The following is a 72,089-nucleotide window of genomic DNA, read 5'->3' as shown; positions in this document are numbered from 1 at the left end:
TGGAGGGTGAGCCCCAGAATGGACGCCACCTCCGACAGCATTCGTCCGTGTAATTCCTCCTTAGCATAGCCCCTTAGCTGGTAAGGGGCGTTGAAGTCGCTCACAATCAGCAGGGGGTCGCGACCCGCTTTTTAAGTGCACGGATAAAGAGGTCCGCGAAGGGCACTCGCTACAGTTTCGGGGACCAGTATACATTAAGTACCTGCAGGGGAGGATCCGATCGAAGAAGGGGAAGGGTCCTTACCTTGGCGTACGAGCACGGTATATTGAGATCGAGGTAAATTTGAGTGGCTGTACACGTCTCGTGTACGAGGGGACACGACTAGGGGTCTGACTGGAACGTCGCATAGTTAGTCAACTGCGCCGCCGCTCCTGGCTCCTGCAAGGCGACCACGGCCGGCAAAGCCTCGAAAGTTTCTAGGTAGAGGCGCTGGTTCACGCGTTTCTGGCGAGCCTTAAATCCTCTACAATTCCGTTGCGTTACGGTTGCCAGTTTGTGTACTTTCGGATGAGGGGAACGCTTTTTAGGCCGTCCTGCCATCATGAGGATTGTAGGTGAGAGTTGGGGACTGATGGGACTCCGGCCTAGAGGCAGTACCGTGTGGGGGGTGGGGTTGGAGTCCCCCTATTCCGCGTCTCTGGGATTGCCGATAATTCTCTTGTGCATGTTGAAGGCTCGGATCCCCTCGAACATCGGTCTTTCTTCGGGTTGTTTTCTATAACTGCAGAGACCCGTGATGAGCATTTTGTCTCCATGCTGTTCATCACCCTTTCTAGCACTTTCTGTAGGTGAGAGGTTGAGACGCGCCTCCATCGTGGCCATTGCCGACGCGAATGCGGGTGGCAGTTCGGGCTCGCTCTTTATGGCGTCGGAACTCCAAATACCCGTCGCAGCAGCTAGCTTTTCTTTTAAATTTTGAATTTTGGTGAGCAACTTAGCGATCTGTGCTCTATGCTGCTTATTTTGTCTCCGGCTTTCGACGTCTACGACTTAAGCCGAGGAGGAGGCAGAGGGTGAGGAAGATGGAGAAGAGGAGGCGGCCCCTGCCCTTCTGCTCACCTAAGCGTGTTGTTGCTCCGGCGGGGCCCGGGCTCCGGCAGCGCCATTTGGTTTGAGGGCGGGGAAGTGCTTGGCGTCGTCTCCGCTAGGGGGCGTTGGCGGTGCCTGCTTATTCGTCTTGTTCTTCTTCTTTCGTTGATTCTCTCCCGCTGACTTCAGTCCGGGAGAGGAGGTCTCCGCGCTGACGTCTCTCTCGCGCGAGCCGGTGGCGTGATTGCCGCGTACCACGCCGACATTGGGCCCGTCGGCGGGAGGACCTTGCCTGTTTCCAGGCGTTGGCTTACCGAATACCCCATGTTGGGAGGGCTTGGCTCCAGCAAGATGAAGTCGGCGGAATTTTGCCGTGGAATCTTTCGAGCCTGTGGGGTGGGCTCGTCCACAGATTGCACCGCTTGGCTTACACTCGTGTGGAGCACGGCCGTCCAGCATCACAGGCACAGTTTGGCCGCAGAGGCTACACTTAAGCGAGTTCGGCGTGGGGCATAAGTGTCCGTGCGGTGTCCCAGAGTGCCACACTTCACACAGGACGGCACGGTTCGCTTGTATTTTCGGACGGGGGTGAGCTCCCCGTTGTAGTGGACGTACCGCGGGACCACATTTCCTACAAAGGTGATTACCACAATGGATCATTTTCAGAGGCGGCGAATGCTGGCAATCTCACCGCCTCGGCGGCGACCCTGGTCTTGATGATGACCACGTAGTCTTGAGGGTAAACGCTATGAGGCAGGCCCGTGTGCGAGGGCTTGCTGCTTGGCTTGGGAGGCCGCCGACGCTGCGCTGTCTGGCAGCGAAAATATTGTTAGATGAGGCTACACCGCTCAAGTTGTGCTTGTGGTTGTCATCGCTTTAATTAAGTCTAATGACGACAGTCGTCACATATAACTGGAAATTCAAACAATTTAGAATTACGTAAGTCACCGCATCGTTATTCATTTGCAAAGTATATTTAGCACATATATTGGCGAAATCAAACACGGTCATTGTAGTGTGTAGGGCCGCCGCTCTTTTCCACCTGCGTACCTTTGCAGGACACCGGCACACGCGAATGCGGCTCCCCAGTCCAAGCGAGAGCCCCCGAGTGTATACGGGGAACGAAAAGGGTCGCTTGACGCACCGACCCGCCCCCCCCCCCCCCCCCTAACGACATAGGCTATCATCGGAGAGGCACCCGCAGCGTCCCGCCGTGCCTCGTGAACAAAATCATATTTCCGGGAGGGCAGTGACGGACACCTGTCATGGCGAACATGCCGTACTCACCCAAACCGTGGGAAAAAAGGGCCGTTCCTTATCTGATTTCCCGGAGCGGCAGACAAACCCCTTCATGCTTATTAGCCGTGTCCCGCCGTCGGTAGCGCGGCGGCTTCGTGGCCCTTTCGCTCCCTCTTCTGCTGCTGACGTGCGACGCGGACTGATGATGGATTGTGGTGTGCCTGAGGACAGTCGGAATAGCACCGAAGGGAGAGCGTGTGGATACTCTTACTTAAGAGAGAGTGGTGGCGTGTTTGGTTTTGATTTGGTTTGGGTTGTTAACGAGACCCTGGGTTCGAGGCTAAGCCCAACTCAAAGGGTAGTCCCCATCTCGCATGTTATTTTTGATTGGAGAATGGATGCTTAGGGCGGGCCACTGAAAATTACCGCCCTTAGTCCTTTGTTAATTAAGTGCTTAAAAGCACATGTGAACGGATGCAGTCCAGTCCAGTCTGAGCTGGGGCTCAATGCTTCTCATGTAACGTGGTGCTACTTAGGCTCTAACCCGTCGGGTCGATGAGTAAAGTAGCGCAAAGTTTGTTCTTTTGTAAATTCATTTCTGCTTCTTCCTTTTGTTCTTCAAGCCTGTCCACAGCCCGTTCTCTTCCAACTTTGTAGCGAAAACACCTTTCATGAGGGAACAAAATAACATAAAGATGTCGCTAACAGGTGAAGCCATTAGTACTTCTTAAACTACTTCTTAAAACCCTTAGGCCGCTTTAAGTCTAACTGAGCTTAGCTGAGGTGTATAGAGCGACGTAATCGAACAATAAACAATATGTTCTCTCGTCACGCTCAAGGGTTCTCCAGGGGACCTCTAAAATGTCCTGCCGTTTGAATTTCAAAATTTTCTTTTTTCTTCCCCCCTACGACAAGGTCACTTTGGTCGTGTCTACCGCGGTTCCTTGAAGGTGGCAGGCCGAGGACAAGTCCAGTACGTCCCAGTGAAAAGTCTTCACAACAGTATGTCACCCTTCAATTCGGCCTGAACGTCCTCTGACATTTTGCGTTAGATATTGCACAAAATAAACTCGTGAATTAAGCTGAATTCTAGTGGAGTCTCATAGGATTCGTTTAAGAGGAAAGTAATTACTTCTCCGGATAAGATTTATAAAGTGCTGAAAACCGCTGCGGTGGCTGAGTGGTTATAGCGCTCGGCTGCTGACCCGAAAGCTGCGGGTTCGATCCCGCCCGTGGCGGTCGAATTTCGATGTGGCCGAAATTCTATAGGCCCGTGTACTGTGCTATGTCAGTGCACGTTGAAGAAACCCAGGTGGTCGAAATTTCCAGAATCCTTCACTACGGCATCCCTAATAGCCTGGGTCACTTTGAGACGTTAAACCCCCATAAACCATATAAAGTGCTGAAACTGTTTGAACTAGAATATGTGTACAGCAAAGAATATTTAGCAATTTGTGGATATGTGAATGTCAGGCAACATTATAGTATATCTAACTTGTTCAAAAATTATTCATGTTCCTGACTATAGTCTCCTTACCATACGCAAATTTAGGGCAAGTGTTTTCAACATTAGCAGAACATGCAGAACTTACGAGGTCCTCTAACTACGCCTATCTGTCATGCCTCAAATTATATTTAAGCTTTTCTTAACGTTCACATAGTCCACGATGAGCGAAAACGCTTTTCTTTTGAATATGCACTCATGAATGTCGTTGATGTAGTCGTGTTATCACCACGTTTAGCATCCACTAGAGAGAACTTGAATATTTCGACCTTTGAGTTGAATTATTCGTGGTTTTACAGATTTAATAATTGAAAGTTGTTGCACTGCAGTACCCTTTTAAAATATAGTGAAAGACGGCACCTGCGCATAGCTTTTACCAGCATTTACATCTCTTCATCAACTTGGCTTTTTTGTCTGATGAGCACATGGTTTTGGCAAGAGTACAAGTAAAAAAACTTTGTGCTAGTGTTGAACAGCATAACAGTGAGAATGCGCAATACTGGAGACAATGAAGCATGTGTAGAACCTCGACTAGAGCCAGCGCCTACAGTCTGGCATTAAATGTGAGCACAGTCTCAAAGCTCGGTTCCTCCAACTCATCCTACGGTGACGTTGCAGTGCCTTGAACACAACAAGCCCTAGCGGAGCAATTTAGGGCGACGTCAGTGTAGTTGTTAGTAGAGACCGCATCATCATCATCATCCCGAGCCTCACTACGCCCGCTGCAGGGCAAAGGCCTCTCCCATGTCTCTCCTACTAAACCATTGCTCCATCTCTGCCGGCTACCAGTGTCTTAAATCCCGCCATGAACTTCGTGTAAGTCGCGGGTTTCGATCCTATCAGCACACGCTGAACATCCGCAACCGCTGCCTCCCGACGTACATGACCGAATCCGGCAGCACGAGCTCCCACCTCGCATCCCTGGCCCTATCTGTTGTTTGCTCCGTAATGCTTCGCCACCGGGGCCCACCAGTCCTCTGCGGCAGCGACGATCAAGACGCTGAGGACGGAATTTCGTCCTATTATACACGTCATCACGGACAATAAATAGGAGCACGTCCTTAAGCTCAACATCGTTTTTTAACTAACGCATGTCGCCAAACTCTGGCATGCCAATCACGAGGCTGATGTCACGACTTTCCCTCAGCCCCCTCCCCAACGACCCGCAGTGTGGCCTTGCGGGTGTGTTCAAGACTTATGAATGGCTGCTACAGCGCTTCTACTGGCGCGGCATGTATACATTTAGCCGGTAAGTATATGCGCTTCTTTGCCGATTTCAGCGTCTCAAGCCTTCTCCCTCACAAGCACCTGGTCCAGTACAGTCTCTCCCTTGCCCAAAACGACCATTTCACCACGTCGGCATTGATCCATGTGGGACTCTGCCGTACTCACCAGCGGGAATCGTTGGATAATCTTTGATCATCTCATTCGCTACGCTGAAACCGCAGAACTCCCAGCCTCCACCTCAACCGATAACGCGTTCTTCCTTCTTCGCCATTTCATTTTGCGACACGGCGCCTCCCGTGAATTGCTCAGCGGCAAAAGCAAATCCTCCATATCTAAAGCTGCTGAAGCGCTCCTAAATTAGTGTCACAAAGTCCTCCGCACCACTAGCGCTTACCACCTTCTAACCAATGGGCTCACCGAGCGCTTCAATCGCACACTGGGTGATATGATGTCGAAGTACATCGCCTCCGATGACTCCAATTGGGAGCGGATTCTACGATTTATTGCATATTCCTAGCAACCACCGGATTCTCTTCATTCTTTCTCCTGTAACGCGATGTTTTAAAATGCATTGCTTCGAAATGACGCTCCATACTTTCAGAACCTTTTCTAGGCTCAGTTTGCTTGTTTATCACGAAGGGACGCAGCCATATGTGCGCTGTAAAAAGAGAAAGCCGCTTTGAAAAGTTTTGCTTCTATGTATTTCTATGGGCTCTCAGCCTACTTTTCACCCCTAAATTTTTCCCCAGTCGACCCAGCCGGCAAAAGTGGCACACTTCAGTTTGCTTACGTCTGAGAATGGTGTTGGTGGTATCAATCCAATAAAGCGAGAATGAGGAATACTGCAATGATTAGCATGACAGCGGATGGGTTTTGAATAAAAAAGTTTGAACGCCGGAATAAACAATATTATCATTGTACTCAAGTGAGGTGGAGCAAAATCTCAACAAGATGGGAGTGCATAAGCTAATGCAAATCTTCTGCAAGAACCCTTCCAACACGATCCTCAGTGAAGGAAAGCGGCGGCGGAACAGGTACAAATGATGGATTAATTCGCGTTCACTACAAAACATGCGCAGGGCAGAGAGAGTCAATCCAGACCTTTGTTGGTAAACATGTTAGCAGTGGAATACGGCAGCGGGCCCGTGAGAGAGACTTCCATCCGTCGTGTTCTGCAAAATTTACTGCTCCGTTAACTATGGGGGTGCTCACCGACTTGGGATGTTAAATGCGACTTGTTTTGCTCGGTTTTAAAAGTTGGTCTCCGACACCTAGCTAGCAGCGGTGGCACTCGGGTTTGCTGAGACAGACAGCACAAGGCTATTGCGGAAAGCCTTTGCCACTTCATTATATACTGCGCTTCAGTTGCTCACATCGCTGTGACCAGACACCCATGTGAAATGTACAGAACGCAGATGTGAAGGAAGCCGTGAATGGAATGTGCTTAACATGGGAGATAGAGCTATTAAAGGACGGAGAAGTACGCGGAAAATGGGAGAGAATCCGTAATGACGGCCACTGAGGAAGAAGAGCGCCCTAGCCTATGTATAGGAAGCACTACCCTCGAATGCTGTGCGATAAATGGGCAGAAGTCAGGCAGACGAACAGAAAGAGATAATTGAAGCGCCGGATAGAATATTACCCCACGTCCCTTTTCTTCACGCCGGGAGGCGTGCATTGCAATGATGATGTTAGCTCGAAGGTTCTGTAAATAATCCTCGAATAAATAACCCTTTCATAGTGCTGGGGAGAGGGTGAAAATTTAGCATTCTTCAAAAAGCAGTCATCAAAGATTATTTGTACAGAGGGGTCAGTGCTGAGTGCTGAAAATATTCTCTATAGTTGCACATTTGATAGATGAAATTGATTTTCCACAACAATAACATATGGGGCGAGAAAACGCGGCTAATGTACTCCTAAATAGGACGAAAGCTGGCTAGAAAAATGTACAGAGACTTGTTCAAGCGTGATTATTCGCTTTTGAGTTAGGTCTAGCCAGTAATATGTACAAAACTGTGTAAGAGGCGTAGTATTCGGGATTCAAGCTATTCAGCACATTAATTGATTGTCCCATATGTGGTGAGCCCAAAGCCCAAATGAAGTGATTGATTGCCACTCCAAAAGAACAAGGGGATGAATCATGTAGGCAGGAGAGTGAGAGAGCTGAACACATCTCAATATCGGTTGGACACACATTCTATAAATTGTTAGGAGCGCGCCTCTCCACATTCTTGACCGGATACCGTATAGTCTACACAACATATATACTCAATGCCGAACACCTTTTCGCTGCGATATGATCACTGTGTAGCAGTAAGGTTAGTTTTTCATGGTAAATCAAGGCCGGATATTTCAGCGATTTGAATTGATAGTGGGCGTAATGTGAAAAAGAGGTATTCGGTATCTTGTTTCGCGAAAAAGAGGACAGCCCACTTCTTTACATTTAGCGGAAGGTTTATGGTGCAAAGCTGTTCCGGGGAACTCCAGTATGATTGCAAACGAACATAAAGTGAATGGATGCCATTACCAGATGCCAGATACGCTATGTCTTCCGCGTAAACGAAAGTACGAACATTGCCAGAAATGGGAATGGAGCTGTTGAGAATGTTTAACTGCACAGCAAATGATAGCTTCCTGATACACCTCCTGATAGCTTATACCGCTCCGAGCCTATACAATGAGGACCTCAAAGAGCTCTCTGTCTTGTAGAATCCGTTGATATAGGCTACAAAATAATTTGGACACCTCAGGTAATGTAACCAGTGGATTAGCATCGAATGTTCATCACTATCGTAAGCTTCGGGTATGTTCAGTGTAACCAAAGCAGCGAACTTTCTCTGCGACGTGCAGCTTGTCGAAGTCGACTCTAGGTCAGCAAGTGCGTTCTATGTCGAGCATCATGGCGGAAAAACAGATACGGGCCCAGAATACCTTTCTCGTCCGTGAAGTTCCAGACGTGAGTGTGATGGAGCCTCTCAGTTTATATAACAACGTTAGACGCTATAAAAATAGAAACAAAATATTATTTAGGGCGTATTGCCGCTTTTATTTTCAAGTAATGGGATCACTATGGTGAGCTTCCACTCAAAAGCTCAAAAGCGACCCAGGTGTGTTTGATGAAATAGTTCTACTTGCAACAAGTTTTCCGGCGGCCCTTCGGACAGAATTTTCAGCATTTTTGATGTGACATTTTTGGGGTCTGGAGTGCTAGCAGGCAAACTTACAGGTACGAGCAAGAGTTCAGATAAGAAAATTTTTGAGTCGTAAATTGTCGGTGAGGTTAGTTCCGGACAGGAAGGAAGGAGAGACAAGTACCACTTCTCTAATCCTTTGGCAATTGATTCTACACTCTGCATCATTTCTTTTGGAAATGAGGCATTGAGTGGACATTTTGTAAAGTGGGAATCAGTTTCCTCGCGCTCTCATCGGGTGGCCGGTTTTGACAGGAAATCAAGACGCCAACGTATGTTTGCTTTTGTCGCTCGAAATATTGAACATTTGAGAGTTGCAGCTATGTACGTAAGTGGGGTTAAATTGGAGATGGTGTCGAAGAATTAGCTATGTGGTCACTAGGGCTCCCAAAATCAAGGGACGACCAATCAATTACATACAGCAATACCAGAAATAGAGCTAGTGATGTCTCACAATATTTTGTCTGTCCGTCAAGGAAAGTGCCAGAACTCGAATTTACACACAAAAGCTTATCTGCATCCGCATCCCGCAAGTAATTCCCGGGCAAATCTGTTCTGAAGATCCACGAAATATAGGGAGAAAAAAAATCTCCTACCAGAACAAATACTTTGTCACAAGTACGAAGGAGTAAATTCATAGGACCAAAATATCTTGCACACCACAGGGGAAAAACACATTCGCAATGAAACAGGGATCACACTCAGAGGTAACGACATCTAATGCCAGAACCACACATTCAGCGGTGAATAATTGAAAGGCACCTTTGTGATGTGCCAAAGTTTAGGTGAAACAAAGATAAGAAAGAATCTACACTACATAGAAGAAATGAAAGATAATTTTATACTCAAACGTTTTAGGGTCGTAAGCCGCGCTCCCTGTAAAACTGTGATGTATGGATTAAGCAGAGATGAAAGGTAATGTGAGTCTGCGGAAGCGTTAAGAATTACGAGATAGTTACAATGCTGAACTCTACAATACCCCACTGCTTAGAGAGGCAGATAGCAGCAACAGCTTGATCGAAAATTTTGTCCTTAAATTTTGTACTAATCTGTTGTTTCTTTGATTTTTCTTGGGTATGCAGAGAATAGGGATTACACATGGAGAACCATCTGCCTTTGGGAATCCGCGCATTAGGCTCCACGATCTTTGGATCATCAGAAAACCCACCGTCCTTGCAAGAACTTGAGCTAGGACTAGGGCAAGGGGCAATAAGTTCTTTTGGGGGCTGAAACGTTGGCGACTTGAAGGCTGGGCAAGTTCAGAGGGCATATAGATCTTTACGGGCGGCATACCAACCTGTATGGCACACGTAAGCTCGGAGGCAAACGCATTTGTTGGACCCTAAGGCACTTGCTACTATTCGTTGGACTATCTCAGCCACGGGTGGCTCCACGGCAGCCGCAATCACCTGGGACAGCATCAAATCTAACATGACCCCTTGATGAGCTGTCACATCTGCGTAGCCAGATGCACTCTATTTTACTTTTTCTGCTACCTCTAGTCGCGAGCAGCGCTTCCTGTCAACAATCTCAAGGATCTGGGATTCATGAGCCAAAGAAGGGTAATTTGAGTGCTTTGCAGCGTGGGCTACATAGCAAAGGCAACCAGCCCTCGTTCTGCTGTGTGCATGCAATCGCTGAGTACCCGTCCCTACAGTTACAGCATCGCACGCTGAAATTAATCACCTGCATAATGGCCTTAACGTAGCCTCTGTGTATTCATTGCCAGCGCAAAGCCTCAAAAGCCACATCATCTCAGTGCCCTTTCGGACCTTTATTTGTTAAAGGCACCATTCTTATAGGCATTTGTACTGACCTTTCGAAAAAATACTGCGCCGTCACGCTGTCACGTGGTTGGTCATGTGTTGCGGAGCAGCTGCCGGCGGCGCGGCGCAGTGGCTGTTCACGTGATTGGTCACGTGGTTGGTCAGCCACTAAACCACCTTAATCTAAACCATCGCCAATTGGCGCTGTGGCGACACCGAGCTGCCACAGCTGTGCACATGCGCCGTGTCAAGTGGGACGAAGATGAAGAAGGAACGCCCAGCGAAACGGAGTGGCGAAAGATCGACTTTGCAATTCTACTGAGCAAGTTCCACTCGGCCAGCTGTAGCTATCGCGTCACTCCAGGTTTAACCAGAGCTAAACCACTGCCATTTTTTTATTATGGCGCAGCATGCCGAACTCCCTTCGAAGACTGAGAATCATTCGCATCTGCTGAACTCTGGAAGGGTGAGCTCATTTAAACTTCATCGAGCTCGAGAAACCGGAAGACCAACTGAATCTTGCATCCGAATCAGGAACCACCTTTGCAGGCTGAGTGTTCGATACTGGTTTTGCCCTCGTAAGGTGCCGCGGGGTTTGCGGAGCCTTTTCCAAGCGCACACCCCTGAGGAAGCCGGGCGCCGAGACGGAGGATGCTTTCGCCTATTTTTACCGGTGTGTAGCCGGCGGGTGGTTTCGAACCAACCGCCTTCCGCAACCGAGGCGGACGCCCAAGCTCTTAGACCGTGGCCTGGTTATCGCATCAGTATCGCATCGGATGGTATATATGGGCACTAACCCATTACAGCTTTCGTGTTGTATACCCTTAACACGGAGCTGAAGTTTGATTCTGCCGATCATTGTCTGAAGCCTGCCTGACGTAGAAGACCAGTCATTTGACAAAAACTGAACTGGTAACCACAGAGCTATTGTGCCCCGAATTTGCGTTTGAGCTAGCTTCGCTAAAACGTCCGCCATTTAAAAAAAATAAAAATGCGCTGCTGAGAAAATAGAATTAACGCAAGGCACGGGATCAATACGCTCACGAAAAGACTTCTGGCGAACTTCTTCTGGCGAACAAAGGATCTATTGACTTCTTTGTCATGCATGTACGCTATGGAGCCTTTTGAAAGACTCTGGCGCAAAGGGTGCTCAGCGGCGCGTGGAAGAATGCGAAACTTAAATGCTCCTGTGAGGAACTTACAAGTATCTTTAGATGCGGCAGTGTAAAATCGCGAGCGGTTGGGCGGCACATGGAAAGCGTTGCTTCAAAGTACATAGATGTTGCCGCTGTCAAGGCGTGGATCGGAGTGCGGTATGTGTGCTCGGGATAAAATCTAGTAAAAGACCGGTGAATCAAATGCTAATAGAGCGGACTCAGCACACTTCCCACAAACGCGCGACGAAACAAAATATGCCAATCCGTGACCAGACATTTTTGAGACCACAGGATAAGTAATTGTAAACCCCGACAAGATCAATAAGGGGAATCTTCATGGCGTGTGCATGGCGTCATCGTCACGTTAACCATTTCACGAGCCAGTTTTCGCTGATAGCTTGCTGAATCCGTGGGATAAGCTTGTTAACACCTATAGATATCTAGCCGTTCTTCTCTGGACCACCTACAGAGCGTACTCATTCCTCAGCATAAATTTTTTTTATCATGTGATTTCAAGTACCACCATAGCTACGGCTATTGCCACCAACATTCTTAATGGCTAAGTTCCTAGATATAAGAAACTACAGCTGTTCAATAAGATGTGAGCCTTTGCTGAGCCAATGAGTCCTTCATTTTGGGTGAGCTTTATTTACAGGAGGTGCTACAAGTGGGAAAACTGCTTAGCATCTTTGCATTTGTTCAGCGAAGGCCTTGCCATACTTTCCCGCTTAATTTATCCGAAACACTACCGCTTTTTTATGCACATAATGCAAAGTCCCTGGACCTACAGTGTCTTTGCATAACGACTGCTTTCAGAAGTCACTGGTATAAGACTAAGCCTGCTCAGCATGGACTCAATAAGATATAGAATGCTCCGAAAGAGGATGCAGTTCGGGGGATGTCTCGGCACCATTGCTGGTGTCCAAAGGCGAGCAGTTGACGTAAGTGACGTTCAAGCTGACTCTCCTGTCTCTGGTTCTCTTCTCGATGATGGCGATTATGTTCGTGACATCTGTGACGAGTGTTTCGAACGAAGGTCGTTTCTTGGGGTCGTTTTGCCAGCACTGGAGCATGACGATGTACCTGGGTTTAAACAAGAATGTACGAAAAGAGGGTTATTCTTTAAAATGTGTCCCTTTGTTTGACCGCATTCTTTAAGAAAATAGTCAAGGAAACTAACAGTTCTTTGGGGCAGAAATCAGGTTGCTGCATTCGTCGCCCTTGCTTGAGGAAGTTAATAATGTCCCAGTTGTCCACGTCTGGATATGGCGTTACACCACGAGTTATAAGCTCCCAAAGCAGGACACCGTATGACCACTGAAAAACAAAAAAAAAACACTGCGTGTGTTTCTTTGAAACTGCTTAGCCGAACTAAAGCAGATATGTTTATTGAAACCCCTGGGAAACAGCATCGCGTGCGACACTCACAACGTCTGTCTTGTGGCTGTAGACGCCTTTCTCTAGGCTTTCTGGAGCCATCCATCTCACAGGGAGCTTGGTTTTGTTATCGCTGCTGTAGTAGTCCTTTTCGTAAACGTCACGTGAAAGACCAAAATCGGCGACACGTACCACCATGTCTCCACTCAGCCTGAAGTCAGAGCGTCAATTAAACTCATTGTGTATGGACCTCAGCAGTAGCATACATTTTGGCGAAATATAGTTCTACTCACATGCAGTTGCGAGCCGCGAGGTCTCTGTGTACGAACTTGGCATCCGACAAGTATTTCATACCTTCGGCCACGTGGATGCCAAATGTTATCAGTTGGTGTACTGTTGGGTTCTGGCGAATAAAAATTGGAAGTGTAAGAGTTTTAAGCAACAGCATGAAGAGGAAAAAGTAACTGAAAAAGGCAACAGCCTAATTTTAACAATCGGCGTGAGCTGGCAGCTGGGCAGCGGCGGCTCCTTCCCGCTAACGCTCCCTACACTCTCACTCCAGCGCGGTGCACCTAGCACGAACCTCGTCCGAGATGGCAGTTCTGAAAGCAGGTCTGCCCTCTACAAGTTGTCTGCGCCAACTGCCGCGGTGGCTCAGTGGTTATGGCGCTCGGCTGCTGACTCGAAAGACGCGGTTTCGATCCCGGCCGCGGCGGTCGAATTTCGATCGAGGCGAAATTCAAGAGGCCCGTGTAATGTGCGATGTCAGTGCACGTAAAGGAACCCCAGGCGGTCGAAATTTCCGGAGCCCTTCACTACGGCGTCTCTCATAGCCTGAGTCTTTTTGAGACGCTGAACCCCCATAAACCATAAACCATAGACCAAACGTTGTCGGCGGCGCCACCCTGGCTGCTACGAGGCCTTCGCCTCCAACGGTTCGGTGGTCTTGCTACGCCAGCGATTGTCTTCTCGTTTGGCTGCGAACACTTCTGGGTCTTGCTTGCGCCGATGTCTAGCTTCGCGATCTCGACGAGTGCGCTCAGCATCGCCCATACCATTGTGGAACGGGTAGAACTGCGCCATCGCAAGCCTGGTTTCTTGGTATCATTTTTGTTTCCCTCTAAGCCCACGCAACTTGCCTTTTCTGAGCTCCCTCTCACCAAGTACTTTTGCTTCCGAGCTGCAGCCACTTGGAGGACAGAAAAAACATAGGAGCGATTATGCCGGCTCGCTTGGTCGATGGTTTTATCGGGGCCGATTGCGAGCGGCACTCCGCTGCTGCGCGCCGCTCGCAATAGGTGCGCGACCATGGCTGTTTTGACAGCTAGTCCGGTAGCTTCAGATTCAGATTTCTTTCAATTGTCTCCTTTCTATTTCTCTCTCCACAACAACTTCCCTTCATTCTCCGCCCTTCTTGTCTTCTTTCTCTCTTGGCCAACCTTCTTGTTCAATTGTTTCGCTCTCCTTTATCGGTCCTTGGCAGCGTTTCTTTATCTTCCTTTTACCCTCTTGCCACTATAGCGTCCCCTCCATTTTTCTTCCCTTCTTCCTTTCTTCCTCCCATCGCCAGCCTCTCTTAGTTCTCTCATATTTGTCTCCTTGCGGCATTGATCGGCGGCTTTGGACGCGCCTCACGGTGGGCTCCGTAAAATGGCTCCCCCGTTAAAAAAATCTCTCTAGATCGTGAAAGGGGGAATACCTCTCATGCTACCACTTAGCTGATACATTAAAAACGTCTTTTTGTCATTGTTGTTCGAGAGCTCTGGTGCAGTGCATTAACATGAACACTGCTGTGGAAGTCGTAATTAGCGGCTATATTCGATCATACCAAGAACATATCCAAGGGGAAAATGGCGAGGGGAGGTGGTCGGAGGGGGCCCGAAATCCCCCCCCCCCCCCACCTTGAACTCTTTTTGAGCATCTGCTGCCTAGCACTTCTCCCAACCTCTCGATATAAGAAGTTAACTCTTGTTATTTCCGAAGAAGTTAAACAGGACAATAAGCTTCGCCTTAAGGGTATGACCCGATAGCGTAGTGAGTTAGGCCTTTCGTTCTGAACAGTTTGACACCTTTGAACGCATTTTTCATTTTTTTTTCATTATTAAAATTATTTAATTGATCAGTTATACACTTTAAGATTTCGCAATTAGCATCATCAAGCATTAGCTTTTCTTCTGAGCATTTTGACACCCTTCAACCAACCTGTTTCTAATTTTTTCATTTTTCATTTCTTGCATCAATCAATAATTTACAATGATTCGATGAACTCGTCATTGCTTATTACACACCAATCAATCATCAATCACTAGAACCCCAAATTACTTTGATACGATTTTTTTTACGCAACCCACGATTATTTCCGACACGCTGTGTTGACTTTCAGTCTGCCCTGTGTACCCTGCTAGCCTATGGACACATGAAATATGATCTCCCTTTCCTCTCTCCCATTTCTATCTCTCCCTCCGTTCCTCTTCCCACGTGTAGAGTAGCACACTGGGCGTCGCCTAGTTAACCTCCCTGCCATTTCCGTTCATCTTTCTCTCTCTCTCTCTCTCTCTCTCGCTGCGCCGACAACTGTACGCTGGCGGCTTTTCGACCGTACGAGCTGTATACGGTATCGCGTGAAAAGATCAATACTGAATGCATGGCTCACATTCACGACCAAAATTAGCTACGCAGACTCTTGGTGCCCCACAGTCTCTGTCTCGCTGGCTGTGGAAAACATCAGAGGGTGGTACTGCTCATACATGTTACCGAAGACCGTAGGGCAGAGCCCAAAGCTACTGGCACTCTTAGGAAGCTATGAGTCTGCTGAAGGACAAAAATACTATATTTCTATCCAGTTGTGAGCGCCGCGCTGGAGAGGGCAAACGACTGGGCACCGAATTACAATTGTTACAAGGACGACCTTACGTTATTTTCGTCTCGAATGTAGGACAGGACGTCTCCGTGCTTCATATACGGCGTGATCACCATGAGGCCGTCTATGTCGTCGATGGTCAATCCAATGAGCTGAAGAACGTTGACGTGGTGGAAGTCCTTCATGATGAGCGCCTCCTCGAGGAACGACCGGCTGTCGAGTTCACCACCGCGAGAGTCTGCAACATCACAGTAGGGAAGGCAGTAAAAACACATCAATTAGGCGTAATCGTCAAACACCGATTGAAAGTCTCATTTCTGTATCGTAGTAACTTTGAGGTTAAAGGCAGTGACCGCATCCTTTACATTCCTAAAATAACACCTATTGACACCACCATAGTGAGCATGGTGGTCGGGAGTTAACAGTTTTGCGTATTTTTTCCAACCGCGATTGCGGCACCCTATCCACAGCTGCGGACTATATACCGGCAATGAAGGTACCAGAATGTAGCGAGTCGGTGAATGTTCAAAATTTTATTTTAGTGCAATGGGACAAAAAGGACGAGCAAACGTTGGCCTTGAATCAAACTTATTAGGCGATGATCGGTGGAGCGTTTCAAAGTGTTGGCAATTTCCGTTGCTGCATATTCTGTGGTAGCTAATGCGCATATAGGTAAAATTGGGCATTCTATAATTTACATTCATAGATCACGGGGAGGTCTCATACGGCTCGGGGCGCAGTGATGGAGTAGAGCAGCGGTTAAGTTATCCTCCACTGTGCGGCAAGTGGCTGTTTCACATCCATAGCGATAGCCACCGGTGGGGCTTGTGAGATCCAGCTTGCTCTTCCCGAACAACCTCTCTCCACGAACCATTAACTGCTACCCGCCACGGTGGGCAGTTTTCACACATTCTGTGGGGCAGGCTGCCACCTGCCATAGTTGGCAGGCTTTGGTGACGTCACAGTCATGCGTGACAGCTTGCACAGACCCTTTTAACGCCAACGCATTAAAATCGACCTTTCCCAACTGGTACAATTTTCTGTGCTGGTGAACTTTATTGCTGGTTCGCTGGCCTGTTTTTTGTGTTTCACTTTCACCCTAAACATATATCGTGAAACTGTATGCACATTACTAAGACGGATCTTATGACACATCGTTCCGGAGTCGTGGAGAGCTAGGAAGGGTTCTTAGAATGGAGCTTCGTTTGACTACATGCACAACATTTCGCTACTGGAACCTTTGCCGGGAAACCTAGTGGTACACATGAAACAGTGCAGGTGTTTTAGGGACGTACGCCAAACTAACAGCGGTCGTTAATTTACAATAATTCAAAATGGTCTAAGAGGCAGAGCTTAAATTCAGAGCGCTTTAAGATTTCTCGAGTAATCGTTTAAGACTTCTTTAGCAAAAACAGCGCAATCGCGACCTTCTCTGGCTGCCTCAGAAGAGCAAATCAGTACCACTGCGTACTTTCTGCAGAATATACACGTTGTGATGACCCCCATAATGCGCAGGTCCACACGGGACGGAGAGGCAAAGAGACACCGTATGGCTCAGTTTAAACAAACAGGTATATTCAATAATTACACATGATTAAGGTTATACATCAGAGGCTGGGGCGTCCGAGCTTACGTGCCGATGACTTCATGGGGGCGATGGAGTGGCTCCGGAGTTGGGCTCGAGCGGTTGCTGGCAGAAGCTGCACGCCGTCGGGCTTCGGCGCTGAAGGCCCTCTTCGCTAACGATGTCGTCCTGGGCGTGTATGCAGTAGAATTTCAATAGTCGTCCGTTTCTTCGAGGATGGTTCCCAAACCCTTCCTCTAGTGTCGTTCGGCTTGGAAGATGAACAGGAGGCGAGCTTGTAGATGATGACAGCAGAGCATAATTTTACAACAGAACAAACTTTGCACTACTTTACTCATCGACCGGGCAGGTTAGTGCCTAAGTAGCATCACATTTCATACTAAGCATGGAGCCCCAGCTCAGACTGAACTGCATCCGTTTACATGCGCTTTTAAGCACTTGATTAACAAAGGACTAAGGGCGGTCATTTCCAGTGGCCCGCCCAAAGCATCAATTCTCCAATCCAAAATAACATGCGAGATGGGGACCACCCCTTGGGCTGGGCTTAGCCTCGACGCCAGAGTCTGTTAACAATACAGACTAAATAAACAACAAAAACGCCACCACTCTCTCTCAAGTGAGAGTATACACAGGCTCTCTCTTCGGAGCTAATTCACTAGCGCCTGTCTTTCCACATTCTTGGCGAGTACTGCCTGTCCGCCATGACAGGTGTCCGTCGCGGCCCTTCTGGGAAGCTGTGGGTGCCTTCCCGGCGATAGCCCACGACAAAGGGGGGGGGGGGGGGGGGAGGGAAAGAATGTGGTCTTCGCGGTTTCGCATAGCGTCGGCTGTGGTACGGCGCGCTCTGGCCCGCTGACAGCTCCCTTGTCCTGGAATGTAACCGGAAATTGGGGAGGATAAAGCCTGTTTCCCCGGGGCGGCGGCGGGACCGGTTTTTCTGGTCGTCACTCAAAGAGCATGGCTGGGTAATTGATGATGCCGCTGTCACGGGTCTCCGTCTACGCCGCGCCGTCGAACGTGGATCCTCGTAGCATACACGGAATGTCACACTCGCTCACCCTCCAGAAGAATGTTCTCCGAACATTTGAGTCCACGCAGCTCCCCTTGTCTTTCTGAATCGCCTCGCACAGTGCGTCCGACAAAACACTTTTCGCTGCACTCAACACCACTGCACAACACCATATGCCTCCGCTGTCATAACTGGCGTCTCCAGGGGCAGCACTGATCTTCTTTTACAGATAAACATGAAACTCAGCACCCAAGCCTCTCCTTTCTAGTCCAAACTGGACGAAATAAATTTACCACCGTTACAAAGGAGCTCCCACTTCTAGCACGATCACGGCACAGACAAAAATATAGATAACGAAAGGAAGTAGGGCAGGTTCCGCATGCGCTCCGCATGCTCTCCTGTGAAGGTGTTACTTAATGACAGAAAGGTTTAACTACCAACTCCGATAACTTAACACATAAGCACATAGCAATGTTATGAGCTGCGGCATTACACAATTCTAACCAGTTCACAGCTCCGCTCTGTTTACGCCATTAGTCCGACTTAGCTTTCCGATTTCGCAGCGGATATCGGTCTTCATGAGTCATACTAAGTAAGTCTGTGCCCCTTTGTCTGCTTTGGGACTCGCGAGGGCTCGTGGCAGGAGCCTCTCCTGGCGTTATCTGCGCGGCAACCTCGCGCGCTTCTTCTTCTAGCAATGCATGAAGTAAATCCGGTGGCATTCCGGCCGTCACCTCGGGCGCCTGCCGAACAAATGCAGGAGAGGGCGTTTCTTGCGAACTATCTGCGCGCTCCGCTTCACTTCTGTCCCCATCAAAATCCGCGCTTTCCCTTTCCTCATTTCGTGAATACTGAACCGGTGCCGACTTGAGGCGATTTGCGTGTATCCTTATCAAACGCCGGTTCACGTCACGGACTCTGAAGTTTACCGGAGAAAGCTTCTCGACAACCTCGCACGGTCCTCTCCACTTCGTCTGGAACTTACGAGCTAGCCCAATCTGCCTTTGGCAGTTTTCAATGTACACGCTGTCCCCCACATCAAACGGCGCGTCTCTAGCACTGCGATCGTGCACCTCCTTCCTGCGCTTCGCCGCTTTCTTTAAGGACTCCTTTGCGATGTCCCTCGCCACTTGCAAGCGCGATTCTAGCTCAACCTTATAGTCGTCCAGTGAAGCGTATGGGACACGACGGGGGCCCTCTGGCACTTCACTAGGTTGGTCCGGGTCTCGGCCGTAGAGAAGAAAGAATGGCGATTCGCCCGTGCTCTCGTGTGCTGCGGAATTGTAGGCAAACATTGCATACGGGAGCCACAAGTCCCAGTCCCGCTGGTCGCGCGAAACAAAATGCGACAGGAACCCGGCCACGGTTTGGTTCAGTCGCTCCACCGCGCCGTTGCAAGCCGGATGGTACGGTGTTGTCTGCTTCTTAGCGATCTTAAGCAGCTCGCAAACTCTCCTCATTAGCTGCGACACGAAGTTCGTTCCCCGATCTGTCAAGAGTTGCCTCGGGGGTCCATGTCGGAGCACGATCTGTTCGACAAATGCTCTTGCAACCGTGTCTGCCTTCTGATCTGGGAGTGCTACCGCTTCCGCGTATTTTGAAAGGTGATCGACAAATACTAAAATGTACTTGTTTCCGAAAGTGGTCGTGGGCAATGGGCCCATTATGTCCATACCTGTCCGCTCGAAGGGAGCCGAAACCTCAGAGAACGGCTGAATTGGAGCTGGTCTTCGTCCCTTGGGTGTTTTTCTTTCGAGACAGGAATGACACTTCGCACAGTAGTCTCTAACATCCTGTCGCATGCCACTCCAAAAGTACAAACGCTCCACACGCCTGCGTGTCTTCGCTACGCCAAAATGACCGGCGCATGGCGCATCGTGAAACGCGCGAAGAACCCTTTCTGTCCACGACCGAGGTATGACGACTCTCTCCCAAGCGGTTTTCTCTAATCTCCCTTTCCTGGTTGGCCTCGTGCGCCGACACAGGGTGCCGTCTTTGTCAATGAAATAACCTAGCTGTTCGGGGTGAGACGGTGCGCCCTCTAAGCTTTCGATTATTCGCTTCAGGTCAGGATCTTTGCACTGCTCTGTGCGTAATTCGGCGGGGTCGACTACGGGGACAAACTCATCTATAGCTGCCACGGCAGCTGTGCGGCTGAGTGCATCAGCATTCAGATGTGTCTTTCCTGACTTGTGCTCAACTTCAAAGCAGTATTCCTGCAGGTGTAGATTCCATCTAGCGAGTCGCGAGCTAGGGTCCCTGACACTCATCACCCATTTCAGAGGATGGCAGTCTGTGACTAGCTTGAACTTGCGGCCGTAAAGGTAGCATCTGAAGTGCTTTACTGCCCAGACAACGGCGAGGCACTCCCTTTCCGTAGCTCCGTACTTTTGCTCTGTGGGGCTCAGCTGTCGGCTAGCAAAAGCAACGGGATGTTCTTTGCCTTCGATAACCTGAGATAGCACGGCACCAACTGCGAACTTTGACGCATCTGTGGCCATAACGAAGGGCAAACTAAAATCCGGGTGGCGCAACAGCGGTGCACTCATTAGCTTCCTTTTCAGGGCCCCAAAAGCGTTCTCCGCGTTTTCGTCCCAGCGAAAGGCGACATTTTTGGCTGTTAAGGCGGTGAGCGGCTTAGCGAGCTTGGCGAACTCCTCTATGTGCCTTCGGTAGTAACCGATCAGGCCGAGAAACTGCCGGACCTGGCGGACGCTAGTCGGGGATGGAAAATCCGAGACACACCTTAGTTTCTCAGGGTCCGGTCGCACGCCGTCAGCTGAAACAACGTGCCCGAGGTATTTCACCTCGTTTTTGAGGAATTGGCACTTAGAGGGCTTCAGCTTGAGACCCGCTGCTCTTAGTCGCACCAAAACCTGCTCAATATCGCGCAAATGGTTATCAAAACTGTCACTGTATATGATAATGTCATCCATATACACGAAGCACAGCCTCCCCAGAAGACCTGCCAGGATAACATCAGCGGTTCTCTGCCAGACAGCAGGGCTGTTGGCCAGACCCATCGGCATTCTTTTCCATTCATAGTGCCCTGAGGGCGTGTTGAATGCCGTTTTCTCGGCATCTGCCGGATCCATTGCTATCTGCCAGAATCCCGCCGCCATGTCCACTACCGTGAAGTACCTGGCAGAGCCCAGCTGAGAAAGCGTCTCCTGTATATTGGGGATGGGGTATGGATCGATGCGAGTTACGGCATTTAGTTTGCGGTAGTCCACTACCAATCGATACGAGCCATCTGGCTTTTCCACCAATAGTGCTGGTGCTCCCCAGGGTGACTTTGAGTGTTCGACAATGCCGCGATCAATCAGGTCCTGCACCTGCCGCTCCATCTCCTCACGTTGGGAGTAAGGAATCCTGTACGCACGCTGGTAAACGGGCGATGAAGTGCCGGTTTCTATCCTGTGCTTTATAACGCCACAGCAGCCCAAATCCAGGTTGGACGCGGCGAATACCTCCGAGTAGTCGTTCAGCAAACCAGCCAGAGCCTCCCTCTCCCTGGATTTTACGTGAGAAAGATCGAACGACACCTTTGGAGCAGCCGAAGAACTAGCATGCTCTACAGTTGCGAGTACCGTATCGGTGGGCTCACGTTGCTCTATCGCAGAGGTGAAGAAAGCCAATGTTTTGTTCTTGGGAAGGCTCAGTGGCTGCTGGCTACAGTTAACCACCCGTAGGGGCACTCTGTGGGCGTCATTAACTGTCACGAGGCACGCGGCTGCCTTCAGGCCATTGCTGAGAGAGTCGACCGGCTCAAGCACTCCCACGGCGCCGCTCTCTACATCTGAAGGCACAAACGCGTACAAAATGTGCTCCGACCAAGGAAGGACGACCGCCTCCTCAACCAGCCGGACGGCAACCCGCGAATATACCTTCTCCAATGATCCCACTGTTTGACGGGTGTCAATATCGGTAATGCGAATCTCAGCCCCTCTCCTGTTCAAAAACGGAACTTTTGAGCCGCCCGCATTAACCTCTTCCTCAGAGAATGAGACTACTACCTTCCCTTTTCTCAAAAAATCCTGCCCTAATATACCTGACACTCCGTTTGGCAGAGACACCGTGTCCGGGCATACGTAGCAGGGGTGCTCCAATGCAATTCCGCCGAGAGAGAAGTGTAACCGGTAGAGTCCACTTATGCCAAGAGGATCCCCCGTTATGCCTACAAATTTGGTTGCCATACCACCAGACGCTTCCAACACCTCGCGGTCCCCCTTCCTTCGAAGCGTGTTCAAACTGCTCTCCTTAAGCAATGTCACCTTTGACCCCGTATCTATCAACAATTCCATACAACAACCATTTAACTTGCAACGCACAACAGGGCATGCCTCGTCGGCCACACAAACTACCACCACCTCATCATCTACTGCTCCCTCCCCACGCTCCTCAGGCTGGGGAGGACTAACTAGTTTTTTGACTCGGTATCTGGAGCCCCGCTGTAGGCTTGCTTAGGGCGTGTCTCGCCTGCTTCTCTTTGTGGCTCCCCACGGCGCACGTTTTGGCAGAACCTGGCGATGTGTCCGCGACCCTGGCAAGCGAAGCATATGATTTCTTCAAAATCTCGCATACCGCGCCTGTAGCTTTGTGGCGGTCTCCGGTTTCCAGCGAATGGGCGCTGTTGAGCGCGCGCTTCAACGTGGCATTCTACCTGCTGAGATAGCAGCTGTTCTAAGCGATCTAACCGCTCTGTCAAGAGAGCAACCTCAGGGTTGGGCACCGCTCTCTCTATGACGCGTACTCTCGCTGCGGCTGTCGTTAACGCCTCATTTTGTTCCTCATCCAATGCGGCCTCCACGGCTTGGTCGAAATTGCTCGGCTTGCGCGAGAGCACGAACCGGCGCACGGGGTCTTGCAGACCAGCCACGAACAAAGCGGTCATTTCCTCTTTAAGTATATCCTCCGCGTATTTCTTCTTTAGCTGGTCTCCTTCCTCCTCCCTGCTTAACGTATCGCTTGCTAGGCGCTGAAGCCGCGACGCAAATGTTCGCACGTCCTCCCCTACCATCTGTCCGGCGTCACGGAACCTCTGTACCCGCACGTGACGTGGTTCAGTGTCGAAATGCTCAAACGCGAGCTTCTTAAATTCCGCAAATGATTTTGTAGATTTTACTTTTTCGTCTCGCCATGCAAAATCATGAGCAGCTCCTGCCATCTTACACCTCGCCATTCCCAGCATTTGAGCATCGGACCATCCCCCCATTTTCCCAATCTCTTCTAGCATCGAAAAGAAATCGCAGATTGAAACCCCTGTCTTATCTCCCGTAAACGTCGGAATGACGCTTCCTAATGCCAGCATGCTTGCTCCGAGCGACGGCTGTGGAGTGGGAGCTCCCTCAGATACAGTCATTTTTTTTTCAAGCCCTCCAGTGCCTCAAGCCTCTCAAATCGGGGTAAAAGTCCCGCAATCAGTCCCGTGATTCCCTTTTGATTACAATTTTGAAGTCATGAATGTCACAGCATTCAGAGGACATTTGCTTTTGAGACCCCACTTCTGACACCAGTGTGATGACCCCCATAATGCGCAGGTCCACACGGGACGGAGAGGCAAAGAGACACCGTATGGCTCAGTTTAAACAAACAGGTATATTCAATAATTACACATGATTAAGGTTATACATCAGAGGCTGGGGCGTCCGAGCTTACGTGCCGATGACTTCATGGGGGCGATGGAGTGGCTCCGGAGTTGGGCTCGAGCGGTTGCTGGCAGAAGCTGCACGCCGTCGGGCTTCGGCGCTGAAGGCCCTCTTCGCTAACGATGTCGTCCTGGGCGTGTATGCAGTAGAATTTCAATAGTCGTCCGTTTCTTCGAGGATGGTTCCCAAACCCTTCCTCTAGTGTCGTTCGGCTTGGAAGATGAACAGGAGGCGAGCTTGTAGATGATGACAGCAGAGCATAATTTTACAACAGAACAAACTTTGCACTACTTTACTCATCGACCGGGCAGGTTAGTGCCTAAGTAGCATCACATTTCATACTAAGCATGGAGCCCCAGCTCAGACTGAACTGCATCCGTTTACATGCGCTTTTAAGCACTTGATTAACAAAGGACTAAGGGCGGTCATTTCCAGTGGCCCGCCCAAAGCATCAATTCTCCAATCCAAAATAACATGCGAGATGGGGACCACCCCTTGGGCTGGGCTTAGCCTCGACCCCAGAGTCTGTTAACAATACAGACTAAATAAACAACAAAAACGCCACCACTCTCTCTCAAGTGAGAGTATACACAGGCTCTCTCTTCGGAGCTAATTCACTAGCGCCTGTCTTTCCACATTCTTGGCGAGTACTGCCTGTCCGCCATGACAGGTGTCCGTCGCGGCCCTTCTGGGAAGCTGTGGGTGCCTTCCCGGCGATAGCCCACGACAAAGGGGGGGGGGGAGGGAAAGAATGTCGTCTTCGCGGTTTCGCATAGCGTCGGCTGTGGTTCGGCGCGCTCTGGCCCGCTGACAGCTCCCTTGTCCTGGAATGTAACCGGAAATTGGGGAGGATAAAGCCTGTTTCCCCGGGGCGGCGGCGGGACCGGTTTTTCTGGTCGTCACTCAAAGAGCATGGCTGGGTAATTGATGATGCCGCTGTCACGGGTCTCCGTCTACGCCGCGCCGTCGAACGTGGATCCTCGTAGCATACACGGAATGTCACAACGTTGATGAAATGTGGAGTGTATCTTATGATGCCAGTGAAACGCAAAGCTGCGACTGACTTCCCTATTGCTCTTAAAATAAAAAATATGTGTTCTTTTCACATGCGCACCTTTAGGCAACATTATCTTACTGTATTGCTTTTATGTATTGTCCAGTTTTTTTTTGTTGAGAAAACTGAACGAAGGCTTCATTTTTACCAGCTGTTGAACTCTGATTGCTGTGTACCTATTTTGGTGCTGTCTGTTACATGAAAAATTAGAGATCATACTTTCAGTCTGATTGAATAGTGAAGACACTTCGGTGGAAAGAGGGCATATCATGCTCCACTAATTATTTGCAATAAGTTCTATAATTAATTATAACGCCGAACAAAATTTATCCCCCTCCCCCCAAACACACATTCCTAAAAGCGGAAGGTGAAGAACTACTCACTGTTGCGGAGAGTTTTGACAGCAACATTTTCACCTTGGTCACTCTCTGACGCCTTCAAAACACCCCAGTAGACACAGCCAAATTGACCTGTTGGTGGAGGGAAGATAATGCAGTTCATGTTACATGAAAACTACAAAGCGACCCGATGAAGCGCTGGAACACATATGGAGCACGGCGAGGACACACGCCTGGTGTTTAGTGCACCGTGAACTTAAGAACCAACCTAGGCTACATTGCACTCCTAACTTTGTGAATAAATGCAGTCATCATGTCGGCTTGCTAATAAATAGAAGAAAGAAAATGACATTCCTTACTCAGAGGGCCCAGACGTTTACTAATGTGTGCTCTCAAAGTAGGCGCTTTTTAGTTTCATGTCATCCAGTGGTTGGTGTTAAAATTTTCAGCAAGGAATATTGATAACAATGAACGAAATCTCCTAAAAGTACTGATAAGTGTACAAAATATTTCATAATTCGATACACATACATTCCTTATATGAATAAGAAAGCAAACCTAAGATTGTCGATTTTCATCTTTCGCTCTGTTCTCTGCGCCCTCTGCTGGGTCTGCTTAATAGCTAGTTTCGTGCTTTCCACTTCAGCCTTAGTAGGACGTTATTACAAAAATAGCTATACGCGGGAAGACACAGCGCTTTCACAATGTTCTGCATATCCTTTACTCGGATGTCACGTGGTCATAGCGTGCGTGGCTTGTGCTTCTGACGGGGGCCACAGCTGTGCCACTTGGCCGTTTGAGGATAATTCGGCGACAACCATTCTTCATTACAAGTTCAGTCTGCTTGCCCTGAAAATTGCTTCGCAAATTCCTGCACTGAATGTACACGTAACCACCTCATTCGTCAGTGGCATCGTTATTAGTAGCGGTTACGTGACCAGCTGTCACTGAAGTTCGTGGCTACATGACGGCTCCCTGGCAACTTTTTGCTCTCTTCATCGGCCCCGGGTACAGCCATCAGGCTAACTATCGCTGATGATGCTGAAAGAAAATATACTTTGGTACAATCGCGCGCCGGAGTAAAGATGGCAGAGGAGAGTTCGTATATAAAACCAGGGCAGCATACGACTTAGTTCACCAAACAGTAAAGGATTGAGGTTTCACTCAGCAAACATTACACAGCACGCGTTCAAGGCTGATCTTAAATTTAAATTATGCGTCAGTAAGCTGGTATGCGAAATTTGTTTCTCTGAAAAAGCTGTCAATCAAGAATTACACTGCCACATGCAAAATATCTTAAAATTAATACAGAAACTGAAGCTTGTTGTTTGGAGGGGAGCTGTACACTGCAAAGATGCGGCCCAAATTCACCTTTTTCCTGTCCACATAAACGGTTTTCGAAGACATGAAGTGCTACAGTGTACTCGCAAGTAGAACAGAGATTTCTTTTAATCCTGCATATATTATGAGGTGCGCCTTTGTCCTGCAGTGGTCGTAGTTAATAGTAATAAAAATAATTCGTTTTTGGGGAAACGAAATGGCGCAGTATCTGTCTCATATATCGGCGGGCACCTGAACCGCGCCGTTAGGGAAGGAATAAAGGAGGGAGTGAAAGAAGAAAGGAAGAAAGAGGTGCAGTAGTGGAAGGCTCCGGATAATTTCGACCACCTGGGGATCTTTAACGTGCACTGACATCGCACAGCACAAGGACGCCTTAGCGTTTTTCGTCCATAAAAACGCAGCCGCCGCGGTCGGGTTCGAACCCGGGAACTCTGGATCAGTAGCCGAGTGCCCTAACCACTGAGCCACCGCGGCGGGGGTCATAGTTAAGATGTTGGTGATATTCGCATCCGTGATATTCGCCTCCGACTCCACGCCGATCATAACTGCTTATTTTATTAATAATGATTAATATTCAGTGTTATCACATTGACTTTATGATATACCTTGGCCGATAACACGCCCTAGATGAAGGCGTTCTCTCTTCAAGAGGAGGTTTTCGCTTTCCAGCATGGCTGTTGTCTCTTGATCAAGTTGAAAAGCTGGTTCCTGGGCAGCAGGGACGCTTCTTTGTACATAGCCTGTAGGAGACAAAAACCGAGCGAGAACAGTGCAGCAGTCACCGAGGCCACCTAATCCCACAGCCATTATCAGGAAAGCCGAACGCTCCATGCATAGGGGGCGGGTTAAGCGAGAATGTGCGTAGTGAATAGGAGGGTGCGAGAAGGAAACAGGCACGTTCGATGGCCGTGCGGGGAATCGCGACAGCTAGTGCACGAGGATCCGGGATGATGGCCGCTTAAATGAAGTCGTTAAGTGGCTAGGAGGGTGTTGAAGATAGTTTTTCTCGGCATTTTGGTCTCGAAGGGTGAAAAGGAATAGGCGTGAAAGCCGGAGAGCTATCTTTCGATGATGTCATAAAATAGGCTCCCGCCCCCAACATCCTAACGACATGTTAAGCTGGAGACATCTGGCCGAGAACTCTCATACGAGAGAGTATGGGGTGGCATCGATAGTAAAGGATGCGGAAGAACTCGAACTTCGAGCCGCAGCTGCCTACAATGTAAAAAGGAAAGAGACTCAAAAGCACCTCTGCATCATGTTGCGGGCAGCTTCTCATGGCCACCCCTGACGCACGGGACGCGGAGATCGCGAGCCTAAAGCTGGCGGTGCGCGCCCTCAGCGCACTTTCCCGGAAGGCACCGATGGGCCCCGAGCTTGCTTAGAAGCAGCGGGTGCTCCCGTACAGATAAGTCAGCATGATGGCTAGCCGCCGGACTCCCTCCCGCATACCATCCATCCTGCAGTGGAACGTGCGCTCACTTGCGGCACGGTAAGCCGAAATGCAAGTTCGCATCGCAAATGATTCGCCGGAAGTTATCGCGCCGCAAGATACGTACGTACGTTCACTTGACGGGGAGCCCCAGATGCGGCTACCTGGTTACATTGGCTACCACTCAGCCACCATGTGCAAGGAACCCACCTGTGCCGCAGTGCCCTGTTGTGACACATCCCATCGCCCCGGGAAATCAAGGTGCACGATATACGTGCGGCAGGACATCCAGCACACTCTCGTCGGCTCGGCAGCGGCAACATCTGGCGCCTAGGAGTGCGTGGTGGTGACAGTGCGCGTCGGTGGTGTTGACACGTCGGTGGCCAGTGTTTATGTGCGTCCAGCTGTCGCGTGTAACGCGCTGTGTTTTTGTGCTGTGTCTTCGTGCTGTGCCCCGCGCCAAATCATCTGTGGTGATTTTAGCGCCCACCATAGTGCGTGGGGCAGTGCGCGCCACTCCGCGCGTGGAGACGACCTGAACGACGCAGCAACGTAGCTGGGAATCACCCCCTTGAACACCGGCGAGCCCACCTTTCGACGACGCGGAACAACCGGCTCCTGCATCGACGTTGCCTTCGCATTCGGAGGCATCGAAGCGACATGGCGCCGATCACCATCTCTCTCGGGCTCGGATCATTACTCCATCCTAATCGAACCCACTGCGTTGGAGGCGCGCCCCAAACGTGCCTACTCCATTACCAACTGGAGTGCGTTCAGGCGGGCGGTCGACGAGGCGGCGGCCACTGGCGCAGATTTTTTTTCAAGTCTAGTCCGAAGCGCTCTCGCAGCCACCCAACGAGCAGAGGTAAAGGCAGTGGAGCCCACACCTGATACGAAGCTGCTCTATCTGCGCGAGAAGACAGATCGCGCAGAGCGACGGGCGCGACGGACTGACAGAGTCGCCGACTGGACTGTCTACAACCGCTTGGACGCGGCAGCGCGCTTCCACGCCAACAAGCTATACCGCCGGCAGTGGGCTTCACTATGCCAACGGACGGAGGAAGATGTCAGCTCGCGGAGGCTGTGTGAGACCCTGCGGCGCATCACCGAACCACAGGAAAACCGTCAACCGCTGGCCGCCCTCGCAATCTCCAGCGGGCTCAGCTTTGAAGAGTTGGCAGGGCGGTTCGCCGATCGGTTCGCGCCCCCAGCCCCGGAAACGCAGCCAACATAGCTGCTTCTGAGAGCCCCAAAAGCGACGCCAGTCCCTCGCTCGTCGCCTCGGAAGGTCCATGTGATGCGCCGTTCACCGCGGCGGAATTGAACAATGCGCTGCAGCGCTGCCGCCGCCGTTCGGCGCCCGGACCGGACAGGGTGGCATACCAGATTCTGCGAAACCTGAATGCGCAGCAGCGACCTATCCTCCTGCAGCAGATCAACCTTTTGTTGGAACGCGGGGAGCTACCGGAAGATTGGCAAACCGCGGTCGTTTGTCCCATCCGAAAGTCAGGGCGCCCACCTACGGAGCTGAGCGGATACCGGCCAGTGGCATTAACATCGGCGGCAGGTAAGCTCATGGTGCATATGGCGTTGCAGCGTCTGAACGAGCGGGCTGCGGAGGCTGATTTGTTTGACGAGCGGCAGACGGGTTTCCGTGGAATGCGGTGCACGGCTGATTCTATATCGGACGCTGTTACAGCGCTGGAGCATGCCAGGGCGGCAGGCCAGGTTGCGCTGCTGCTACTACTGGACATCTCGGGCGCTTTTGACAACGTTCAGCGCGCACCAATTCTCGCGGTGCTTGAGAGGACCGGTGTGAGCGGGCGGCTTTTGCGAAGCGTTCATGGCTTCCTGAGCGGGCGCACCATGCGCGTACGAGTAGGGAGTAAGCTCTCCAAGCCTCGCCCGGTGGACATGGGCCTGCCGCACGCTCTGTCTTATCACCATTTCTGTTTAATGTGGCCATCTCGGTGGTGCCGGCCTCCCTGCCCACAAGCGGCCGACAACATTTGTACTTGTCCGTATATGAAGACGACATAGCTCTGTGGTGCCTGGGACCACCGGGCGAGGCGTTCCGCGTGCGAGGGAGCCTTTAGGGAGCCCTGACCGCAATTGATGCCAGCTTGCGCGGCCTTGGTCTGTCGCTGAGCGCGGACAAATCGGTGGCCATGGCCTGCGTTTCGCGCTCGCGCGCGCACCTTGCGCCACTGTCATTGGACGGGACTCTGATTCCTTGGCGTAAATCAGTGCGGTACCTTGGCCTGGACATCGACTGGCGCCTCTCCTTCCGCCCCGCGGCGACCAAGGCCTGCCTGAAGATGAAGAGGAACACCGCCGCCGTGCACAAGCTCACCGCTCGAGGCCAGGGCATCTCCCAGCAAGCCGCGCTGCGGCTATACAATGCCGCAGCTTTTGGGGCTGTGCTCTATGCGCTGCCGCTCGTCAGGGTGCGCAAGCTGTCCTGGAAGAAATTCGAGCTCCAGCACCGCAAGTCCCTGCGCGTGTGCCTAGGCCTGCCCAAAAACTTGCAGTGCGCCGCAACGTTGGCCGAGGCAGGAGCGTGGCCACTTAAGCTCCAAGCAGAGCGCAGGGCACTGAATCAAATCGACCGGCTTCACCGCGCACCAGACAGCGGCCCGCTGCTGCAGCGTATGTGCTCGCACCCGCGCTCACGAATGGGCGCGGCGCTGCTCGAGTATGAGCAATTGGCACAAGGCCCACTTTTCCTGCTATCCTATTACTTCTCCCCCTATCCTCTCTTCCTGTCCCCTCACCTCTTTCATTGAATTTCTCTATTCTGCCTGCTATCCTCTATTTCCGCTGCCCCAACCCAGGTGTTTCAGTATCTATGGCAGATGCCGGGGCTAGCAAAAATATTTTCCTTCATTTTTACTATTATTTTAATAATAACCACTACGACCACCACCATCATGCTGCTACAGAAGCGTGACCTGAAATCCATATCTCGTATATATATTTGCGACGAAGTGCGGTGTTTACGCTCCATGTTATGTCTGTGGGTGAGAAGGATCGACGTATATGCGGAAGTTCTCGTTATTAACCACTTCCTCCGAGCACAACGCCATATAGAAAGCAGTTCATGACAACTACACACTGAAAAAAAGCATCGCTTCAGAGTCATCTGTAGAGATATTCATGCAAATATTATTAGAAGTGTCTGTGCAAGCAGGAATGGTGACCGCCCTCTGCCAGCTGTCTGTGGTAGGTGGCAGCCTGTACACCCGGCTTTTGTATGAACTTATAATACTACCATATTAACTTAGTATTGGAGTTTAAATTAAAATAACCTTTGTATGCTTTTTCGCTTATAATGACCTTCGGTGTGCTAACTTTGGATACAACGAATTTTAGTGTTTTCATCTGAGATACACCGATCCTATGTGTGCCACGTCAGATGTTTGAAACTTTGATGTGTTATTATTCACTGTAACGTACTTTGGTTGTTAGCATCAGACATAACGAACCTTCGTGTGTTGCCTTATTATGACACCTCGGATAAAACGAACTTAGTTGACACCTAATATATATCCAACCTAAATGCCCCTCCTTGTATATAACGAACCTTTAGGGGCTCAACCTCGGATATGAAGAACGCTTGGCTGCTAAAGGTGTATCCAGACGGCGGGCCACGGACTGGCCCGCGGACCGATCACGTGGGGTCGACTGCGCGAGGCCCGGCCGGGCCTGGCCGGCGACAGCGTCCACACGACGGACCAGAAGAGCAGACGACAAGGAAGGCCAAGCCTCGTGATCAGCCTGCAGCAACGCTCGTCTCACGCTTCGACATTCGGCGGCGAGAACAAGCGGAATCCGCGGCAGAGATCCGCCTAAATAACCAGCGGAAAGCTCGATTGGTACGGGACAGATTTCTGCCGCGGTGAGGAGAAAGTTGCATTCCCACGGTGGCAAACATGGCGGCGCGCTTCCAAGCAGGACCGCTCGCTTCGGACTGATCCGGAGTTCCCGGGTTCGAACCCGACCGCGGCGGCTGCGTTTTTATGGAAGCAAAACGCTAAGGCGCCCGTCTGCTGTGCGTTGTCAGTGCACGTTAAAGATCCCCAGGTAGTCGAAATTATTCCGGAGCCCTCCACTACGGTACCTCTTTCTTCATTTCTTCTTTCCCTCTCTCCTTAACCCTTCCCTTACGGCGCGGTTCAGGTGTCCAACGATATATGAGAAAGAGACTGCGCCATTTCCTTTCCCCCAAAACCAATTATTTTTATTCGGACTGCATTCATCGTTGTTACTACCTTTTTTGTTGCGTTCACTGGCAATAAAAGGCGCACCAATTTCTCGCTTGGTCTCACCTCGCCTATAAGAAGACGTATGAGTGAAATACTTGCTTTATTTTTATTTAGAGTGACGATTGTGCCCCTTCTAGGCTTAAGCGGAGCGTACGTTTGCTGACAGAAATAGTTACCCGGCCTAACAACTAGATGGCACCACAAGGCTGAGCGTATCCTTCCGTCTGTGTTTGCATACGCTAAACTAGATGTGGGAAATGTGAGAAGTGCTGTAACGTGCCGAAAAATATCTGCGTTTAGCCTACATGATAGTTCATACGCTTATGGCTCGTAGACAGCGTCAATTGTTCTTTAATAATCATATCTGTGTACGTCGCGAGCGCCGTCGTTACGACTAATTTCGCTCGCTCTCGCCGGCGAATGCCCAATTATGAACGAGCCATAAACCTGTACTAACGCTAAAAAGTAAAACGTAGCGTCGTCCGACCACGCTGACATGTTAACAATGGAAGCAAAACTACTTTCGCGGGTGTCGCCTCGACTGCCGGGAGCACCGAGCCGGGAAAGACCAGTGCGGTGTAGTTGCCAGACTTGATGTTTGCAAGTAGGCAAGTAGGCCAGAAAAAATGCTCTCACATTTCTCGCGCGATTCGGTCCGCGGACCATGCGCGGACCTCGTAAACCGGAAGCGAAACCCCACGTGACCGCTAGTCCATGGGCCAAAACAGGTCCGTGGTCCGTCGTCTGGATACACCTTAACGCGTTCAAAAGGCCCTCCAAGGACCGCCTGTTGTTAATTTTCTCACCTGCATTTATTACTTCATGTTCCAAGCGATTATAATGCTTTTATATGAAGAGCTCGTTCCTGCCCGCTTATGAAATGTGGCTAGCCTCAACTGTAGATTAAGCGCTCACAACATCATTTATATTAATCAAACATTTTCAATTCTTTTGCGCCTTAACGCTCGTTCTTTCCGTTTGGCTGCCACATTGACAGTAGGCAACATTTAAAAGGAAAACTTTTGTATTCATGTAGTGAATGCGTTACGTTCGACAGCAAATCCAATGTCCCCGTCACGGTAGCTTAACTTCCCTATATTTATGTCATTAAAATGATTGTGGGGTCTTATTGAGCCGCCTCGTGTGTTTGAAAGCTATCTGTAGTTGTGTGTGTGTCATTGTCAGGGCGTTTGACGTGAAAAGGGGGGGGGGGGGTGGCTGGTAGGCCGTCATCGACTTCCCCTCTTTTCTTTTATCTTGATCCGCTTTCACTTGCGACATATTCTTTCTTATAAGCTTATATTCAGTGCGCTTCATGCTGTTGACGCACAACGAATATAAATGGTGCATCAATTCGAACCCTAGTTGTTACCTTTCTTGTCATCTATTCTTTTTGGATAAGAATTGAATTCTAACGCGGTCATCTCGCTTAGATATTCAAAGAGGGACGTTAGGCAAATAAAAGAGAATGACTCTCACTGTTGCCATTACTGTAACGGGCGCCGCTCTTGAAGCGGAAGTCGTTGAAATCGGAGGGGCAGGTAGATTGCGAAGCGTTTTTAGCCCGACAGTATCTTCGGAGAAGCAGGAATATCCCGACGCCCAAGAGCACGAACAAGACGGGGGCGACCACTCCGGCGGAGACGAGGTCCGAATCGAGGCTGGGCTCCTGGGCCGCCTGCATCACTTCGCCCAAGGGGTAGCTTTGTCCAGCATACAATACCTGTTGAGGTAAGCGCCGGAGGTGAACTGAACACACAGCATTGTTTGAAAAATGATGTACATGTACGGAATTGATAATATTTAAAAATACGTAATAGTGAACAAAGAAAACAGGCTGTCTTTGAAGTAGAGTTTCGAGCAAAACGTTGGTGCAAAGCAAATGCTTTAGACGTAGGTTTGTGTGTTGGCCGGGATCCTTCAATGGCACGCTGTGCGTACGAAACGGCACACCTGCCAGGGTAATAGAGATAGATGCATTCCTACTGAAGAAAGGCAGAAGAATCAGCTTCCAAGGCTATGTGAAATGTATATTAGATAGACCCCAGGTTTCGCGAGGGCACCCGGTGGTTTGGAAATTCCCTGAAGAATAGTGTTTCCAAGAATAAATCATAGCACTTGTGTTTTGCATCTTTTCAGAGCATAGTACATGACGGTAGCTTGTCTTGCGTATTGCAGGATTGAAAAATTGGTACTACCATGAATGCGCTTTATTGGCCACGATGTTGCCGCTACTGTGAGTTCAACTTTATCAGCCACCCAAGAAGTTTGCTATGCCAAAGTAACTGAAACACGCTTTCCAAACCACATATGTTAGGCGGGCCCCGCCTCTGCACTTTTTGAAAGTTAACAGTACTTCTCTTTTGCTAGAATTCACAGTTAGTTTCAAGCGCATGCAATATACAGCAAAACACCGCTAAGCCTAAAGAAACTTAGGGAGCCCAGGGCAGAGCGCACGTTCTTTCTGAAACATATCCGCTTGAGTAAACAGTTTCAACGACCTGGCAGCGCAGTTATAGATGCTACTAGACGATTCGCCTTAGCTAGTGTCCTCTCTCAGCGGAAAGCCTGTTTCCAGGAAAGCACTATGTGCTGATGAAATAGTTTTCATGTTGAGCTCGAGGCAATTATGCTTTCTTATATCTTCATTCAAATGATTCAGAGATTTAGAGGCCAAGCGTATTTCTTGAGTTTTTTAACGCAATAAACGTCAAAGATAGTGATTTATATTTAAGTATTGTTTGTTAGTCACTTCATGAAAAGTAAAACACAATGAAAGAACAGTTGAAAGCTACAAAGATTCCAAGCGTCAACACATTGAGGAGTGTTTCATTTTTTGTTTGGAGCTTAGGAAGATGCATGCAGGTGAATATATCGATGACTACGTCCTCCAGTTTTGTTGTATTGTACAGAAATTGCCTATATAATGACGCCATCCCATGTGGAGAAACATTTCATACTAAGTGTTCGTAACAAACCGGCTCAAATACATCTGACTAAGCTAGGCACAGTAGACCAGTACAAAGGAAATTTTCTCGCGTCGTTTCATCTTACATTCATAATGAAAACGTCGCAAATTTCACAAAAAGCGCAGAAAGGAATAACGAGCACAGGCGCTGTTTCCATTATGATGAACGACCAACTAGCTCTTGATGTGCTCTTCAGTCTAAACTTAAAATAATAATGTTGTGGTTTTGAAAAGCAAAGGAAATGTCCCAAAGACAATTTAATTTTTTGAGGAAACTCATTAGCATCCACCCAAGCGCAACCATGCCGTTGCGAATAAGCTTCGTATTTGAAGAGAAATGGGCCCCGGGCTTGGGATCGAACTCGAGACTACCGCTTATCCGGGGCAGTCGCTCTACCAACTCGAGAACCAGGGCGGCTAGCAGATGGCGGGGAAAAAGTGAACATCTCGAAATGAGAAGCGGCGTCTGTCCAGTGTTCGGGGAATCCTAAAAGCTAGGGCAGATTTCTAATGATGTTGTGCTTCACGCCATCTGCTCTGCCTCCTTTGTGTTCGCGCTTTCTTTTAACGGTGATGCCGAAAACTGTCCTGAAAACCGAGAAGTTTATCTGCCAATTTCACTACATTGCACATCCTCATTGCAAATCGTCAGGAGTGACACAAGGTTCAACAACATTCCGCTTTCACCTCAAAACAAAAAAATTATTGTGTGCGAGATAAATAACTCTAACATGCTGAAGTCGACAGCTCCTCCTTACCTCAAATGCCTGAGATGAGCCACTGGCAAGGATGTCGCTTCTGATCTTGCAAATGATTGAGCGAGAAGTCATAGTTGTGACATTACACGCGTGATCCACGCCGCTCATGCGAACGGAAAGCTGGACGGCTCCTTCCAGAGTTTGAAAGCGTTTTCCCTAAAAACGGAGTACATGCCGTAGAGTTAACAACATCCAGAGAAGTAATGCAGTCACTAGAAGTAATGCAGGAGGTGCAAACAGCGTAACTAGTTTAGCAGACTTGATACGGAAAGTGAGGTTCACTCCATAGAATATTAGTTCCTTTTAAATAGAAATTCTACTGGTATTTCTGGTTGTTCTAATGTTTTTCGGCAGCAAAAAGCAATTTTTGTTGACGAAATTGGATCTTACAATTTTTTCGAGAACTGTTGGGAATGTGTGGTGTGAAGACTGAAAATAAGGTTATCTTCATGTTATCGCCCTTCCTGGCGATAAGGGCTGATGAAGGAGATGCCCGTATTGGATCTTTTGATCTATTTTTAGCCTCTGGTAGGTTCTGGTCTGCTTGATTACGCCAATTGATTACGATTTTACGATTACGATTAGCCAATTGATTACGATTTTAAGCTTCGTTACGGCTCTTGCTACCTTGAGCGTGTCAGCTCCCATTCCTTTCTAGGAGTTAAATTCCATCACAGCCTAGGCTGGAGCGACCACATAGACCACACCCGTGTCAAGATAGTGAGAGCTATTGGTATGCTTTCCCGGCTTCGAGATCTTATACCTTGCTCGCTGAAAAGACAGTTGTATTTCTCTCTTATCCATTCTTATTTGTCTTCTTATATGGGGTACTTGTAACAAAACTGACTTAGAAAAAATATCAGCCCTGCAGTCGCGTGCAGCTCGGTTTCTTTTACCTGCAGGAAACAACACAAATAGTTGCTCGGCAAATACACAGTCTCGAATGATTCCTGTGAAAACCATGTATGAACTCAAAATATGTGTGTTTATTTATAACGAAATAAAATCAAATTACATTAATTTTTTTAACACGTACCTAAATAGATCTACTGGTTACATCCGTAACAAGAATGCTAGCATTTTGTAATCATATACCACTGAAGACAATGGAGCAGGAAAGTATAAGCCAGACTACCTGGGGTTATTATACTGCTGTCTTAGCCTTAAGGGCACCGTCCCGTTTTTACTGAAACACTACGAAACTGCTAAAGTGCACGTTAGGCATCATATCGCAAGGGTTATTTCACTCATGAGACACCAATTTCCGGAGCCCTTCACTATGGCGTCCCTCATAGCCTGAGTCTCTTTGGGACGTCAAAATCCCATAAACCAAAGCAAAGATAACAGGTGTGATGCGCTTAAGAGATGCTCAGAAAGAATGTGTGCTGACAGTATGTGGGAAGGCTATGTACGTGCCGTTATTTCAATTGATGGCTCGTCGGGGTCAACTTTCTGTACTCCTTCCGGAAAGAGGTCGAATTCAGGTGGCGGTTCGTAGACCAAAGTGAAGTGTCTCCTCTCGCCAAACTGTCCTAGAGGCAGGTCCAGCTCGTCCATTTGAAAGCGGATCTGCGCTGCAATGTGAAAACTGTTCTCCTCCAGCTCAGCTCCACCAATCACCGAGAATTCCGTCAGCGGTGTTCCTGGGCAAAGCATGTGCTCTCCATTTTCCGTCACTTGACATCCCTGCATGGAAAGGAGGTTCGCGGAAAATTTTCGTGGCTGGCTGGAGTGCTGTAAGCGCGAAATAGGATACCACACAACCGACCTCCTGTTACGACACGAAACAGTTCTAGGGAGGGCATTTTATTAGGGGAAGCCTCTACATACAAATACTATGCTCAAAAGTAAAGACACTGTAGTGGGAGAGGCGAATCATTTCTTAATCATTGAGATCTGTCGAAGAACTTTTATAATTTAATTCGATACCCCACGAAGGACAGTAGCAGAAGATGCCGTAGTGATGTAGTCATCATATATTTTCTGTGGCAAAATTTAGTGAATCGAGGCATAAAAAAACCCGCCGCGGTGGCTCAGTGGTTAGGGCGCTCGACTTCTGATCCGGAGTATTCGGGTTCGAACCCGACCGCGGCGGCTGCGTTTTTATGGAGGAAAAACGCTAAGGCGCCCGTGTGCTGTGCGATGTCAGTGCACGTTAAAGATCCCCAGGTGGTCGAAATTATTCCGGAGCCCTCCACTACGGCACCTCTTCCTTCCTTTCTGCTTTCACTCCCTCCTTTATCCCTTCCCTTACGGCGCGGTTCAGGTGTCCAACGATATATGAGACAGATACTGCGCCATTTCCTTTCCCCCAAAAACCAATTATATATAGGCATAAAAAAAGATAACTATAAAATGGGAAGAAGTTGACTGATCTGTTCATGTTCACAACATACAGATCATAGATCCCCGCGACGAATTATAATGGGCACTACTGTGTGCACAATTAGATACGTCAGCGACTGTTCCTGATTCTTGTTTGTTTCAGTGCTGCTCAGATTACCACCGAAACCACCGAGGATAATTATCCAAGTCTCGTTTGAAGTATTAAGCACTGCATTAAGGGCTAACTGCCAAATAGACCATTGAAGCGCCCGAACTTGGTTGCCGAAGATGGATTTTTAGCATCAGTGAGTGAACGTAATATTGCAACAGGGATCAATCTGCCTTTCACTTCCGCTTCTGGTATTTTAGTTCGAAGTATTACCGGGATGATCCCAACGCACCGTGACTCATTGAGTTTGCCTCATGAAGAATCATGAAAAAGAGAGAATAAATATTATTTTTTACCACCGCGGGTATGTGTAAGAACGTATGTGCGAAGAGTACGTATACGAAAGTGATAAATATTTTGTGCGAATCATTTTAAATTGTATCGGAAATGCCAAGTAGAAAAGAGTATGTCAACACAATTTTTTTAATATTTTAGAAAAGCGCCGAATCAAAAAATAAAACAATCGAATGTTTCCGAGTTTGGAGTAGCGAGAATAGCAAGTGTTTTAAGATATGGCTGCCGCGCTAGCGAAATAATAAGGTACATAGAGGTCATTAAAGAGGTAGTTCGCCTGTTTTGTAGATAATATCACTAAGGACGAACATGACGATGCATAATCCGTTCTTCCTCTTATTTCTTGCTAAACAGCCTACAAGGAATGTATTCCAGTGGCCGTTAACAACTCACTGCGTTGAGATAGGCAGTATTAAGTTTGGCAAAGAATGTTGTTACAATAAACTGGCGCATTGATTTATCTGCGAAATTGAAGAATAGCATGAGAAAAAAGTGCAACATTGTAAAGTGTTTCCCCTCTTCTGGACGAGGGAGTGATAGCGATAGTTGTTTGTCTCGTCCTTTATTCAGCCTTCAGCCACAACCACTGACCTCGAATTCACTGAACAGCTGCACAATAACAGCTGCACTCTGTCCGCGTCGTTGCGCTGTTTGCCACCAATATGTACCACCAACTCGCCCGTTTGGCTATTGTGCTGAATGTAAATTGCAGAAGGCTGACCTTATTAAATACTCAGTTACAGCAGGCAAATACGGTTTCCAATAATACACAAACATTTAGTACCTCGACTGCTACTAACAATGCTAATACTGCTCCTCCTGTTGCTTGTGTTACAATGAGGGTGAAAGTAAACGCAGGAAAATATCGCAATGCAGGTGTAGTCGCAGAAAGCAAAATTTTTCCTCTGATCGTTTTCAATTTCATTGCGAGCGACCTCGCGTCTTTCCCTTGCTGCAAGCTATTTACGCCTGTCGTCGTTCAAAGATTCCTCTGGAAGCCTACGACACATTGTCGCAGAGATTTTATCTTGCAACAAATAACCATAAGTTAACTCTAAAGGATTTCCGTTTTACCTTTCGCAGAAAGAAACTAACCTTCTTGATCTCCTCGTGCTTCTTGCCGTCCAGAGAGGTGACTCGAGTCACAATGACGGGATTGATGACGCTGTCAAGGTGAGCGCCCTTCACAGCAAAACTGAAGCGTCCACTGCAAATGCGGTACCACACTGTTTCGACAGAGCGCTTGTGCATAGCTGTGACAAGCTACTCACTGACTACTGCCAGTGGGACCTGGGTTCGTTTACAGTCCTATATTCAGAGTTTTCAAGCACTATTTTAAGCAGGTGCAGTCTTGCACACGCAGGTAAAGAACATGTTTTCAACAGCTCTGAAGACAACATCTGCTCCTGTTACAATAATGAATCTCCCCACCACATTAGATTCAATGTTGAGCACGTTGAAGTTTCTTATGAGCATTTTAATCCACTGGTGTTCTGCAAAACTGCTCATAAATGACTACTCCCGAGTTTTCTCTGTCCACTTGTCGTGAATTGCACCCTCACCAACACAAAAATGCACGGTAGCAATACATTAAACAATGCAGAAATATGTATATATCTGGTCTCTTCCTTCCAGTATCTACGATATCTACCTTGCAACAGTGCTATAATGTTTTGACAATAAGTACCTGAAACGGTGCGGCGCTACCGAGCGGAAGTTGAAAAGCAATGAGGTGAAGCTGTGTTAAATATTAAGACCTTGCCGGCGCAGTTCAGATGAAGGCAAAAAATGTACTCGGAGTGTAGTCTTCCGGCCATACAAATTTCGTTGACAGCTGAGGTCGGGCGAAATGCTGATGCCAATCGGAATACTCTATATTGAAAGCGCATGTGAAGACCAAGGACAAGAGAAATGGACTAATGCTCTTGTGCCATCCAGTTTTAATGTCATTTGTGTTTACCTGCGGTTTCAAAGTTTTATATGCTATACCAACCAGCCCTGTAGACAACTTTTTTAAGCCATTCGGAGTGTTTATTAAGTTCGAGTGGGAGGGCGCCTTTCTGCTGAGTGTTTAAGTAGCCGGGTACTGTAATGTGCGCAGGGTAACGTTGAGAGTGCATGTGGCTGTAATAGTATAGTGCCTAGGCGTGCGTCACGCGTGCGCACACATTTTGTACAGGGTCATGCACGCTCGCTTCTCCACCCTTATCTATCAGCATAAGGCCAGCATCGGCGTGATAGGTTCAGCAAGGAAGAGAGGTTCATCCGTGCCCTTGAAGAGAGGAGAAAGAAAATTGTCCCGTGTGGAGACACGCCGTTTGTCATGCTGAAGGAAATTTCTAGAGAAGAGAATGCCACTGAAAAGCGGAGAAGACCTCCATGACTGCCATGCCTGTAATATCGTACTGTAATTTTTGTGAAGTAGTCATTGCTGCTGCGCGTCTCTTAAGACAGTTGCCGAAACTTGGCATAGTAAATTTTGACGAAAAAAGATTAGGTTACGAGTCTTTCAAATCAAATTTCTAAAAGCCATGACGAGAAGGTCAGATACACTATGGGCTAGTACGGTCGAGTTAAGGCCTCGATTCCTTGTAGCAAAATATTCTGCTACAGTAAAGTATACAATATGGAGCACAAGTCGATTATGTGCCACTTGCCGGTACGTTGATCTCTTGGGCTCAATGTCATCGACCACGGGCTTTGCCTTAAATGTGGGCTTGGATCCAGGATTGACTGCTGCGACAAAAGGAACTTGGGCGCCATCTATAGTAAGAAAGACTTGCATGCCTTGTGCCACTTGATCTCCATCCACAGTGTTCGTTGAGCATTCCAGGAATGTAGCGTTAATCCTGTCGCATGTAGGCAAGTGCAGATTAGTCACAAGCAGACCGATTGACAGTAATATTCGCTTCGCACGGAAATTTAAGGGAAACATAAACGCTGCAAAACTGCAATTTCTTTGCTCAAGCAACTTCAGCAGTTTGTAACGCATGAACTGTATGGCTAGTTCTGAGTACATGACGGGCCAGCCATATTAAAGAATAAAAACGCTTCCAAAGGAAAGAATAGAACGTTTACGCAGCCCTGAAATGCCGTGTTCTAGGCCAAAAGTGCTTTACTCGATGCAGACTTGCATAATTTATGGTTTAGCGTAGGGAAGGTTAACAGGGGCAAAGTTTAGGCAAAGCTTAGTGTCAAATATTAAACCCCTGAAACAATGCAAATGGTAGGATCTCGTTTACACGTGCCTGACTGCAGCTCTTTCCAGGCTCTCATGTTGGAATTTCGTGATTCCGGCGCAAAGCATAGAAGCTCAGAAACTTTTCACAAGGTGTCCATCGCTACATTATCGCATCATGCACTGAACGCGCACATGACACAAATGGAGCGGTGGAAAGGACATACGCGTTCACTGCCCTATCACACTGCATCCGATTGGCGGACTCAGAAACATCCAATGACTGTTGATGTACGGCTGTGAAGACTGGTGGCAATCGACCGTTTAAAGCAATCTACACTTTGATAACTAGTATCTTTCGCTTCCACTATCCGTTTATGCGCTACATCATCCTAACAACACTACATCGCCCTGTGAGGGAACACATGTCCCGAGGTGCTGAGTATAAGATCGACCGCAGCAGCTTTCGTGTCTACCAATGGGAGCTCAGTAGAGGCGCCTATCACTGCGTCGCCGTCAAATCGCCGAATAATTAGTGTGGTCGTGTTTTGAGCGCCCCCCTCAACGGCTCTGAAGGCACGTGGAAGGAAGATCAGGTTCACCGCTTCTCACCCTCAGCTCATCACAAGCTGCTTTCATATTCCGCCGTTTGCCGCATTTTTTTTGCTTCCATCTGCATGGCAGCAAGCGTGGCCAATTTGTTAGGTGACTGTAGGAACATTTAAAGATAACGCAAATGCATAGTAGAGGGCAATTCTACGTGAAGAGTGTGTGAGAAGAATTTTGCCAAATACTTCATTTCCTATGCCGAAGAATCTTCCCTTAGTTCTTCTCTGATGTGAAAAGTTTACGGGAAGGTAAATTTGCAATGCACCAAAGATAGGCAAAGAAAGCAAATTGATAATTCAAAGGATGGTTGAGCAATCAGGAGTCTGGCCGCATCGAGCAACTGCAAATTGCCAAGCACTTCACGATGAGTGAATCGGGAGAGCCTGTAGTAAACACAGATATTCTTATCCCGCCTGCCATGTGAGTCATGACTCCATGATCACTCCATCAGTAGTCCATTCATACCAAGCTTATATTTTGCCGGCTCTACTGTGCGCCACATATGCGCAAGTACGGAGCTTTAGCCACCCTGTAAGCCATGCAAAAGTGAATCAGCAGCAGTGCCACCGCATTACATTTCTGTGTCAATGACCGCTACCCTACGTTCTCTGGCGATCACGAATAGTCGACGTATGTAAATGGCTTTTTCGTAGCGCTGCACAATGGACCTCACTCACATCTCATGACAGGTAATGGCGCCTCAGTACAATAACGTCACGGAGAGTGCTGCTGCCATTAGCCAATCGGGCAGAGTGCGTGTTCTTACCGGAGTACGGAAAATAGGGAGGCTTTACTACCTCAATTTGACAGCCGCCCTAGCTGGGCAGCAGTTTAGTTACACCAACAAGACTCCTGCACATGCACAAGGGAGGTTTGCTGAATATATAAACAGGCCCACAAAAACGCTCATTTCTGCGGAGACCAACGTATATTTTGCAGTTACATGCTAATATATTTAATTTCCAAGCTCCATATAGTGGCTCCAGACAGCCTTTGAGAGAAGTGTCCATGCGAGCTTATGTTTTATCAAGTCGCAGTGCGAGGGTTGTTGCATCTCTGCTAGAACCTATGGGCTCTGGTGCAAGAAGCGAACAGCTCCGCTTGTTATCAAGATATCTGAAGCGTTCGCGATGCTCAAATGAAGCGCATTAGATGGTAGAGAAAAAGAAATATTTCGGGCCATAATCAAGTGAGCCGATGCAAGAGAAGACAAGGTGAGGAAACACTTAAGACAGACGGTCGCTGCTTGTGTTTTCTTGATTTCACCTTCCGTGCTACTTAACTTCGCTGCACATAAAACATCTGGAAATACAAACCAGACATATACTTGATATCGTGTATATTTTTGTCTAAACACGTACAGCACTGAGTACGTCCCAGCCAGTAGCTTCATCCCAAGTCACACAAAAATAAGCGTGTGCGGCGAATAGTTGCAACCGTCCTCTAGGCCAGCGGGGTGCTGCGCTACACTGCAACTCTGAAGGTGTGAGTAACCAGGTGAAATTCGCTATTGCTGGCCGAAATGCCCGGAATGGTACCCAGTGACACCAGCCAACTTCACACCGTGAGAAAACTTAGAGTATGCGCCCGGCGAAAGAGTTTGACCAGGAACAATGAAGGCGATTATGTGAATCCTAAACAGAAAGGAATAAAAAGGGAATAAGCTGTCTTCTAGCGAACATCTTTTCTTAAAAATTAGTGCGCTAAATGACAGCTTTTTGCACCAATATAGGCGTATTAAAATTTAGAGTGTGTCGTTTCTTTCATAACGAAATTCGACTGCGGTGGGTCCTTCACGCCCAGATTACGCTTCCAGGGGCCGGAACCGCCTCTTCCCTTCGCTTTCTGTTACTCCACCGCATAGATGTTCGTTTTGAAATGAAGAACACAGCCCCACGCCGCGCTGACGAGTTTGAGGTTGGGAACGCCCATGTGACATCCTCTGCTAGACAGTCTGGTTCTTGCCCAGAAAAAAAAAAAGACGGAAAAGAAACGCTGCGACATTGTTTTAGGCTTTTTGGAGCAGAATGAGCTGATTTTAATTTTTCTTTGGTACCCCTCTAACGATGAACGAGCACTTCTATTTTAACCAACCATTTTTAAGCAAACTACATATTACGGACGAAGAGCGGTATTTTAGGCATCTTTGTGACATTCACGTACTTGAAGAAATTTAGCTATATTTTATAGTGTTGCCGATATCACGCCACGTAATACTTGCACTCTACGATTTCTTAAATTCTCTCATTTTTTAATATTATTATTATTATTTATTCAATACTGCCAGCATTGGTAGGCTCGGGCAGGAGTGGCAATACAACGAGATACAAGGCATGGTAATATTTAGCACACAAATTAAAAGATAAACAAACCAAAGACAACCCATGCATGATTCGAACAAAAAAGAGGTAAATTGAACACAAATATTTTCTTTGCCAGAACTGGACATACAACATTCAAAAGTCTTTATAAAAATTGGCAATAATCTTAGTGCTTATTCGTCCACCCAAAGGAAGCTGGTTCTACTCAGTTATTGTTCGGGGAAAATAACAATATTTGTACAAGTTCAGTTCTCGCACGATAACGTGTTAAGGACTGGGCGTGACGATAATTCGTTAATCGCGTCACTAGTGGTTTTAAGTAAGGGTCCCGGCTCATTTATAACTTGTTATTTTTTAATAAAAAGAGAAATTTTAGTCGCAAAAGATTTCTTTGAGTTTCCAGTGTCTTATGCATTAACATTCATTAAAGTATTAGGGGAATCGGTAGGGCGGAATTTATAAACCGCACTAGCCAGGTTCTTCCTCACAAAAAATTAGACAGAAAATAAACGCTGCGATATTGTTTTAAACATTTTGGAGCGGAGTCAGCTGATCTTAACTTTTCTTTTTTTTGGTACGCCCCTAACCATGAACGAACACTTCAGTTTTAACCGACCAATTTTAAGCGAACTACATATTTCGGGCGAAGAACGGTATTTTAAGTATCTTTGTGACATTAACGACTAGAAGAAATATAGCTACATTTTCATATTGTTGACAATATCACGCAGCGTAATAATTCTTGCACACTACGATTTTTTAGTTTCTCTCATTTTTTACCCTTAAGGCAGTAATGGTAGACTTCAAGTTTATTAGCAATATTTAATTGCCTATCGTTACATGTCCTTCAGTTAAGGTATTACGTTATTACTATTGACTGTACTAAAGAAAAAATAAACCTCCGCAAAGAGCACTTGAAAAAGCTCGCCTTAATTTGGACAACTGCAAGACGACCTCGTTCGTGTCCAGGGCTATATATCTTATATACGGCAATCTTAAGTAATAGCCTCGGAAGCAGTGTTCGCATAAGCGAGACTCGGAACAGCCCCATTTCAGAAGCCACAAAAAAGTATGCCAGTTACCTTTCAATTCCGCATACACTTTTGCCGATCTTCACGACCTGTTGCGACCCTATGTCGAAATTAGAGCCGGTGATAGTGACGTGCGTGATTCCGGATGTTGGATCATAAACTGGAGTTATGCTACTGAACCCCGCCACCTAGAAAGAGCAAAAAAAACGTTAGAAATGCCCGAAACACGCGCCAAGAACAGGCAAAATGCAGAACTCCTCCCAAGAATCAGTCGCCACTGCTTTCGCATGAATGGAAGTGATTATGCAATGTTATGCATATTGATGCTTTGCTGATTAGACTCGTAAAAAACGTATTTAATGTGTTTCAAGATTAAAAATAGGGCAGCGACGCAAATTTTACAACAATGAAGACATAAATACGCGCCCATTTTTCACAAGGAACGAACAGTTAGGATTGCTCACGCACTCATCAATCGAACTTTAAATCCCATAAAAGAAAGAACCAAGCCAACATCACACGTACCTTGTACTCGAAGCCAGATTTAATGGTGCGAGTATCGATCACGTCGTATCTTTTGACCGCGCCTCTTAGCGTGTCCTTTACTGTTATAACTATGTCTACTTTCGACGCGTCCCGTCCAGCAGGAGTTGTGCACAACACTCTGGAAGATGGAAGTGAAAACCCTTTACTAACTTTTTCGATGAAATTGAATAATTGAAAGAGAGCGAAAAAATGAGAGATGTCTAATTCCTATGAAGGTGAACGCTACATCCCGTATATTCAGCTCACTGTATAACTATGACTGGAAAAATCATATAACTTCCATCTTTTTTTACGTCACGACAAATACAATGCTTTTTTTGCACCCCATAATTTACAGGAACTCACATGAACCACATCTTAAGTTTAAGAGAACTTCTTGTTGGGCTAGTTGGTGATTGATCATTGTACTTTAAAGGCGCCAAAACCAAGCACACTGTCCCATTCTCTTCTCTCGTGCGTGTGTGTGTGTGGTTTTGGCGCCTTTAAACTTCAATCATCTTCTAAGTGTAAGTGTAAGTACTTAGCACTTGCCCAAGAAACTTCTCGCGTCTGGTTCTAGGGCAGCTCTGACCGTATTATCTTTGATCATTCTTCCACTTACATATTTTTGCATTCCTGGAATCATTGGGATTTTATGTAAATACAGTGGGAGTGGGTCCTACAAAAGCTGTCGGTTTCGGCTTAGAAATATTACACTGCAATTTTATTTTATTCTGACCAAATGAGGAGTGTAGATCGATGCGCGTTAGACATGCGATAACTTGAGCTGCAATCAGCAGTAGCGCCCTTTCTGCAGGTGTGCTGCAAGCTGCAGGTAATATTGGAGCTATAGTGCACTAACGACACATCTCGTGATTGGTCACTTCTTGGAGATGCCGCTTTGCCGAACCCATTTCGCCAGACACTAACTGATGTACCACGAGTTTCGTGCACGCTTTGTGCCCATGCATACTGACCGCTTGGAGCTCCACTTTACGATGTCGCACACATTGCCGCCAACTCGGATCTCAATGCTGCTGTAAGGTTTGTGCTCCGGCGATCCCAGATTGTCGCCCTCTATTGTTAAGGGGGTGCCGCCAAACAGGGACCCATTCACAGGATGCGTCTGTAACAATCGCGCGAAAGGCAAGGAATAGGCAGTTCCAGTCTATGAAACCAGAGTATTTGTTACAAGTTGCTCAACAGCTGTTGATCATTATAGGAGAAAATTAAAGAACATATTGTATGCCGCAAATAAATAAAACGTTTTCTAAAGCAGTGTCGACAATTTTGGCGCAGCGTCGGGACATTGTAAATAGCGCTGATTGAATTACTTTATTAGCAAGTGTGCATTTCTCGTAGCGTTTTCCACTTGAGAGGCTGTCCATTTTAGAGGGTATTTCATTGTATTGCTGCTTTCCAGCTCTACTTATGAATACGTATATACTATGGAAAACCTGCGGCAAATTCTTTGCCATTACGACACTACAGACTCAAAACCTTGATTACTTGTCAAAATAAAAGCCACAGGGATTTTAGCTGTTGCTGCGGTGCGAATAGCGTTACGCGTGTTTCAATAAAACGGTTAATCTTTCTCTTCAGCTCTCATTCTATGTGATTTTGCTGTCTTGACATTGGCAATGTACACAGCAACAGAATAAATCACCTATTTTATCTTCAGTGAAATATACTTAACTGAGATGACTGTGCAGCAAATTTATCGCATTAGTTCCCATAACTACAGTGAAACGATAGAAACATAAAGGCCTTCCAGGCCTTTTCAGTTAACCGCTTCCGGACAGCCAGAAGAAGATATAGGGAATAAACCTAGAGAAAGGTGGTTCGTCGCAGTGTGCTTGCCCCCATGCAAAGCCCTGGCCCTCCTTCGTCACTGATCTCGTCAGTGACCTCTTTAGGACCCGGGGAGAGAGACAGTGTTTCACACGGGCTGTACCTGCGACCCTTTTATCACTCTCAGTTTCCGCACGGGCGCCGCTGGGTTCGTAAGTTTCTCTGTTATTCTTGACCTATGGCATTGCGCACTGTTATGAGGTGGCTCAACTCAGCAGCACGCGGAGAACCACTCTTTCTGCATGCACGGCACATCGACACTGCTGGGAAGCCACGGCGCCTGACCACATGGAAGCGATTCCAATATAGAGGTAGCGCTTGAGTGCACCCCAGCGTCAAGCTAAACGAAGAGACATGGCCGGTTTCTCAGATGAATGTGCTTCGCGCCGCTACTCCTGGGTGGTGCCACTGGCGCTAAGTGTGCCCAACCAGAGGAGGAAGACGAGCCACTCTGGAGCTAACGTGTTCGGGTAGCAGGTGTGCTGCATGCAGATCCCTTCATGTATAACTGGCTCTTGACGACGACATAGGCTATAACTTTTCGGTCATGCTTCGGAGAGTGATGTAAGCAACACTACCCCCCCCCCCCCCCCACCCTTCCTTAGAAGAAGCCGTGATTTCGCTCTAGTCTTTTAGCTTAAGGTGAAGTCTATTATTGTAGAGTGAACACGTTTTTTATAATTTTAGTCATTTTGAAAGGTTTGATTTCTCTCCTTTTGGTTTCGTTTGGTTTCGTTTCCTAGGCTTCCTGCTTAGCAGCGCCAGATTGCATGAACCTCAATAACGTTAGAGAAATCAAGAACCCCGAATTGTACTGGTACTTACGTGGGTGACCTCTATGGGGCAGCGACCCAAAGTGAATTTTTCGCGGTGAGGACATTCGGCGAAGTGAGCACAGTGATCTCCGCACCAGCCGCACCGAAGAGGGTCTCCACGACTTCGCATGCACTGTGAACACCGGTCATATACTCTACATGAGCCAACAGGAATCCGCATGACCTGCGCACGGAGAGAGAGTAGCGGTACGTCCTGCAGCGTCTACACAAATAGGGTTATAGATTTCGTCGAAAGTGCGTCTGACGCTCTTAAGAAGTGAATCTCATTTGTCCTCAAATGCACTTGGAACCGACACGTAACAGTTCTAGCAGGATCTTCTTTCTCGTGGAAGCCACGGTGGTGCAACAATATTTTTACTTCTTTTTCGAAGAGAGAGCGTACATGTATATATAGTGGAGCAAAATTATTAGTACTCTAGGAGATGTTTAAAATGAACACTGAGAGCGCCATTGTATCGCAGTATAGTCTCCACTTGTCGAGTATTTCAGCTAATTGTTCGATTTTTAATATTTTATGACCCGTGCCAAGAAGATGCCTACAGCGTGATGTTATAACACCCTCTTTAGACAGCTAAAAGGCGGCGGTTATTTGGAATGAACACTCACACAGAGGATCAACATAAGGCCTGGTTCAGGGTGCAGCGGGATTTGCTACACCATGGACCATTATGTCTCTGAGGACTGACAAACTATACATGAATATAAAGAGAAATACCTAAAGGGCCGACAGCAATGAACAATAAATTTTCTAAATATTACCTGGCGAGAAAGCTGGCGCCACCGTGTGTGTGAGTTTCTTGAAGAACACTTCTTACACTTCTGGAATACCGTGAAGACAAGGTTTCGTACCTAGCTTGTCTGGGATTAGCTCTAAAACATAACGGGACTGCAGAAGTTAGAATTCTCGCAAAAATCGTATTGCAAAAAAACATTGTTTTACAATACAAATGCCGTGTGGTAATATCTGGTTACTGTAAATTGGAATATTTGAGGTTAAATGCCGATAAGTGTACAGGAGCACCGAATTTGCGCACAGTGAGAGAATGATTTTTGTTCATATCGCCAAGCATAGCTAAAAGTCAAAACCTTTTTTTTTTTGTTGTGGTCAACAAATATTAATTCCAAAAATTGTTACCGCCTTAAATGGTACACATTAGAAGCTTCAGTTTCAGTATTGTGAAAAAAAAAAGCTTCGCGCAAGAGAAAGTTGACCTCACCCTCAACCTAGTATGCATGAGAAACATGACGTAAGTAATTTAAAGCTTCGTCAACGTCATTAGCCTCTCACGGAAGAGCAAGCCAGTGTGAAATATTAGATTATTAGTTTCTGCATCATATACAAAAAGAAATGCGACACAGGCGGGTAAGATAATGCGCCACTTCACGTTAAATGACCGATGCTCTTGACACCGAAAGCAGATTACATCTCTGAATTTTATCACAGAAGCACTGTTACTCTACCTGCGTATTCTTTACGGTGACCACATCCGTTGCAGTGCAGTTCTTGCTGCCTTCGGATACTTCGGATTTCAAATGAACTGCCTGAGTAGCTTGAGAACTACCCCACCACTATATAAATGAAAATATGAATGAACCGAAACTCCAGTCCTCAGAACAATTAACAAGCCACCAGATTAATCGGAAGCCATGTATTCCTGGCATGTCTGGCGCGTTCCTGGTAGATTTAGTGCAGCGCCATCATCTTTCCCTCTGGATACTATTAAAGAAGCCTATGTTACGAGCCATGTAAGCGAGCCATATGGTGAGTCGAGTCATGTGGAGCAGTCAGGAGTACGGGACGTGCCGGTTAGGCGGCCGTGAGGAAGCAGACTCGCATACTTAGTGTAAAATGGCAGCCTTAGTTAAAAGCAACACTACGAAGGATGTTAAAGAGTCGATGTAGCAAGCGGAGTCGCGAAGAAAGATTGTCGTTGCGGTTCAGTCGAAGCGGCAGCCAACCGTTGGTCGCCTCTTGCTGTCCAAGGCAGTTCGAAAGATGGCATTGTAGTGCAGTTGCAGCAACTACACTACGGGAAGACAGTTTGCTTGGTGCATCGACTAAATCTTTGTGAAGGTACAGGGCTAGATCAACGGAACCCACGTTCAATTAAGGTTGTTTCAGAACAAATGAAAATCACCGCGAGAAACAGCTTAACATCAAAGCATTCTATCATAAGACAACGCGTTCACGCGAACATTTGATTTGTGTTCGCTTAAAGATCAATATATTTGAAGAGCGTCCTACTCTTTTGAGGTGGCAGAAGGCTCATTTTAAGAATGCAGTAAAGAAGCGACAGGGACAGTAGCGAACCCTAAGCATGGCATTATAGCAAATGTTCATGAATTTCAGAGAAAAGCTTGGAGATTTACCTCCTCGCCTATCAAAAAGTAGCCGTATGCCCCGCTATCATCAATCACTGTGCTGCGTTGTATTCCCGTGGTTCCGTGCTTTGAGAAGTTCAGCGATACCAGATGATGGGTCGTGTCACTCAGTAACAAAATCTGCAAAAATTGAGGGGAAAGAAATTCATGTATTATAAATGGAATACGCCTGCCTGCAAAACTGCTGACAGTAAGCTCATTGTTTTTCGATAGAGTGGTAGGTTTTGGGGAGTAAGGAGGAGGAATGCTAGTTTGCTCCAACTGATCTCGTTGAAAGATTTTAATAAAAGCTCGGACTTTTGAGGAACACACTCCTTTCTTCGATCACATAAGAAGCACACAAACTATTTTAAAACAAAACGCACTGTAAGAGCACCGTCTAGGAATAATTAGCACTGCAGTGCAGATAGTTTATATTTTCTGCCATCACAACTAAGCATGAAACTTGAGTCTCCGTAGCGTGAAAATATTTTTGGGTTTTTTAAGGCAACATGGTTGTCAGTCCTACCCGATGACTGAGAGCCTTCATAACGTTCGTCGGAGATTTTTTCATTATTTATGAAAGAACAACCGAAGGCAAAAGCCCCAATACAGATCGAACATAGTCATATACAGAACTGCAACATAGATTAACAAATACAGAGCCATATTTTGATAATCGTAGGTACACAATGTACGCCGTCACAGTGGCATTTTAAGCTCCTTCGTTATCTGCTTTCACAGTGTACACGCTACCCAATGTTCAGCTGACATACAGAAATCAATGCGCAAGAACAGAGAACCTTTTCATAGCGCACAAAACCAAAACTCAAAAGAAGATAAGCGGCAAATGAAAAACAAATCTTTAATGCAGACTTCATATACCTGTTGGTGGAAGCTGGTATTTTCCGGGGGCCACTCACTGAACTACGCTTTAGCCCTGAGATAGAAGACATTAACACCCAAGGTAATGGTTCAAAACGTTACAAAATATATTTTGTTTCTTGCGTGTCATCGCAGCTTCCAGAACACAGGATATATATGAGCGCATGCGCGATAGCATTCAATTTAGCAGTCCATTGTTTCCTTGCAAAAACCTACATGTATGAAAGACTTTAGCATTTGTGATCTTTAAAAATTACCTGCAACGCTGTGCTGGGTTAACCTGCTAAGGTTAACTCTACGGAACCGGTGGTGCAAGCTCATAAGCTTAACTCTCGGCTTATACTAAACACGACCACGAGTTTATGTAGAAAGCCCCACGACAGTTGAGCTGTAATATCTGCAGGCTTTACCTTGAAGAGCGCCGGAGAGCAGAATGATTCATAACCGGAACCGGCCGAAAAATCCAGTTATTTTATTGCGCTAGAGACCATCGCGCCTGGTGTCACGTGATTCCTATCGGTTCGTCATTTTCTGCTTAGAGCGTCAATGGCCGCGCCACAACGGAGCGTGTGGTGCAACAAGCAGCTCCTACGAGCCTAATGTGGTACCCCATCGCATACCAAACCGCATAGGCCCCCAGTGATGTCCAGTATCATGCGTCCAGCTTCACAAGGGCCACAAATATCCATCCCGCACTCTAGCCACTCTGCATTAGTACATCCCTTTTCCCTACAGTGTCTTCACCTCATAAACTCCCTCTGAATATCCTCCCGCACCAAGTCGTCTTTTTAAAGCAGAGTTGTACCGCTACTCATGAAAAAGCCCTGCTCAAGGCTGCGGCAACTTTGGGTACCCACTAAATCAACGTGCATTAATCCATCATACCTCCCAATAAGCAAAGCCTATCAACGCACCTGCTTAATTTAATGTTCTGGACCTGGCGTATTTAATGGTGTTTCCTGTGTCATGCCAGTGTCCTTCTGCACATATAATAGCAGCAGTTCAGAAGAAGAGGGCTTTAGAAACCTTCAGCAGAATAAATATCGCTTACAAAGGTCTGCACAGAGCAACCATTCCCGGGCTCAATGACCCTCCCCCCATCTTTCGGCAATCGTTACTTTCAGAAATTTCGCATGAAGTCAAAGTTGATGCGGGTGCCACCCGGATTCTAAACAGGAGACCGTACTGCACCCACCTTGTGAAGGAAGCCCTGCTTGTCGCCCACCCATACAACGGTGGTGCCATTTTGCTGCATAACGGTGAGCGAAGTTGCCAATCTTCGCACCAAAGTCAGCTTCGCCCGCCCAGTTAGCGGAACCGAGCTTTCAATGTAGCTGTTCTGACCAGGGGTGCAAGAGATGTTCCCTTTGTGTTCCTGAAAAATCATCTGAAAAATGCGTCAGATATGTCGCGCATGCCTCACACAGCGCCTCTTCCACAGTAGCTTGGAAGTTTCTTCTACTAACTACGTATATCGAAAATTAAGTGAATAATTTGGAGCCTTCTTCCACAATATATGTATATCGCAGCATTAATTTACTCCACAGGGCAACAAAAGGAAGGCACACAGGCATGAGCAAGGATTGGTGATAGAGGGAAAGACAGAAACAGGGAAACGAGGTTGAGAGCATTTGGAAAAAAATGAAAGATGCTGAAAACTAAATCTAAAATACACGCGGCCTATCGCCTTAATCGGCCCGAATGAAAGTACAAAGATGCATCGCAATGTTTTACACAGCACATCTTTGTTGAGAAGGTTGTTTGGAAGTATTATGCCCGCACCATTCTATTAACCTTCTTTGGGCATAATATGCAAGCAAATATTTCGCCCAGAAAATTGCACAGTTACTGCTCGGATTACAAGGCACAACATATGGGTTATCGTGTTGTGCGTGTATAACAGCACAGAACGCAAGTGATCTTTAATGAACTTTGGCGACTCTTCCCGTCTGCCCCCTGGCGCGTACTGATGGCGCTGTTTTGACCTGGTGGTAATGCGTGAGCCTAATAACACTATGCCAACATATGCTGGAGTTCTTTTTAAGGTTATCCACGACCGCGCCGCATAGCAAAACTTCTAATTCCATGACGAGTAGTTGTGAGCACGCCTCGCAAGACGACAGAGACGTGAAAACTCCGTAGATAGCTTTTATTACGTTTTTGGTTCAGGCGGGAAACACGATACTTAAGGGAACGCCGGAAAGGAATATTACCGTTCATAGTGTCCGGAATGAAATCTGGCTGTGTGTACGGGTCGGAACTTCACAGAAATTTCATAAGGAAACAATACAGATCTAAGGTCAAGAAACCCGAATTAACAATGCTTCCTTGACAAGGTAAGAGTACGCATAAGCACTCGAACGTGAAATCTCTGACAGTGGTGGCTCCATAAAAGACGTGCTACTGAAATAAACGTTCGCCTCTCTGCGTTATTCCTTCGGTTTTTCTCTCACTATTGGCTACAATAGTTAAATACATTTAGTTACCAACTTTTAGAAAACATCTTGTAGATCGTGTGCTTGATGATGAGCTCTATGTTACCAAATCGTTATGGGTAGCAAATATTCAGAGTTTTGCCCACCATTTAGCTCATCCCTATAATGGGCAATATAGATAATCGTGGTGATTTAATGCTGACTCGAAAGGCGAAGGTTCGATTTCGGCCGCGGCGGTGGCATTTTAATGATGCCGAAATACTATTGGCCCATGTACTGTGCGATGTTAGCGCACGCTAAAGGACCCCATTCGGTAGAAATTATCCGGAGCCCTCCACTACGGCTTCCCTGATAGCCTTAGTCGCTTTGGGATGTTAAAGCTTATGATGCAATCAAAAGCCTCGTATGACTATTTTATAATATATGCTAAGGTAAGCATTGATATGATGAGATATATGTTAGGATATGGTACACCATGGAACTGGGGTATGGTACTCCACCATGGTACTCCATCATGGTACTCCAGGGTATGGGGTATTTTACGTCCAAAACCTGCGCATGACCTTTGAGAGACGCCGTAATGGAGCGGACCGGTACATATTCGATCAGCTGAGATCTTAACGTTCACCGACATCGCACAGCGCAAGGCTCCACCAGCGTTTTTGCATATTTCTCCACTGAAATGACACCGCCGCGGTCAGGTTTTGGTCGCACGTCCTCAAGCTCAGCAGCTGAACTTATTAGCCACTAAGCAACGGCGGTAGATGCCGTAATGCTACCACGGCACGTATGTAATAGTCATATGCGATTATTAAAGCATTATAACGAGCATATAGCACTGCATTTTAGCTACATTACTCCATTTCGACGTCTCTTTCTACGAGCGTGCAAGCTATATCCTTGTAATGAGAAGGTAATTACTCACTGACATCAAACTAAGCGTAGCCATACGGCCACAAAACAAAGCTTGCGGTGATCTCGGTGCGAAATTACTGCCTCATTCTAAATCCACACTTGGAGATTCCCCTCAACATTTGACCAACACTTTTCTTAGTTTTTCCTGTCACAAAATCACAGTTCTATACAGCTGATGGCCCTGGCGTTTGATATGAGAGGTTACACAAGCTTCCTGAACTTCCAGTTTTGAAAGCCATAATAGTTACAAAGTGTGATTAAATATACTTACGTCAGTTTTGCAAGCCAGATCATCGTGATTTTCGTGGTACAGAGGTGACAAATTTGCGCTTGACTTTCCAATGCTACATCTTGCGACAACGTTCGTGAACGCATTCTCGACGCTTGCCATGTCGAAGAAGCATACCACAGACCCTGCGTACAAACTCGGCGCTCTTCTTTCGCTCGTGAAAGCTACCGCCAGAACTTCACTGGTGGCGTTGGTTCCTACCGCTCGTGGTCCCACAGTCGCGCTGGTTGCAATGAGGGATGCCCGTTCACGGGAACATTGAATGGGCATCTCCATGTAAGTGCGGAAGGACTTGTCACTCTCGCAGACACGAGACAGCCATGTTCTGGTGATTCCACGGGATTTGGCCTGCCTACGTACAGTGACGAAATAGGCGAAGCCATTGTGACTGAAGCCGTACAAGTAAAATATTCGGAGGGTAGGTTTTAGTCGCTCAACTACGTTCACAAAAGACGTCATTCTGCCATTGGAAGATAGGAGGCTGAAGAATCCCGAATAATTCAGCATTCTGGCGGACACGGCGTAGGGATGGAACCCTAGAGGCCGACCGTCATAGGCTGATGCTGCGAAAAGGACATTCTCGTTTATCCCGGTGCCAAAGAAGGCGACGGTGCTACGCTTTGAAGCCACGTAGTTATCTCTGAGTCCCCTGTCCATGTTTGTCGTTACGTTCAAGTCATGTTGGAGGTCATGGATTGAGCAGATGCCTTGTGACGTAGTTCCGCAAGCCAGAAGAAGGGGTTCGGTACCCAGCTGCAGAAGAACCCTGTTGTAGGTATCCGTTGTCGTTCTGTTGCTATCGTCATCACATTCTATTGGGTACGGCGGGCACAACACACTGTCCATTACGGGTCCCGTTTTGTAAATAGCCCTGGTCGACAAATCCTTGGCCGAGAGCATGTAGAGAGCGTTTCGTCCACCCGCGACCAATATAGCGCCGCCATTTTGATAAAGGTTAACGTATAGGAGGTTTTGAGCTGGTCCAGCGGGAGGTCGGAAGGTCTTGATAACAGAGCTATTTCCAAATGTCTTATGGCCAGAAATCATCAACACTAGCACGAATGCTACTGAAAATTGCATCATGTTGCTCTTGCGCTGATACTGACCACGGTTCAATGCTTTCCCTTTTCACCACCCCTCACAATCCAACGATGGCTTCCGGAAAAGGCACATGAGCTCCTGGAAGAAGTGTGAAACAAAGAAATGAAAGTTGGAAGAGATAACTGATGATTCCATGAACAGGAAAATGCACGCCATAACCTTATGGGTTCGTTTTCGTTCCCAGAATACGGAACTCTTCTTTAGCGCAAACACGTAACTGTTTGGTAACTTGGTAATTTTTCGTAGTGCTCCTTCTCAGGAGTGGACAACCCAGGGATGTCGCTACAAAGCAATAGTTGAGGATTGAATGTTTTGAAAATTCGTTTCTACGTGCTATCAATAAGGCACATATTTGGTCCATTTGACCGCTAAGCAGTCCTCAAGAAGAAAAGATTACGAACAGTTTGAGAAAGATGTTGCTTTTGGATTGACTGCTGGCAGTAAAGGCCAAGGTACTTCTGTCTTTTTGCTCTAAGAAAAAAGAGCTGTTTATAATAGCCCACTAGTCTGGAAGGCTCTTTGGGGGGGGGGGGGGGGGGGGTAGTGTTAGGCATGCGGCATTTAAAAATTTATTACCGTGTTTAACATACAGGGGCTGTTGACAACCTTTTGTGCGTCATTATTTATACTAACTGCACCCTCAATGCATTTGAAGAGGCAGTCTACTGATTTTGTTGAGAAATTCTTTTTGGGGAAGAATCGAGAGCTTTATTCCGAAACAAACGAATACCAGGTTACAGAATTCAGATATTAAGCAGTAAAAATTATAACGTATTCTTTCTGAAAAGGTAATGCAGCGTTTTGATCGTAGACGTCGTCTACAAACTATGACATTCGCTGACACAAGTTATAGCGAGCGGAGTGACATTATGCAACAAAATGAATGCGAGGACCTCCGCATCACCTAGGTGGCCTGCAATGACAATACTGAACATGAAATTAACGTAAATGAATAGGATTTATAAAACTACATTTGAACCCACTAAGGAGGTTTCAAGAAAACTATTGAACGAGTAATTCGGGTACAATCTATTTCAGGTGCTAGTAAATACATATCTCGGCAGCCACACAGCCGATGGCGGTGCCTTTGCAAGTGTAACGATGGCGTCCGTTGCGTGATTTTTCAAGCGACCATTCTGGGATGTAAAGTAAAAGAAAATATTTCAAAAAATTATCAATCGAAGTTAAGAAATAAAGGAAGGTTCAATATTTTCAAAGATTGAATATGAGGCTGCGTTGAGCTGATATGATCAAAAACAACTGCCTGCATGACGCTGGCGCATAGTCATGAAAAGAAGTATATTCATACCAGGAGACTTCCATGTTAACCGCAATGACGGAACGCAGCATGGAGCTACCATCTGCTCAGGCCGGACTTTGTTTGCAAATTAAAATCAATTGCTGCCTAAACCATTAGTTCTGTCCTATTTATTGTCATATTGTTCTTAGGTCAGCCAGAATATTAAACTATTTTAATACTTTTCTCCGACAGTAGAATGCCCTTTTAATGATTTTCCATTTAGTTTTCAAAGAAAAACCCAGCAAAAAAAGTGGCTTGAATGAGACGACTAGATTATTAATAAAGAGGCAGGAGAACAAAATCTTTTTGATTAAATTGTGCCCATTAATATTTGCGGCAACAATGCAGATAAATGACAGAAGACGGGGGGCTTTACGAAAAAACTGAAGCATTGTGTTTTGAATGCTACTCGTACAACATTGTCACATATTTTGTAAAGGAGAAGTCCGGAAAATTAAATTGCGATTAAACGGTTTAGAAAGAAATTAAATGCATGTTTGATTAAGGTTGCGCGTTTTATATATGGTAACAAGTTTTAATCTATCTTGCACGAGCTTAAGTTGTTTTGTTGAGGTATAAATGACTTCACAGGGAGCAAAAAAAAAAACGACTTTCTCTTTAAACTACAAGTGAGTGGTGTAAAATAAACGTAACGATGTTATATCTGAAAGAGAGTACCATAACTACGTTAAATGTGATGTGGGGAGAACCGTGAACTCATTCATGTTTGCACTCGACCAGTGCCGATTTTGTTTTCGTCACCAATTTTATTAGTTGAAGTCGTTTTTATAACAAGCGCCGTTAAGAGAACGTGCACACTTGGCCATGGCGAGCTTGATGTGTCTATGAATTGTGCCGTTACTTTTATCCCCTACACATGTGTGTAGCGGAATGCAGGCTACGGGAATATTCCCAGACAGCCTAAAAGTCGCGTGTGCTACCTTGCTGGGCCCCAACAGTTGCAGTGGAATTTCAGTATTACAATTTCTCTCGGATGCGTTTCAGCGCATAGTTTTTAGATGGCTAAATAAATTTCGTGCAATGTTAAACATTTATTTTGTAACGAACACTATGGTTTAGAGCTTAGTAAAGGACCTCAAACTGTACTCTCAGAGATTAAAAAATCTTTAAATATCAATATTAAACTGCGTTTTTATTGTTGCTGTCGCCATAGATTATTGCAGGGCCTTTGATTCCCTGAAGCACTCAATAGAAGTAAAAAAAATGGGAGTTTCACAGACTTCGTATAGCTGTAAATACTCTACTGAGGGAGTTATTTAACTGTCCGGCGAAAATCTCTACGAGTGCATGTTGAAAAGTGTAGTATAGGTATCGTGTATTTTGGTCTTCTGTTTCGTGTCCCATTTTCTCACTGTGTACAACATTGTCATTGTCAACTTTTCATTAACAGAGATGACTGTTATGTAGCAAATAATACGAGTGCCTTCTTTTCTCGCTTCAACCTTCAGGGAAGTGGACGGCAACGGAATGATTGGCTTAATCGGTTAATAATTTGGGTTTCTGGCAATTAGCTTGAGTTAAATGTTTAAAAACGAAGATTATATTTTCCATTTAAAAAATATTTCCTTCTGCCATCACGCCAAAATACAATTCAATGACGTGGAATATGAACAAGAGAACAGTTTTCGGTTTCTTTGTGAGTATTTATGCAGTAATCTATGGTGGACAGAGAGTGGCCAGATTTAACTGCGTGTCGTAAGGTGTCTTTTCCAGTGCTGGTTAAAAGCAAACACATTTTGGTCTTGTTCATTCCCCTATATGCACTGCAATCTTGCGGGGGGTCGCTCGAGTAAAACCAATTTATATGATTTGTTTTCTTTATAAAATAGGCCTACGCGTATTGTACACATGTGGAGGTAATGAAAAAAGGCTTTTCGAAACTTTCCATATTAGCAATTTTTTCATTCTTTCAAGTCTAGCTTGGCGATTCATATTGTCTTTAAAGTCAAGCAGGACTACTTTTTTTTCGTAATACTTATCTTTCTGTCGATAACATATGACTTACGTGTTGTCTCAAAATTCATTACGAGGTCCAGAACCAGCTACGAGTACGAAGCGAAGGTAACCGAATTCAATGTTAGTTTAATGCGCTGGTAACCTCGAGTGGAAACTGCTCAAGAAAGTAACCGTGTGTTTGTATTTAGGAGAGAACTGAAGTTGCTTTTTTCCATCTTTATAATTGAGAAAAATTGCAAATACTGTGCTAAAGTATATCTGTTGTGTGTTAATGTTATCTTACTACTGTCTGTTCACAGCGACTTTAAGTTTCCTTCTTCGGTGTGCCTGTTTATGCTCAGAATCGTTTTGCTGTGTAAGAAACACTTAGGTATGGGTTTTTCTGCTTAGACAGATTAGTGTTTACTACTGTTGTTACTGCTTACTTGTTTTCAGTTATAACTGCGTGAACCTGTTCATTTTGAAAAGGCTTTTGTTCGTTACTAAGCAACTGTGGATGTGTTTGCCTGTTTACCTACTTGTCACCTGTTATGCTAGCTGCAGCACAGGCTTCTTGGGGAGGCATGCTTTCTGCGCCTGCTTTTCCTTCGATTCGGGGCCATCCAAATAAATACTGCTGGTACTACATCGGTTCTACTATAATTACTACTACTTCTGCTGCTACTACTATTAGTATTATTACATGCGATGCCGTTAACACTTCGCTTTAACACTAATGCATTGAATGTTTGGTACCGTACCAGTGCGCACTTGCTTCGGCACTCAAGGAATATTGGTGGCACCGCCAGGTTCTTCATAACTACTTTCATTATCATTTTAAAATTTAGGGTGACGTTTACACTTACCAGCGACGACTGGAGCAGTCGCAGCAATAAAAATATAGCCAAATAAATCTGAAAGATGGCGGCAGAAAAAGCTATGCTTTACTGCAATGTAAGCCACACTTATGTATTAAACCCTTTTCCTGCTGCATATTAGACAAAAGACGCGTCTGAGTGCTGTTCGATAAGATGATGAATATTTTAATTTCATGCAGTGACGCCTAACCTTAGAAAGCTAATGCCGCCTGTCGCTCCTGTGCATGTATCTGATCATGCCGTGAGAGTCAAACGAATGGTCACGATGAAGCTTGCAGAATCTCAAAATAAGGAAACAGGTACCTGAAGAACTCTAGCCGGGTTTAGAAGCTTAAGCACTCTTGTACACGAAAACGTTGGCAGCGTGGAATGTATTGGCTGCAAAACAAAAGGAGCAGGAAAACCAGCAGAGTACTCGGAAGTGAAAAGAGGTTCCGCTAACTGATTCGCTACTCAGCTCCTGAGTGCTAGGGGCGAAGACCCTGTATTGATGCGCGCAGGGCTTCAAAAGCCACTTCTTTTTGCGTATTATTTTGCAACCCACAGGCAACATTTAAATAATGGTAGCACTTTTCTCCTTACCGTCGTGATTCTTTGTGTTCCGATGTGACAACTCGATGTTTCCAGCGGAGAACGACGGCGTTTCAGCTTCTCCTTAGCTCCTTCGCTCCAAGGCGATATATACCGACAATGTTCACCGTGACACACTGCCTGTGCAGGCAGACCAGACCAAACCCGCACTTAGTGACAAGAAGTAAACAAGCGATAAAAGTGTGTTCTTTGTCGGAAGGGCTGCGCTGCAGTAGCCTTTATATTCTCAGCGACGCCACAGATACCAAACACGGAACAAGCGGCATTTTCTACTTCCACCTCCGTTCGGCGAAGTTAGTGCGAGAGTCGATGGGTGTGAGGATGCGATACGTACCCATATCCGTTTGTTTGTTTGAGTGCGCATTAATGTTCCGACTTTAGATGTCGCTACTGGCTATTTCTGTTCCGACTTCGCTCGCTGTTTTGCGTACCGCTCATGGCCGGAATGCTCTTCGTGTCGGCACCCAACACACTCGCTGTTTCTATTGAACTTCGGCGCTTATGTGTTCGTCTATTTGCTAGGCTATTCTACAATGCGCGCTAACTTGCTTTAAATCCTTCATCGCGTAACTGGAGCCTTCGGTGATAATAACCATTTGATGATGCTGTGCATGTGTTGAGGGGAACTAGAAAAAAGTGTTACAGTTTTAACGCACTTATACCGAGTGGACTTGAGAAAGCGTTGTTTAGCCGGGGTGGCTCATGGTTTTGCATAGTTCGGTCGTCCGAACTTGTGGCGACGATATTAGTTCAACTGTAGTATTAGTTGTTGAGAACGACGATGTGCAATGCATAGCGCGAGAGTGTGCTGCAGTTAAACACGACGAGTGGTCGGCTGCGGCGATTGCATTAGTGCTCTCGTGTAGTGACCAACGAAGGTGATCTTTTCGCGACGCCGTGTGTTCGAATACCAGTGTCTACAATATTTATTTATTTACGGTTTGGCCGCGGTAACCCTCGATATCAAGCTTCACACAAACTCGGTGTGCGTGTTTCACCTCGTGAGGTTAGAGCTTTCTCATTGGGTGTATACTTTAATGAATTTTTATCTTGGAATGAACATGCAGACAACGCAAAATGAAAGTTAGCGAAGGTAAGTGGTGCATTCTGGAAGCTTCGAAACCAAATCCCTGATAAATTTAGATTAACCCTTTATTATGGCTTGGTGCAGTCTCATTTGAATTACTGCCTTTTAATCCGGGGAACAACTACTTCATATAACATCAAAGCTTTAACAACTCTTCAAAAGAAAGCCAGTAGAGCAATTAGAAAGTTTAAATCCTTTGAAACAACCAGAGAGTTTTTTAAAGGCGCACCGTGTTGTATATGCATCAGTTATATATATATAAACTTGAAATGCACATTTATCTAGAGAGGAGGAATAATCGCGCTTTTTTGCGCAATTGTACCTTGAAGAAAGTGAATCAATTCTTTTAAAAGCAATTAAATATAGAATGCCAAGACATGGGACCAACTATGGCCAGCAAGGTTTTAAGGTTTTAAGTACGTAATACCTTCTCTTCTAAATCAAAATACAGAAATTAACATTGCAATGCAAACTTCTTCAACCAGCGTGTTTAAGAGAGAATTAGTTAAATACTTATTTGAGCAATGTTTCGTTGTTTATATGTTTATATGAATTTGTATCTTAATAATGGCGACCTCTGGCCGATAACACTTTTCAATTTATTAATACATGCCACCTGTTTGTACAAGACCTGTGTCTGCTCTTTTATAAGGTGAATTATGTCTTCTTTGTTGATTAGTTCTATTACTGTTTTGCTTGAAGTGTAATGTGTTTGCAGTAATGCTCCTTTATTAATTTTGTATGAAATGTTGTTTTAGTGCTGTATTTGCAGCTGCTGCAATTGAATTCCCTACGTTCGAAGTTTCTGTTTTTTGTTCTGAAAAATTGCACTGTTTCCGAACAATGTCAAGGTTTAGGGACCTAGTCAGGTACACAGTACATTTTGTCGCGGAACCTTTAGCTTTCTGCACACAGAAAACTAAGAACAAATAAAAGATGAAATGAATAAAATGAATTCAGGCAGTATTCTTAAACCTGATGTTCGCCATTGTTTGGCGCCCATATGCCAGGCGGCACGCGCACAGTCTTTGATAAGGAACGACAGGAATATACTTTATTATAAAAATCTTCGGCGGTTGTTTTCGGAAGCAATGAAACTAAAAAATGAGAGCCTACTGAGCACCGCAGCACACAGACAAAATAAAAAAAATGCGAACGATTACTCTGTGGCATAACAGGGCTTCTTATATATACAAGCTGCCATGCTTCCGCAGACGCAATTGTCGCCATCTATGGGTCATTTGTGCTTGCCACCGGGAGGCGAGAACTCCAACGACCTATCATCGGCTTTCGTGTTTTTTGAGGGGCCAGCACGGTCAGAGCCTCTGTCCGCTGTGGCTTGCAACGTTCATCTGTCATCTGATGGCGACGCTTGGTCCGGTGCCTGCTGAGCTCGAGGTCCGGGGCCTTTATCGCTCTTTCCCGCAGTGATAATCGGGCCTCTTCAACTGGCGTTGATGGGACTGAACGTCTGCCATGTCTATTGTTGTGATGCTGCTTTACACAGTGCTACTTTTGACGTGATGTCGTTCAAGTCGTTCTTTTATTGCCCCTCCTACTAGGGCCAAAAATGGCTGGCAGTATATTGTAAATAATTTACTTAAGGTCATCGCGGGTGAGCTCTCTAGAACAGCTATTCGCTGGAAAAACACAAGCCAGCGAGCAACAACCAGATGACGACGACCAGAACATTAAAAAAGCAAGAATAGGATTTCGGCCGTCCATATTACCTGCTCGCTGAATAGCCCTAACGATAATTAGTTGCTGGATGGACCAGACGGGAGAATTACTGGATTCTCAGTCCTCTGACGGGACAATTCTGCGAAAGCAGTTGGATTTACCGGTGGTTGTTACTTCGATACTGTTACTCTAATAAATGCTTTTTCTGTAATTCAAGGATTAACACGCGCGTCCTAATTCTGCCAGCGGATGGAGGCGGGAGCTGATCTGACGAGGGAGCGGTGGGTGGACCGGCAGCCACTTTGGTAGGGGGATGGTGTGAAGGTTCTTAGCGAAAAAAGGCTGTGCTAAAAATGCATCTCGAATATATTATATTAATTTCGTATTACTTTTGCATTTTTTTTGTCCCAATGCTTAAATTGCCTTACGAATGCTTTCTAAGTATGCTAGGAGTACTAAAGTGAACATTCTTACAATTGCATCAAAAATGCATTTTCTGTCCTCTTAGGTTATTTATTAAGAATTAAAATATACTAAAAATGCAGATTAAACACATGAAAGATATACAATTGACACGTTCAGAATATGCTAAAAATATACATTAAACACATTAATTGTATACTTAAAATATAGATTAAATACATTGCACTACTGTAAAGATACACTAAAAATATACAACTAATGCATCAAAAGTATATTCTCTTCGGCTTATAAAAGGCGCACTAGTCGGATTCACCGGATAATACTGATATATGTTGTCCACATCAGAAGTAATGACTGAACTGGCTATAAGCATCAGGAGACAGACCCAGAGAAACCGCGTTGTCATCAAGCAGTCTATGTCAATGCGAGGTCACGTGAAGGGACCTGAACGGGAAACATGTCGCCACGTAGGAAATGCCGACGGAAAGTGACGTCAGCAAAGAGGAACTGCTCCGACAACCGGGGTACTTGGCTCGGTGCCTCCTCTATTTTTACAATAGAGAAGGCGCTGCTTGGCTTGGCTTATATGCACCCTCCGAGAGGAGACACATTATCTTGCCCAGTGAGGCGCTTTTTGCGCAAAGACTGTGGGCCCCCAAGTTGTCGCATAAGCGTCGGAGTGGTCGCGTTCGAATGTGCGGTTTATTTAGAACCGAATTGTTAGTCGTCACTTGCGTCAGGCATCGGTCAGGAGTCGAACTGTCAACCAACAAACACACGGGCGTCTAAGGGAGCCGTTCGGCCATGCCAGTCAGGGTCCTTTTCGCTGGCTTGTTCCGGCCTGGAGACATGCATGGCGCCATTGCCGGTATAATGTTCTCACGCTGCCCACACGTAAATTAAGTAAGTGGTGATTGCCTTTCTGCTAGAAGTCAACATAAACGAATGGACGACAGAAAAGGGAGAGTTTTCACTGTTCCCGGAAACGTGATTTCGGGCACTACGTTGTTCCACGGCAGCTTCAAGTGTGCTGCAAATATGCTGACGAGGACTACCCATTTGTTAGAGTTGAAGTATACTAAGCACGAATTAAGTTCGTATTTACGAAAGTACAAATTATACGCACTGCCAACATATTATTTCCCGAAACGCGATTTTGAGCACGTATTGTTCAACGGCAGCTTGAAGTGTGCTGCATATATGTTTACGCCGACAGATCATTCGTTAGAATTGAAGTGTACTTTAGACGAACTGTTGGCGTATTTGCGAAATTACACTTTAATACATTGCCAACATGTAAAGGCCATTTCCCGAACGCGATTTCTAGCACTAGATTGTTCTACGGCCGCTAAAAGTGTGCTTCAGATATGTTTAAAAGGTTTTATGGTTTATGGGGGATTTAACGTCCCAAAGCGACTCAGGCTATGAGGGACGCCGTAGTGAAGGGCTCCGGAAATTTCGACCACCTGGGGTTCTTTTACGTGCACTGACATCGCACACCACACGGGCGTCTAAAATTGCGCCTCCGTCGAAATTCGACCACCGCGGCAGGGATCGAACCCGCGTCTTTCGGGCCGGCAGCCGAGCGCCATAACCATTCAGCCACCGCGGCGGCGGTTTAAAAGGACTGCCCGTTTGTTAAAATTGAAATATACTTGAGACGAATCCATTTATTATTTACGAAAGTACACTTTTAATACATTGATGATGTTAAAGCCGCATACATATCTTTCACGTGTTTGAAGGGTGCTCAAAACCTGCTTTAAGTGAGGTATACTTCGAATGAATTAATTTCATATTTACGAAAGTGCACTTTTAATACACTGACATGATGCTAAGACGGCATACATATTTTTTCACGTGTTTGAAACGTGCACAAAACCTGCTTTAATTGACGTATACTTCTAATGAATTAATTTTGTATTTACGGTTTATAGTTTATGGTTTATGAGGGCTTAGCGTCCCAAAGCGACTCAGGCTATGAGGGACGCCGTAGTGAAGGGCTACGGAAATTTTGACCGCCTTCGGTAGACATCACACAATACACGGGCCTATAGAATTTCGCCTCCATCCAAATTCGACCGCCGCGGCCAGGATCAAACCCGCGTCTTTCGGCCCAGCAGCCGAGCGCCATAACCACTCAGCCACTGCGGCGGCTTATGTCATATTTACGGAAGTACACATTTAATACATTGACGAGATGCAAAAACCGCTTTATATTTTTTCACGTGTTCGAAATGTGCTCGAGCCCCGCTTTAAGTGACGTGTACTTCGAATGAAATAATTTTATATTTACGAAAGTAGACTTTTAATTCATTGACAAAAGGCTAAAACCGCGTACATATTTTTGCTTATGTTTGAAAAGGGCTTGAAACATGCTTTAAGTGACGTGTACTTCAGACGAATCAATTTTATATTTACTAAAGTACACTTTTAATATATGGACAACATGCTAAAGCCATATTCATAATTTTTCACGCGTTTAAAACGTGCTCGAAACATGCTTTAAGTGACGTATACTACGAATGCATTAATTTAATATTTACGAAAAATTTTTTTAATATGTTGGCAAGATGCTAAAACCGCATTCATATGATTTCACGTATTTGAAACGTGCTCGAAGCATGCTTTAAGGGACGTATTTTTGGCATATTTTAAGAATATATTTCGAATACCGAGCGTAAAATTTCAGGAAGCTATTTCCGGCACATTTTTCGTAAACTCATGAATACAATTAATGTTTAAAAATATAAATATACAGAAGAATATTTTAAACGTATTAGTTTTCGCAAAGCGAAAGTGATAGTGTTCAAGGTCCCGTTTACGCAGAAAATCTGGCTTCGGCGTTGTCGGCGTAGTGAGCGCTAAATAGGGTGTCCTAGGGTGGCCCAGGCAGCCACCCACTGAGCAGCAACCTAGGTAACGTGACCTTATGGCGTCACCACACCTACCCAATGGATTGTGAGCGAAATAACCTACATAGCAAGTAGCAGTTAAAATAATGGATGACCGCGACAGGCTGCTCGGCAATAGCAACATTTTGGCGTGCATAAGACCCAGCGGTGGCAGCACCTGCCATCACAAGGCAGTGGCGAATTCTTTAACCGCTGCAGCATTGCACAAGAAGTGATATGAGGCCTCCCATGGACGTATGAATGTAGATTTTAGAATGTCCAATTCCTTATATATGAGCATCGCCTAATTAGCGCTATCACGTCATATCTTTCAAGCGGAGCTTCGAAATCTCCTCCAAATGTTTATTTTTTCCTTTTTTGACTGCCGGTTTGTGAGAAGTGAGCCTCGTGGCAGGCTGCCCAAAACCCGGTGGGCAGCCTTGCCAATTGATTACCGTTTCATGAAAAATTTGAGAAATTTTAATTCTGATCCGTACGTGCGATATTTCTGTTGGGAATGTGAATCGCTTCTCCTAGGCCGCGCTAACTCGCTTATAAAGTTTGGGTACAAATGGACTTCATATGCATGTCATGGGGTGTTTCATGTAAAAAGATAGCTTAGTACTGCATACTAATAAGTCATTATATTCATCATCAGCCTGACTACGCCCATTGAAGGGCAAATGTCTCTCCTCTCTCTTGTCTCTCCAATTAACCCTCTCCTTTTCCAGCTGCACCCACCTTATGCCTGCAATGTCAATCTCATCCGCGCACAACTTTCTGCCGCCTCCTGCTACGCCTGCCTTCTCTTGAAAACCACTACGTTACCCTTAAAGGGACTATGCAACGAATAAAAAGTCGCTTGTATATGTTTTCAATGCTTAGAAATGATGCTAAGAAGCATTCACATCAAGTATGAGTCTTCAGAACTGAGCCGACAATTTATTATGAACATTTAATAATTGTGTTTTTTTAAAATTCGCGGGCCAATTGGTGTGCTCGTAGTGACCGATTTTGGAACTAAAATCGTGGAACAAAGACGCCACACTACCAGGGAGGTCACCAGGCCACCACACGCTCTCATTCGCTGGAGCCACAGCAGCCACGACGTCACGGACACACTTCCGGTAGCCGTGAAAATCGTCTGCTCGCGCCACCGCGCGACCCTGTCGGGCAAGCGCGAGCCAGGGCATTGCCTTCGCGCATATGGTTTCAATTTTCCTCTGTCGCCTCCTTCCGTCGGGAGTTCCGGAGCCACTCACTCGGCTCTTCATGCGCACGCATAGGGCTCGATGCCCATCGCTGCCGTAAAAGTGTGCAGTCGCACCTCGAGATCCGGATTTATTACTGCTAATTACCACAGATGACAAGCAAAGAAACCCGACGCGCGCAGCAATACAGGAAGGTGAAGAGACCGAACACATGCCGCCACGCCGCCGACGCTGCTGCTGGGGGGTAGGAGCGATAACCGGAAGTTGCGAAATAAACGTCAGCGGATGACGTATTTATGGGCGGGGCCCAGTCCCAGAGCTGTTCTCTTTATTTTTTTCTGGTGCTCCTCGTGTACGAGTTGAGGGGGGAGAGGAGGAGCGTAATTTTTAATCGTCTATATCTTCGCTGTTATTGATGCTAGCTCAAAAAGTCTTGCACTGGGGTGACGAGTGATCGAATGCCTATCTCTCGTCTGCTTTACGTAATCTCAATTAATTTATTGCATAGTCCCTTTAAGGACCAGTGGTTATCTTGCCTTCGTATCACAAGCCCTACCCAAGTCCATTTCTTTCTCTTGATTCTCTACTAGGAAATCATTAACCCGCGTTTTTCCCCTCACCCACTCTGCCCGCTTTCGGTCTCTTAACGTTACATTTATCATTTTTCTTTCCACGGCTTGTTGCGTTGTTCTTAAATTGAGCTGAACCCTTTTCGTTACCCTCCACGTTTATGCCCCTTAGGTTAGTACCGGTAAGATACAGCGGTTGTACACCTTTTTCTTGAAGGATATTCGTAAACTGCCATTCATGATGTGAGAGAAATGGCCATATGTGCTAAGGTTGCCGTGTCTAAGGGTGCCGTGACTCTATTAGCGATAACCTTACTAAATTCCCTTACGCAACCGACAGTAAGCTTATCGACTTGTAATTTTTGAGGTCCTCGGCGTCTCCTTTTTTATAAATTAAGATAATGATAGCGTTTTTCCAAGCTTATGGTACGCTCGAGGTGATAAGGCATTGCGTGTAGAGGGTGGTAATCGGCGCGGTGGCTTGCGCAGACGCCATGCGCTCCGTCTCGCTCAAGCTTGCGTCACCAGTCGTATCCTGTACTCGGCGCCATACCTAGCATAAAGCAGTTGGACGTCGTTATTTGCAAAGCCGAAACCAGCTCTGGACCTCCCGGTTACCACCTCCACGGTCCGCCTCACGGCCCTGGGGGTGCTCAACAACTACTTGGAGTTGCGAGAGACTCATCTCACGAGTCAATACACGCGACTGCAGCAGACGCGGTCAGGACGCCGTATACTCAGTCGCCTCAAAATAAGCATACCCTGTGTCCCGGAAGAATCACTCCGTATCCCGGAGCTATGGCGCCAAGAGCTATGGGCCGAACACGTGCTGCACAACATGACTCTACACACACACGAAGACCTGAGAACAGCGCGTGCTCGCGCGCTGGATGCAAAACATGGTTCCAAACCCGGCGTTTTCTACGTTGACGTCGCAGGTCCGACTCCATCTGGCTACTACACGACAGCCGTAGTCGACCAGAATTTGCAAACCAAAGGGCTCTCCTTCCGCGCTGAGAATGCCCACCGGGCCTGTCAACACACTCCCCACTTCCCTCCCCACCCCCCACTAAAGAGGCTTGGGAGACCTTCCGCCTCGAGTGCGACGGCACAAGGTAGAATGCCTCGATGCCAGCCCCGCCATTCAGGTTGGAGACCACTTCATCGGCGCCGCCATATTGAATCACACGCGATCAGCTGTGCTAGCGTTTGTAACGGCGTCGTTCATGCTGTCGCCGCGCTTCAAAGTGCTTTAACTTGAACGGCCTTTTGCAGTGAGAGCTACACTGGGCTACCAGTCGAGCATTTCGCTGTACATGGGAGAGGAAAGTTGTGCGCATGCGCCGTTACCATGGCAACTGGAGAGGACCAATATTAGCTGCGGCTGTGCGCCCGCTCCACCGTCGGAGGCGGCAAAGCGTCATGCGGATGAGCAGTTGTGAGCATGCGCCGATACCATGGTAACCAGAGACACCGGACAGCTGCGCCGCGTTCTTCGTTTGCCAGAGGTGGGCATTTGACCTAAGAAATCTGGACCTGAGCTCAGCCTCAAAAATAATTTGCCGAACTCACTCAACCTCAACCTCATCAGTTGAGGTTCAGGTTTCCTTAGACGCCTTCACCTCACTTTTCCTGAGGCTACTGCAGACCTCACTCAACCTCACCTCAACCTCAAATTGTGAGGTTGAGGTCGGCTGCTCGACCTGAGAAAACAAACGCAAAACAAAACAAAAAGCGATTAAGTATCTCTGTCAAGAGCACCACGGTTTTCCGCTCAACTTTCACCGCTAGGAAATCTCCCCCTCCTAAGAAAAAAAAACGCCGCCTAAATACTTATACGCCTCAGCATTTTTGGTACCATTTCGACAACTAGACTGAGACAAGCTGTTTTAAGTCAGTCACTTGTTTTCTTAAAAACTGAACTAATCAATGGTACGCCAGCCGCCTCAACGTTTTTTTACCCACGAGCACCGAGGGAGCATTCTGCGAAGCCATTTACGGTGAACGCTTGTTCTCTGCAAAATGGTTAAAGACAGCGTTTAGTGCCTGGTCGTCTGGAAGGCAGGCCGCCAACCTAACTGATCCCATACCAGAAAAGAAAAAAAAGGGAATGATTAGAAGCATACCAACAAAAATCTCACACTAAAAACTGTGGGGACCTACCCTGCAGTTCTCTGTGTTTTCTTTCCCGCGAGGCACCGTGCAGCAGCAGCCTCACCTCGAGGAGGAACACGTTCCCTTGTTAGATACCTTAACTAACGAGAGAAGGCGCCAGCGTCGCAGTCCGAGAGACTGCTCGTACGGGGGAGAGGGCAGGGGTTTCGGCTGGGATCGTCGGCGCGAGCGAGAGGAAGCGACGGGGAGACTCGCTCCCGTATCTCGTCCCGTCCGGCCTCCAGAGTATCCCTAGCCCTAGCGTGGGCGAACATTATCTCGCAACCTTGCTGGTGAGTCGGATGATCTTGATTCATTAGCGTACCTTGTTGCTAGCTGGCGTTATTGTTGCTGTAGCAATAAATGCCTGTTTTTGGGAGCCAATGTGTCGTTACTCTGTTTCCTCAGAGCAAGGCCCGCTGTGGTTGGCGTGCGCTCGGTAGCGTACGCGATCACGAGGTGGGGTCCGGGC

The 72,089-nt window shown here is 46.8% G+C and overlaps 1 protein-coding gene across 3 annotated transcripts; it reads right to left on the bottom strand.

Moving 5' to 3' along the window:
* Nucleotides 1-11,818: 11,818 nt before the first annotated feature.
* On the bottom strand, nt 11,819-61,901 carry LOC144099228 (hepatocyte growth factor receptor-like). Of its 3 annotated transcripts, XM_077632375.1 has the most exons (21): nt 61,591-61,901; nt 60,997-61,044; nt 55,756-56,952; nt 53,330-53,521; nt 51,259-51,390; nt 48,878-49,051; nt 47,179-47,327; nt 46,202-46,340; nt 45,728-45,864; nt 41,195-41,386; nt 39,633-39,744; nt 37,166-37,435; nt 35,750-35,905; nt 33,503-33,746; nt 26,932-27,066; nt 25,031-25,117; nt 15,405-15,589; nt 12,785-12,894; nt 12,543-12,702; nt 12,295-12,431; nt 11,819-12,197 (listed from the first exon to the last, which is right to left on the bottom strand). In XM_077632375.1, exons 3-21 carry the CDS (start codon nt 56,854-56,856, stop codon nt 11,969-11,971), a joined length of 4,041 nt encoding a protein of 1,346 aa, XP_077488501.1. In that variant the 5' UTR covers nt 56,857-56,952; nt 60,997-61,044; nt 61,591-61,901; the 3' UTR covers nt 11,819-11,968. The 3 variants fall into 3 exon arrangements, with proteins under 3 accessions (XP_077488501.1, XP_077488500.1, XP_077488502.1); XM_077632374.1 differs by lacking the exon at nt 60,997-61,044; XM_077632376.1 differs by lacking the exon at nt 60,997-61,044 and having other exon boundaries at nt 11,820-12,197; nt 53,330-53,509; nt 61,591-61,900.
* Between the last annotated feature and the right edge of the window lie 10,188 nt (nt 61,902-72,089).

This window comes from Amblyomma americanum, chromosome 7 (genome assembly GCF_052857255.1).
Source record: "Amblyomma americanum isolate KBUSLIRL-KWMA chromosome 7, ASM5285725v1, whole genome shotgun sequence".
Taxonomy (NCBI): Eukaryota; Metazoa; Arthropoda; class Arachnida; order Ixodida; family Ixodidae; genus Amblyomma; species Amblyomma americanum.
The sequence above is the reverse complement of the archived record's forward strand: the minus strand, read 5'-3'. Positions and strand labels throughout refer to the sequence as shown.

Bases quoted from the DNA above. Each gene is read 5' to 3' on its own strand.
- LOC144099228 (XM_077632375.1), bottom strand. From the start codon at position 56,856: ATGATGCAATTTTCAGTAGCATTCGTGCTAGTGTTGATGATTTCTGGC. The intron at 37,436-39,632 runs GTTAGTTTCTTT...CTTTCCATGCAG, and splicing joins AGCACGAGGAGATCAAGAAG to GGATGTCAAGTGACGGAAAA. The intron at 25,118-26,931 runs GTATATCATAAA...CTCCACCAACAG, and splicing joins AGGGCGTGTTATCGGCCAAG to GTCAATTTGGCTGTGTCTAC.